Source organism: Zalophus californianus, chromosome 3, assembly GCF_009762305.2.
Source record: "Zalophus californianus isolate mZalCal1 chromosome 3, mZalCal1.pri.v2, whole genome shotgun sequence".
NCBI classification, from domain to species: Eukaryota; Metazoa; Chordata; class Mammalia; order Carnivora; family Otariidae; genus Zalophus; species Zalophus californianus.
In genome coordinates this window covers 166,079,344-166,135,334 of record NC_045597.1, presented here as the reverse complement: position 1 = coordinate 166,135,334, position 55,991 = coordinate 166,079,344, and the positions used below count along the sequence as shown (strand labels likewise).

Here is a 55,991-nt window from a genome sequence, read left to right as displayed (position 1 = left end):
ATCAAATCATTATTTCTTTTTATCTCAGAGAAATGAAAATCATGGGACCCAACATATAGAAATAGGTTAATGAGCCTTTTTCCTCCCTCTACTCCCTACCAGGTACAAGTGGGGGATGATGTCCTATATAACTGTCATTTGCTCCTTTGCTGGCCTTAACATAAATATCTTTAACTCTAAAAACAAAACATCTTTAACTCTAAAATTGCCTTGTACCACAGCTGAATGCTCACTCATTCTGCAGAGGACACAGAAAGGTTACCCAAGCTTATAGCTGAGCTGCTAGAAGCAAAACTAATAACCCTCCCAAGAGTGAGCAGCTGCTCCGTCCTTCACATTAATTTCTTTTGGGCAGAAATTATGAGCCCACAGAGACATCTAATCACAACTTTCTCACTTCATTGGTACAAAGAAGGATGATTTCTATACAAAGGGGCCAGAAGCAGAGGTTTTGCAGAATACACAGGCTCCTCCCTTTTCATAGGTATGTTACTTGTCTCTGGGACAGTGGTCACAAACTGGAATGTGTCTTGCTCAAGAACAACATGCAATGGTCACACTCAAGTAAGGCCACCAAGCAAGCTTTCATCTTCATTCCCCAAGAACTACCTCAGTGTTTGAAAAATCCCAGTATGAGCTCTCTGTCCCCATGCTAACTTGACCTCCCATCAGTGTTTGACATGATTGATCATTTACTCTCTCTGATACACTTCACTTGCCTTCCAGGGCATGACACTCTCATGCTTTTCTTCCTATTAAATGTGCATGAAGTGCCCCCATTCCTTCTCAGTATCCCTTGCTAGTTCTTCCTCTTCTCCCCCTCATAATGTTGGCGAGACCCCAAGGGTCTGTCCTTGGTTATCTTCTCTATTTACACTCAACTATTCATGATCCCAACTTGTCCCATGACTTTACATGCCATCTATATGTAAGTAACTCCCAAATTTGTATCATCAGGCAGTCATCTATTCCAAACCTCAGACTCATCTATGCTGCTTAATATTTCCAGTCAAATGGCTAATAGGCAAAGAAATTAACAAATCCCAAATTTGTCTTTTAACTCCAACATCTCCCACCCCAAACCTGCTCTCCCCACAGAATCCCATTAAAGGGAAACTTTATCCTTGCACTTGCTCAAACCAAACCCCTTGGAATCATCCTTGACTTCTCTTTCTCTCACATTCTTCACTGAGTCTCTTAGAAAATTCTGTTAGCTCTACCTTCAAAATATCCTGGATTTGCTAGAAGCCAATCTCCATCATTACCACCCCTTCTATCTTTGACCTCCTACAAACTGTTCTCAGGATGGTAGCCAAAGTGATGCTTTCTTTTAAAATGTGAATCATATTGTACCTCCTCTGTGTTAAAAGCCTGTTGAGGCTCTCCATCTACTTTAGAGTAAAAGCCAAAGTCCTTACAATGGCCCCAAAGGCCCTATGAAATGTTTCCACCCCCACCTTTGCGTCTCTCTACTATAGCTCTCCCCCAATCTCACCCCACTCTGCTCTGGCCCCATTAGCCTCTTGGCCGTATCTTACATCTGCCAGACACCCCTCCACCTGGGAGCCTCTACTTGGAACCCTATTTCCCCAAGTGTTATTTAACCAGCACCTTCACTTCTTTCAAGTCTTTGCTCAAATTATGCTTTCTTAATGAAGCCTACATGTACCATGCTATTTAACACTGTAATCAGCCCTTCTTAGCAATCTCAAGCTTATATTTGTTTTATTCCATAGCACTTAGTCTAAAATTATATTGTTTGTTCATATGTTATACTTATATTGTCCATTTCTCACACTAGAATGAAGGAATCTTCATCTGTTCTGATGTTTTCTAAGCACCTACAACAATGCTGGACACACAACTCTGATCAATATATGTTTTTATCCCTCTCTTCTAAATTCTGACAATATCCATTATTATTTTTTGAAGTATAAAAGAAAAGGAAAACCAGTGAGTCTCTCAAGGAAGTGGAAAGGTTACTACTAGGGTGACACTACTTGGTAGAATCCACCACCAAAGCCTGTTCTTCATCTTTGCAGGATTAGGAGTATAGTTTGCAGGCACCATTAGTGATCTTCACACAACCAAGACAACAACAAGACTAATGATGGAACAATGCCAATTTATAAATCCGAGATTTAAAAAAGAACTACTGAGGATACCAGATGTCCACAGAACTAACAGTGAATTCACTTCCTGTGCAAGCTAGATGGAGACAAAATTATCAGAAGTCTTAGAGTCAGAACAAGGAAAAGTATTTAGATGATTTGGAAATCTGATGGCCTCAGACTCTAATTTTCATCTCCATAATAAAGCCATATACAATATAGACTGGTTGAGATGGGCAGGGCACTCTCTTCCTGCCAATCAGTCTCTCTTGATTCATTTTTTTCAACATATTTCTTGAGTGCTTATGACAGGTCATGTAGTGTGGAAAATAAGCATAATTCTGCTCCCAATTCTGAGATGTGGGGTTTCCTCACCACCAAGCAAGACTCCAATACCATCTGGGTGTACCATAGTTCAACTCAATTCTGACACTATCTACCCATAAATAAGATCAGATCCCACAGGTTAACAGCTCAGTCCTACAAGACTGCCCCCCCACCACCCCACTTTAGATACCAGTCAAAAGTCCAAGTTGTCACCTGTGCTTCGGACCCACCCACTTACAGATCAAAGGTCACAACAACTCTTTCCTTGGATTCAATTAATTTGCTAGAGGGGCTCACAGAATTCAGAGAAACATTTTACCTACTAGATTACCAGTTTATTACAAGTGGATATAACTCAGGAGCCAGGTGCATAAGGTAGGGTATGGGGAAAGGGCACAAAGCTTCTATACCCTCTCTAGAGCACCACTCAACCCAAATCTCCACATGTTCACCAATCCAGAAGCTCTTTGAACCCCACCATTCTCGGTTGTTATGGAAGCTCCATTGCATAGGAATGAATGATTAAGTCACTGGCCATTGATGATTGATTTAACCTCTAGCTCCTCTCTCCTCCCTGGAAATCAGGGGTAAGACTTAAAAGTTTCAATCTTCTAATCATGGGGTTGGTTCCCCTGACAACCAGCCCCATTCCTCAGATGGGGCCAAAAGTTGCCTCGTTTGCATAACAAAAGATATGTTAACCCTCCCATCACTTAGGAAATTCCAAGGGTTATTTATTTATTTGAGGGAGAGAGAGTGCAAGCAGGGGGAGAGGCAGAGGGAGAAGGAGAGGGAGAATCTCAAGCAGACTCCATACTAAGGGCAGAACCCAATGTGGGGCTCAATCTCATGACCCTGAGATCATGACCTGAGCCAAAATCACGAGTTGGGCACTTAACTGACTGAGCCACCCAGGTGCCCCAGGAAATTCCAAGGGTTTTAAGAGCTCTGTGCCAGAAAGACAAAGACCAAATATATATTACTTATTATAAATCACAATGTCACACAGGGACAAACAAGAGAAAAGAGCTCTTGTTCCTGCCTTTGAGGAGCTTGCTTTCTAGTAGAGAAGAAAAATAATAAACAAATTAACATAAAAAAAAACAAGATGACCACAGTTTGTGCTTACAGCTGTGAATAAAGTAATGTATTGAAGCTACTTCAGATAGGGTGGTCCGCGGAAGACCTCAGTGAAGCCTAAAGGATGAGTTTGTACACTTTGATCAGTATCTCTCCCATTCCACCCTCTCCCCATCTCTGGTAAACACCATTCTGCTCTCTGTTACTATGAAGTCAACTTTTCTTCTTTTTAAAAAAAGTCCATGTATAAGTGAGATTGTGTGATATTTGCCTCTGTGTCTGGCTTATTTCACTTAGCACAATATCCTCCAGGTTCATCCATATCATTGCAAATGGCAGGATTTCCTTCTTTTGTAAGGCTAAATAATACTCCATTGTATATACATACCACATATTCTTTTTTTTTAAAAGATTTTATTTATTTATTTGACAGAGAGAGACACAGCGAGAGAAGAAACACAAGCAGAGGGAGTGGGAGAGGGAGAAGCAGGCTTCCTGCTAAGCAGGGAGCCCAATGGAGGGCTCGATGCCAAGACCCTGAGATCATGACCTGAGCTGAAGGCAGACGCTAAACGACTGAGCCACCCAGGTGCCCCTATACCACGTATTCTTTATCCATTTACCCACTGATGAACACTTAGGTTGTTTCTATATTTTGGCTACTGTGAATAACGCTGCAGTGAACATACGAGTGCAGAGAGCTCTTTGAGTACTGATTTTGTTTCCATCGGATATACACCCAGAAGTAGAATTGCTGGATCATATAGTAGATCTATTTTTAATTTTTTGAGGGATCTCCACATTATTTTCCATAATGGCTGTACCAATTCACATTCCTACCAATGGTACACAAAAGTTCCCTTTCCTCTATTTTATCTTGAGTTAATTTTAGTAACTTAATTTTTCCTTGAAATTGTTCATACATATGTAAATATGTATATAAAATTATCCTGTAATTTATATAAGAGACTACCTACACATTTTAGGGTGCAATGTGTCAAGGCTCTTCTTTCTCTCTTGGGAGGTTGAGTCTTCAAAGGCATATGTAAAGAGCTATCAGATAGAGGGCGAATAGAACACTGGCTTCCTCGAAAAACAGTACCCATGCACAGTAAGCAATGGTCACCCAGTTTCTGGTTGGTGTGGAGCCTGTTATGTCGAAATCAGGGCACATTGTGTAGGAAGTTTGAACCCTCTTCCTACCTGCTTCCTCAGGGCGGGGCCGCTCTGATTCAGAAGGTAAAGAGTGTCAATCACAAATCATGACTTATAGAACTTACTGCCATGTCAGCAAAAAAATGCCCCCCAGTTGGTTATCTACGATGTAGTAAAATTGCAGTTAACTGGTTTTGATTTATAACCTGAAACATTCTATGAAAGAGAAAAGTCTTGACGTGGCTAAGTCTACCTGAGCTTGAACCAGGAGCTACAATGGTAACTAATACTTTCCAGTTAACAGAAGTATGTGAAACCAAAGCAGTCATGGGAGATTTTATCTCAGCCTGTCTAAAAACAGCCAGACTGAGAGCTCAGACTATCAATTGCCCATTTGCTTAAATTACTTTCCAACAAACCTTAGTTCATTTGTATGTACTTAAATATTTGTCTAATTATGTCATTTTGGCTGGAACTTCAGACTTTTTTTTTTTTTGGTGCTAAGGTTCTTGAGCCACATAATTAATCAGCACCAGAGGGTTGCTCAGAACTCAACAAGGCAGCATTCAGTAAAACATCCCAACGCCCTCTATTGCCAAGATATAATAGAACATAAAACTTGTAAATATGATTTCAACTTTGAGTCTCCAGCACTCAAAAGACATAAATTTCATGTGAGATAAACTTACTCTCTTCCCACATGGTCTTATCTGTTCCCAGAAAATCAATATAATTTATATAGGAAAAGGTCAATAATGGGTTTCTTTTCTCCCCTCCTCTTGCTGCTTTCTAACCCCATTATAAATCCATTTTTCATTCTTTAAAATGTCCCAAGTTTGTTTTTAAGAAACCAGTAGTGTGATACTAATACTTCTCAAAAAGAAAGGAATACATTGGCTATCTTGGATATCATACTTACTTTTGAAAACTGATTTTTATTATGAAACATTCTGGAGTGGATTAGTGACCATCATAATTGTTTGAAGTGTTTCAGTTGGGACCATGGATTCCCAGACATTCTGACTCTCCAGAACACAGAGAAGTAATATACTCATGAAGTAATATACCCATGCTTTGGGTTCTAACCCTTTTGAAAGATGTTAAAATCAGCTCCTTATTTCCCCAGCAGTCTGAAAACACCAGTGGTAAAGTTCTAATACATTTGGTTCATGAGACATCTTTCTTTTATTGATAAAAACTTATTAGCATTCCAACTGGTTTATTTTTAATCTGAATTTCTCAAAAAATAAAGACATTTTCAGGTGATACTAAAAACCTCAGAGGAAATGTGCACTTGTAACAAATTCTTACCATTTTGAACACTTGCCTTATATTTGGTGCCCTTTAAAAATGTGTAGCAGTACCTCTGAATTAATCAAATGAATTAGATTCCATTTCTAGGTCACTCTTAATCTGGGATGGTTAGTAAGGTGGCCATCACCTGGGATATGGAGCCCTTCTTATCGTATCCTAATCTCTATGGCAACCCCTGCTCTCCACAATACCCAGAAGATGCTTTACTTGCCTCTCCGACACGGGAAAGTAATACAGAAATAGCCCGTTGAAACAGAGATGTAGGAAGGGCTTTAAATTATTCAAGATCTTTATTACTAATGAATGCACTTTTGTGAGGCCTGAATGTCACTGCTTTGCATGAAATTGCTGGGCAGTCAGAATAAGACATCAACTCTCCATAGGAACACCACATCTGGAAATTTGTTATTACTCAGCTTTTCCCTCTTCCAAAACTGCTGAGTAACCTATACAGGCTGTTGGGCTAAACTGCTTCCCAATAAAGTAAGAAAGGTAAGGAGCTGGCGAGGAGGCAGGTCAATTTCATCTCTAGCTGCACTGTTGATGGAGCGAGAGGCTGGACCCTTCTGCACCTACCTGGGGGCTTTAGGAAGAGCTCAGGGGAGCATTTCTGCACCAAAAAGAGTTCTGATCTGATTGCCCTTGCTATAACTTTTCAAAACAAATCTTACTTGAATATATTTGGAATCTTCCTAGTTTGAGGCAAGTCTGGGATTATCACTATTGCTATCATATTTTTAAATAACTAATGTAGTCAGTTTTTGTTTGTAAAACTGTTTGCCATTAATTCATTCCTTCATTAGAAGAGGAGGAAAGTATTATTGAAATTTAATTATCATGTGACTTTTAAAAACAGTTTTCAACTGCTTATGTTAAAATTTTTTTCTTAGAACTGTATAAGATTTCTTATAGCATAACCCATTAACCCATTCTTTTTGTTGTCAGTGAATGTGTGTGTGTGTGTGTGTGTGTGTGTGTGTAGTTTGAACCATAGTTGCAACGTGAAACAACAGGTGCCTAATTGACTACTTTTTTAAAAAAAATTTATTTATTTATTTATTTATTTATTTATTTGAGAGACAACAAGAACAGGGGGAGAGGGAGGGGCAGAGGGAGAGGGAGAAGCGGACTCCCCGCTGAGCAGGGAGCCCAACACAGGGCTGGCTGTATCCCAGGACCCTGAGATCATGACCTGAGCCGAAGACAGACACTTAACCGACTGAGCCACCCAGGCGCCCTTGACTACTCTTCTTAAAATAAAACACTGATTGAATTATATGTATACACACACATATATACATATATGTGATAAGGTGTTCAAAAGGATAGTATTTGTCAGAAATTTAATGCATAGATTTTTTAGCATAGTACTGTTATAAATTTGAGCATTGAGAGCTTCAAATTTTGTCCTTAAAAATTCAAGTTAGTTTACATTTTCTTGAAGTGAGATTAAAATTACAATGCCTCAAAAGTTCCAAGTATTTACCATATTAGTTTCAGGAGCTGTTCTCCGTTTCGGAGATACAGCTCCAAATCCCCACAAGGGTCTAAGTATAAAAAGCACCTAGCCCAACATTCCTGATTTTTATCCTCCCAAGAGATTACACAGGCTCCCTGAACACTTTTCTTCATCATCTCACAGGTGAAATGACTTTGCCTAGTTGTCTTTTTGTTTTCCCATCCTTCCTCTTCCACTGCAAAACCTTCTGCTTAAAATATTGGTTTATTTCCAGTTACAGGGACCCTCTTACCATCTGCCATTCTAAGAAATTCCTGAAATGGACCCAGGTAAACAAGGTGAGTATTATTCTCAAGTTTCTGAGCACCGTTTGTAAACAAAAAAATGAGGCACAGATGTTGTATTTTCAGACTTCTGAGTTGCAGAAGAGTAGACATTTGACATCTGGCAGGAAAAGAAACTAGTGGGTGATTGAAAAGATTTTCTTTTTTTTCTAAACAGAAATTCACAATGTATGGAAGAGTGTTTGGTCTATTGTCCCCAAAGCACCAACAGTAATTTAACAAAAGACTTGTTCTCAATATAATTACACTTTAAATTGTTATTCAAATATACAAAAAGTGGCTTATTTTATTTTTGTATATTTTCATGGTTTACTATTAAAATGACATCACTGTAGATATTTTCATGTCAAGGATAAGTTCACAGTACTATGTGGGCCCAAAGTTGGGCGAAAGTTCTCACAGCTAACACTGTATAAATATTTCATAAATGGGTATGAAGACACTAATTCCCCTTTCTACCAATACCTCTGAATGCCGGGGTAACCCCAGGAGTGTCTTGTGACTTTTTTTTTAAAGATTTTATCTTTATCGCGCATTTGCGCGAGAGAGAACATGAACAGGGGGAGGGAGAGGGAGAAGCAGACTCCCCTGCTGAGCAGGAAGCCCAACACGGGGCAGGTGGCAGAGGGTGCTCGAGCCCAGGACACTGGGATCATGGCCTGAGCCGAAGGCAGACCCTTAACTGAGCCACCAAGGCGCCCGAGAACATGCATTTTTAACAAGTTCCCAGGTGATGCTGACGCTGCTCACCTAGAACCACACTTTGAGGACCACCAGCCAAAAATATCTATTTCTGGATCATCCCCACTAGAGATGATGGACAGTTTATTACATTCTCAGAATCTGTAGGAAGTGACAAAATAAGAATCATTTAAAGCAAAACATGTTTCCCAAATTGCTTCCACGAACAAGACCATATGTAGCTTGTATTATTATTTCTTTAAGCATCTAAAACTACTTTCTTCATAGCTTTGGGCCTCATATATCAAACGACTTCTTCCTTTCTTGAGTTTTCTCCCACCAGCAGGAAAGGAAAAAAAAAAAAGCCTTTAGGAAGCAGAGCTGGTAGTGAATCACCTAGGATGTTCATCCATTTTCCATGTTGTACTCGATCACAGCTTGCCATGTTATGCTGCATAACTTCATCAGATGACACTGCAAAACATAATTTGACAGGAGTGCCATGGGTCAGATGGTAGAGCAGCTACCGAATGGCTCTTCCACCAATGGCAACATCTGGGAAAACCTGCAGAGCCCCGACTTTGCTGATTCTCTGGATTCATTTGGTACATCTGAGAGGAACCAGGGCACAAAAACTGGCCAGTTTCCGGAAGGAAAGAAAATGTTGGGCATTACAGCTTTGTAAACTATTTTCACACTATTCTGGCTACTCTCAATTTGTTTTCCTTCTCCAGATAGAGGGCAGAGGTGCTTCTGACTTCTCCATACTCTAATGCTGGACTCAGCTGAAAACTGAAAAGAATTCTCAAAACATAGGGAAATATTAAATAACAAAAGATTTAGAGCAAATTGTAACTTCTTTGATATGGTTGCACCTGTTCAAAAAAAGGGAGGGGGATGTGGAGGGTTCTTAAGATCGCTTGTTTAATGATATTTTTAGGCACATTCACCTGAGGTAAGTGTCTTCCACTCATGATCATATATCAATCATTGAATTAGGGTATGTTCCAGGAGAAGCTTTTGGTGTGCTCTAACTCCCCAGGGGTGGATCTGACCTGGTTTGGCACCATAAGCCCCTCAGTGGGTTAGCACAGTGCCTGGCACTCAATACCCATGTGTGTAACAGCTAGGAATTTCCCCACAGCACTCCAGGGCAAGAAACATTATTTTCTAAACCAAAACCAAGTCACTGTGGCTTGGTATGGAATTCTGACTCAGTTAAGCTTGGGAAGGAGCCATTCCTTAAAGACACGATAAAAACCTTGAAGGTCCTTAGGGTGAACAACTGATCTGAAGTATTCAGGACTTCCTGTCCAGGCATCAACCCCCCTTCCCATTCAGGCAAGAGACAGCCATAGCTAGAGCAACCCTGAAGTCAAGATCGGTTCTCAAGGCAAGGGGAGTCCAGAATGTGTATACAAGGAGGTGGAGCTAGGAGAGGATTCGGAAAGTGGGGAATCCTGGTGGTATTTGAGGTAACGAACCTCTTCCTCTGGTCACCCAGCACCCATTTGGCTTTCTTCTGGTGGACCCGTGCCCCTGTTCTGCTTTGGAAGAACAACTTGCCCTTGATCTTGGTCATTGAAATTCTATTAGTATTGAGTCAAACTCTCCCATTTCCATGAGTGGCTGGAGTTCTTTGATGGGCCTTTCATAAGAAGGCCTGGGTGGGCTGACTTCAAGGAGGCCCCCTAAACACAGAGAAGCTATTCAAACTTCAAAAGGAGTAAAAAGAGTTTAGACCTTGGAACACACACAGGAATGGACATGGAAAAATTGCCTCTTCATCCTCTAAATTCTCCCACTTCTGCAAGAATAAGAAAGAAACTAATGTCACCATAAAATCCTGCCACATAGGTTTGAATGGATGAAATCCACTGAGCAACCCCTGTTTTGTTTTGCTGTAGGGCCTGCTTAGCAGCAACTAAAGGGCTGCCTGTATTTCTAGTCACAAACATGTCTCCAGGACACATACCTATTTATCTGATGAAGAAAATGAAGATCAAATAGTAAACTAATTTCCCCAAAAGAAAAAGGAATTAGTTATGGCTCCAGAGCTTTCTCTTCTCCACCACACTGTGAAAGGGGCAAATGAGCACTCGGGGCCTGGTAAGGGCTCAGAAATGTTAGCCATTGTTGTAGTGTTGGTGGTGGTAACTCTCAAAAGAAGGGATACTAATAATTCTTTTCTGATTATAAAAATAACATATGCTCTCTATAAACACATTGAGGTGATATCAACAAGTATCAGTGAACAATGAAAATAACTATACTAAGAATTCAAGCAACCAGAGATAGCCTCTATTAACAATTTGACAAATGCCCCTAGAAATTAAGCTCCACGTGGCAGGGATTTGTATCTGTTTTGTTAACTGCTATATTTCAAGGGCCTAGAATCATGCTGGGGCCATATAGCAAGTAATCATTTGCTGAAGGAATGAAAGGATGGAGAGCTTTTGTGTCATTTTCATATATGCATAAATACATGTGGGTACCTCTGACTAGAATATATTAACAAAATTGAGTTTATATTCTACACAGAGTTTTTTTTTAATCCTATTCGTTTCATAAGGCTGTTTCCTTTTCTAAAATATTTTATTTATTTATTTGAGAGAGAGAGCACACACACACGAGTGGGGAAAGGGAGGAAGGGGCAGAGGGAGAGAGAGAAACAGACTCCCCACTGAGCAGGGAGCCCTGACGCAGGGCCAGTCCCAGGACCCTGATATCATGACCAAAGCTGAAGGGAGATGTTTAACCGACTGAGCCACCCAGGCACCTCTAGGCTGTTTCCTTTTTATATAAAAAGTTTAGTAGACTCAGAGGATGTCCTATAGGGTCACTTGCAGCCTAGGACACTGAAACCATTATTTTTTGTTCCCAGGTAGGAAAGAGAGCTCTAGACTTTGATTTCCTCACCTGCAAAATAACTACAGGGCTACATGATCTCTAGGATTCCCTTCTCGGGTGTGGGATTTATCTAATGAGACCGTCCTTTATCCATGATATTTCATTTTTCTTTCCAGATGCCCTTAACAGTATTGAGAATTCCATTTACAGAACAGCCTTCAAATTACGATCAGTGCAAACTCTGTGCCAATGTAAGTACAGAATCTCTTTAAAAACTTGAAACAATCTGATACTGATGTGTGATGTAAAATTCACAGAGAAAACAAGAACTCCCCCATGGGAGTGACTGCTAGCTCCAGAAGATTGGATCTACGCATTTAGCCCATTAGTAACAGAGAAGATGGAGTAGGGAGGGTACACCCTGTTTGTGCTGCCCATGTGGAGCTTCGCAGCCTGACAAGAGAAAATAACTTGTGAACGAGGGTTTAAATTTTTTTTTTCATTTTTCCTACTTGGTTTCTGGATATTTTTTGTTTGTTTCCTTTTTAGGATACCAATGTGGACACAAAATAGAACTTTAAAATAAGTTAGTTTAGAATCTACACTTGTAGATTTAATCATGAAAATTAAAAAATCCTTTACCACATAAGATTTGCATTTTGAAATCCTACCCCTCTCTCTGAACATGCAAAAGTACGTCTAGATGAATCATCCTCGGGCCACAAATCTTAAAACTATCTCAAGAATTCTCTGAGAACTGCTTTTTTGGGGGATTAAATTTATATCTGATTGAATGCCATGATTTTCTTTTCCTATATTGTTATCATGGGTAAAATAAGTCCAAATATGGTAAAAATGTTTATTTAGTAAAAATCCTCCAAAATGAAATAAATTGGGTTCTATGTATGAAAAACAACAGGGATTCAACCTAGCTAAAGTTATTGATTTCTAATAAGTTCTAATAAGCATTTCACGTGAAGTGATTTATGACATTTATCAGACCAGACCTTAAAAAAGTTGTGTTATACATATGACATTTCTCCTGAAGTTTGGAATTTTTTTCATAGTTTGCCTTCTGCCTAATAAGTTATTTAGAGCAGTGGTTTTCAAATTGTGCTTCACAAAGTGTCTGGGGGTAGAAGTAGGGCAGGAAAGGAAGTAGAGGCAAGTGAGGGAAACCCAAAAGACCATTTCTTCAACCAATTCAACTCGTTTTCTCTATTTTCCCTACTGCATTCTGTAAAAGGGTCTTTGAAAAAGGGATTCTCAGCTTTAAAAAAAGATTTTTGACAAATTCACTTATAACTATTACTTATTATTCCGGGGATCAACAAAAGGCAGAGTGTGTTCACCAAAAATTTACCCTAAGTTTTGCTATTTTCCGGGGGAATTTCTCCCATTAAAGAAAGTTAGCAGCAAACTTTCGTGTAAGCCTCCTTCATTAATGCCTGGGTGTGGACCAACGGTAGAATTTGAGGATGTACCTTTTTGAACGTGTCCCCCCCCACCCCGCATTAGAACCTGAATAATACTCATGGAGAATATTAACCATACACAAAACCAGTAGTTCAAAGTTCTCTCTAGAAAAGATAGCCAAACAATAATCTGAAAACAAAAAAGTCCCAAAGCCTGAGATAAAGCACACCGTGAGCTCAAGGCGGCAGGATCTCAGAGTACGACATAAATCTTGTGCAGGGACGCTCGCACACCACCATCATGTTTTGCTGTAATACAGAACTCGCCGCAGAAGACAAGAACGCCCTGTCTACAGCGTGCGGGCCAAGGTGATGAGTTTTGCGATTGAATCACGATAAAACAGTTTGCACCTTCCACCACCTGCAGCCAGGTTGTTATTAAAGTCACATGCGAAATCTACTCCTCACTTTTGTAGACTCTCCCCTTGAAAGCAAGATCAGAGAACACATAAAAAATTTTATTATACTTGCTAGATTTCTTATCTGTAAGGCTGATTTACGAAGTAGAGAAAAGCGCAGGGTTTTATCATTCCACAGACTGAAGCATTTTCAATACCAGCAGCTCTGGGCGCCCCTGACATCCTCATCTCTCAGATGGTGCAAGTGGGTGTTTATTAATTTTGTCTGTTATCCTCTGTCTGCAAGAAACCATAGGGTTAGCTCTATTTCATTCTTCCTTGTACTCATTGCCTTGTAAAAATTTTAGGAGGTGGTAAAAAAAAACGTAAGAAATAAACCATTATTTTTTGTAAGCAACTTTGGCTTTAAGTGCCTCCCTTAGATAATAATACCGATGGAACCAAGATCAACAGAAAGAAATATTGAGGCAAGGGCAGGACCTGAAGAGTCTGATAATTCAGCAACCACTCTTTTATAAAGATCACTGGGTTTTTTAACTTAGGCAAATGAATTTAACACAATATTCCTTCTGAAGCAAAGCTGCAGACAGGGGAAACTATATTTTAACACGAAAGGTAAATTTGCTCAATTCACTTAATAAGGAGCCTAAAAAATGTTTTCACCACTTCTCAGCACAGTGCCTTAACTTCCTTGGAAGGCTGTTTTTCAACTTTCTCACTTTTTTCCCCTTTCAACTTCATTCTATAAAGCAACATCCTAGAGGTTCCACTGGGAATAATGTTATAACTAGGCTTTACTAACAGATGCGCTTTTCCAAAATCAAATCTGCTGTTCGACTAATAAGGCCTGAATTCTACACAAGAGCTATGCATCCAAATAGTGGTCATATTCTAATTCCCTTTAAAGAAAATGGCTGCCATTAAAGAAGGCTTAATTAAACACTAGATGACATTTGCTTTATTTGAAGCCTTTGTTCCCATCAGAAAATAAGACAATTTCTACATCAAAAACTAATGATGTATTGTATGGTGACTAACATAACATAATAAAATAAAGTTTAAAAAAATAAGACAATTTCTTGTTTTCTTTCCACAGTGGACTTGATGGACAGCTCCCTGATTCAGCATGTCCTCCTACGTCACAGCCTCTGGGAAGCAAGAGAGAACCCCCTCCCTGTGCAGCAGCTCTTTCTGGCTCTTCAGGGGCTGTTTCAGAGAGTCAGGGTAGAAAAACCAGGACGGGTGCATCCCAGAGCTTCAGCACTCACTCTGAGCCTTCTCACAACGATGTATGACAGGTGAGGGTGTGAAGGTCATGCTGTGGTCTCAAGGACAGTGTTTAGTCAACATTGGTCATTGGCCACCTGGTGTTGTCTAAGGTTTGCTTTAAGTTTGTTACATAAGAAGGCTTCTTTGTTTTCCACAAGTGTAGTATTCATTTAGGAGGGGGACAAAGAAGTACATGTTTATCAGCCTCACTAATATAAATTACCTGTGTATTCACAGGTAAAGGGAAAATTCACAGCAAAAAGGGAAAAACAAATCCACATTACTTTTGTCTCATGCAAACTCATTTCCACTCTGGACGCATGCACACCTTTTGCTAGCGTGGTTCTCTAGCTATACATACAAAAAACTACACTTTTCTCTTATTTCTTTGCTCATTTCTTATTACCAATTATCAGTTTTTGTTTTGTTTCTCAGGTGTAATAGTAAGGTTGATTAACCTATGCGTGAGTGGCTAACCTATTGTCTTAGTCTGTTTGGGATGCTACAACAAAAATACTGTAGACCAGGTGGCTTGAACAACAAACATTTATTTCTCACAGTTCCTGAGGCTAGGAAGTCCAAGGTCAAGGTGCCGGCCATTTCAGTGTTTGGTGAGGACCAGGATTCAGAGAGAACTATCTTCTTGCTGTGTCCTCATGTGGTAGAAGGGGTAAAGGAGATCTCTGAGTTCTCTGAGTTCTCTTTTATTTTATTTTTTAATTTTTATTCTCTGAGTTCTCTTTTACAAGAAGAGCACTAATCCAGTTCATGAGGGTTCCATTCTCATGACCTAATCATCCCCCAAAGTCCACCTCCAAACTTCATCACATTGGAGGTGAGAATTTCGACATAAGAATTTCAGGGGAATCCAAACATTCAGTCCACTGCACCTGTAAGCCAATTTAGAGCATGTCAAAGGCTTGATTATGCATGCCACGGAGTAAATGATGTGTGTGTGTGTGTGTGTGTGTGTGTGTGTGTGTGTGCGCGCGTGTGTGTGTGTTCCACTGGCTCTGGGGTCTACCATTCTTCTGTCCCACTTCGTTCTGTTTACCTTATGTTGTCTTGACCAAGTAGGCCCCATCTTTTAGAATGGACTTTTAAAAATCATAGTAAATATAAAACATTTGGAAAGTGCGGAAAAGAGTACAGAAGAAATATCACCCCAATCCTGGCTCTCAGAGGCAAGCACAGTTTAGCCATCTGGAAGATTCCTACAGTGTTTCCTTTTCTAGTTTATTATTTTTTTATTGCACAAATAATACATAAACATGTTCTCAAGTTATTTTTTCATTATTTCAGACTCCTTAAGCCTTAAGCTTTTTTTTTTTAAGATTTTATTTATTTATTTGTTTGTCAGAGAGAGAGAGAGAGAGAGAGAGAGAGCACAAGCAGGGGGAGTGGCAGGCAGAGGGAGAAGCAGGCTCCCTGCTGAGCAGGGAGCCCAACACAGGGCTGGCTGTATCCCAGGATGCTGAGATCATGACCTGAGCCTAAGGCAGACGCTTAGCTGACTGAGCTACCCAGGAGTCCCTAAGCATTAAGCTTTTGAGGGGGCACCTGGATGACTCAGTCAGTTAAGCGTCTGACTCTTGATTTCAGCTCAGGTCATGATCTCAGGATAGTAAGATCAAGCCCCACTTTGGGCTACACGCTGGGCTTGGAGCCTCTTAAGATTCTCTCTCTCGGGACGCTTGGGTGGCTCAGTCGTTAAGCGTCCTCCCTTGGCTCAGGTCCTGATCCCAGGGTCCTGGGATCGAGCCCCGCATTGGGCTTCCTGCTCGGTGGGAAGCCTGCTTCTCCCTCTCCCACTCCCCCTGCTTGTGTTCCCTCTCTCGCTGTGTCTCTCTCTGTCAATAAATAAATAAAATCTTTAAAAAAAAAGATTCCCTCTCTCACTCTCCCTCTGCCCCTCCCCCATCAAAAAACTTTTTTTTTTGCAAAAAGAAGATCCTCCAACATTAAGCTTTTGACTATCATTTCTAATATCTATGCCTGCCTCTAACAATCCTCTTGCCTTTGAGACATTGTTTTGCAGGCTTGGATCTGCACAGCCAATGAGCAAAGGATGAGTAGGCTCTATGAGAGGGCCTGTGAGCTGGTGGATCTTTTATATACATGTCTGCTCCTTTTGCCTTCCTTTTGTGCTCGTATCTTTGTTTGGTTTCCAGGCATGTGCATCCTAAGGAACTGACACTGTCTGCTCTGTGAAGATAGGGTGCGTCCCTGTTTCCCCAGTACCCAGAGCAGTGCTTAGCACAGAGGAAGCACCCAATAAATATTTGTTGGGCACATGAATGAATGAATGAATGAATGATGAAATATTTTAATTCAATTTTTAACCTGTCAAAATCTAGATATAGAAAAACAGACCATGAAACAAACTTAAAGAAAATAAAGAAAAGAGAAGAAAAGCATGAACTTGGAAAACGATGTCAGAAGTCTCCATTAATAGTTATAGTTTTTATAAAGCATCCTTCACCCAGAATCACTTTGCCTTTCCCATTCTTGTCTCTGTGTTTTGTTGCCCTGTAGCACAGGAACGGGTTTGCTCAAGCTTGTACCTGCAGCTGCTGCCCTGATTGCTCTGTCCGGGGACAGCCCTCTTACAAAATACAGAGGTAACATACGTAGGAGTTTAAGTTTATCAAGTGCAGTGACCTCCAAACCTCCAACACACTAGCTTCTTCACTCATTCCTATTCCCCTGCCACATGGCTTCTGTTGAATATGTACTCAGCCTGATGGAAGTTTTCAAGATGTCGATCTATGCTTTCTAATTATTCATAACTTGGTTGTCCTTGCTATTTATTTGTGTGGGGATTTTTCAGACACACAAGTAGTTATTATTCCTTTCAAGACTGGGACTCTCCTCACATGCCATTTACCAGCCTCGTGGTCTTCATCACTGATGTGCTGAATTATCAGGTTGAAATGTGAATTGGTTTTCATTAGTTATCATATTACCTCATTTGGGAAGCCTTCAAACTAGCAAGCAAAAAATCAAGAAATATAACTTTCCCTTCCTTTTCCCTTCATACCTACCAATAAACTGTTTAGAATTCAAGGCATATGTTCTTCCAAGACGTATTGCAAGTATTCCATTTAAAGATTTCTTTCCCCCTTTGTATGTCTAGCTCTTTTTCAGCTCTATGCAGAAAATACCAGGGGAGGTTATGATTCTGGGGCACGCATGACTCGAAGCGTTTTGAGAAACCTATTAACAGATCTACAGCAGGTAAATCTCTAATACTTAAGAATTCTAAATTCATTCCAGTTATATTAGCCACCTTTGTTATTAAAGAATCTGATCTTTACAGTGTCAGTTCTCCCTTAATACAGTTCTCCATGCCATTCCTCCCCTCTTCAGCCACTGCTGTTACCTGAGCATAGGTGTGATCTATTACAATCACTTCCTAACTCAAGCTTCTCCTCCCTCCAACACTGCCCCCACACTGCAGTCAGTGACTTTTCCAAAATGCAAATGTCACCCTCATGCCTATAATTCTTCACTGGCCATGCATGTCTATAGAGCAAAGCCTAAATTCCTTAGCATCATATGAAAAGCTTTCATGATTTGACCCAATCCTTCTCTTTTCAAAAAGAGGTAAAATCATGATTTTTTTTTAGGAATATAAAATGAACACGAGTCCAAAAATGTATTTAATTTATGAATTAAAAGAGGGTTTCAGTAAGATGTTACAACTAGCTGAAAGAAATAACCAAAGATTGGGCAAACTAATAGATAAGGAATATTAAAATGAACTTGCAGGTGGTTGCAAGACTGACTTTTGGGGGAAGTTGGGGGTGGGTCCCCAACCAGGCTGGAATTTATTTTCATGTCTATAGATGAGAATTATTTGCATTTCAATCCATTTTCTGCAAGTTAACTTTCATTCTCTTGCAGAGTTGTAAAATAGCCTAGCCAAAGGCAATGATGCGTATCTCTATACGTTCAGGTACCGCCATTGAAAAGATCACCAGTGGTTTCTCTTGCTTATTCCATAGTGTTTGATATTTCCTTGCATTTTGTATGCCTATTTCACTCCTATATATCAAAATCCTTACTCTGCCCAACATGCGCCAAGTTCTCCACGCCTGACTTGTGCAGCTCCATCTATCTGCAGCATCGCTGCCTATCACTTAGCAAATATTGTTCATCTTTCAAGTCACTCAGATTATTAGTCACCTCCTCACTAAAAGCTCTTTCACTCCCTGTGCATAACTTTGTTATAGCTCTTGTCAAATTTTGTTGCCATTATTACAGGATATATGCCTTCTACACTAGACTGCTTCTCAAGGGGAAGGATTGTATTGCATTCATGTTTATGTCTCCAATGGCTTAAAAAGTGCCTGGTAGTAAGGCCTTCGACCAAAGATTAATGGAAGCATAAATGAAATGCTGTGCTGAAGACTCAAATAGTTAAGATTTCCATCGTTTCCTGTGCTTTAAGAATGTAGAGATTTAATATTGTTTTTATTATTGCTAGTCAAGGGAATTTAACCCCCCTTAAAGTAAATACATTACTTAACTTTTAAAATGATATTAAATGATGCATCCAAGCAAAAACTTCTACAAACGGATGAAGCAGCCTCCAGATTGTCTTGTGCAGAGAGGTTACTGTCCCAGCGTACCTTTTATCCCTGTTTCAAGATGTCTCTGCTGTTCTTCCAGCTCCTGTAAAATCCCCACACTAGGTTTTCTGCACTGTGAAGCTATAAATAACTTTCTGTCATTTTTCTCCTGGGTCTAGGTTATAAGAGAGGAAAAGAATAATCTTTGTAAGGGCTGGGGCCCTGTCAGTTAGACTGACAAAAGACAGATTAACAAAAGGAGAACAAATAGAAGTTTATTAACATGTACATGGCACATACACATGGGAGTGCCCAGTGATGAGTAACTCTAAGGGATGACTAGAACTCAGGCTTACATACAATCTTAAGCTAAAAAAGGGAAAGGGGTTCTGGGCTTCCTGGTGGGGAAGGAAATTGATGAGAAGGTGACCAGGAAAAGTATGGTGAACAAGGGTTGTTTAGTAAAGTTTGTTGTGAGGATTTAAGTTGGTACCTTCTCCACTGATAAGAGTTATTAAGAGCCCTCTTCTTCCTGCTAGGGAGAGGGAGACACCTTTGGCAAATGAAAATTTCCCTCATAAGTGTACATTTTCCTGACAAAGGAAAACTCGTGTTCTGCTTTTAGAGCCTTTCCTGCATCTGTTGGTTTTCATTGGCCTTCAGTTCAAAATAATCCATATGCCAAAGAGACACATTTGAGGGTGGCATATTCTGGTACTCTTCAGGACCAAGAATTCTTAACTGGGGATAGTCATGAAGGGGGTGGGTAAAGAGGAAGAATATCAGAACCTAGGACTGGGAGTATGGGTTAGAAAAACCTATCCAGGGGCATCTGGGTGGCTCAGTCTAAGCATCTGACTCTTAATTTCAGCTCAGTTCATCATCTCAGGGTTGTAAAATCGAGCCCCACATCAGGCTCTGTGCTCAGGGAAGAGTCTACTTGAGATTCTCTCTCTCTCCTTCTCCCTCTGTTCCTTCCCCCTGCACTTGCTCTCTCTCTCTCTCCAAATAAACAAATAAATAAGTCTTAAAAAAGAGAGAGAGAGAGAAAGAAAAACCTATCCAAAATTACCTGTGCTTTGATTTGGTCTTAATATCTTATGTTCATATTGATCATAATAGTTAATATTTAATTTATTCTAGAAATTCCCAATAATATTCAATATGTTCATATTTTTTAAATGGAGTGATGATTTTTTGAAAATTCAGAAAGTTAAACATCAGACATAGTTATTCAGAGCTGTTCTGGTGGTGGTGGCGGCACGTAGATCCCATCACCAGCTTTCTGCTGACACTCAGGCATATATGCCAGAGCAGAGGTACTACCCCAACAATCCTCACATCTCAGGACTCAAGCTGGTAGAGAGCCAGAGAGAGTGAAAAAGTCTGTCCATCCGTTTATGCAGTCAGACTTCAAAGACTAGAGGGCTTAAGTGAATATCATGAAAGTAGGTGTTCTGAGGGGCATTTTCCTTCTCCTGTAGAAATCCTTGTGCTCACTTTCTAACTACTGTAACCCCAGACTAGCACCCCATTCAACAAGCCCTAAAAATGTGCCCTTTTTCCAGGCTCTACTGAGGTCAATGCGCTGCTGAAATGGCAGGCCTAGCAGTGCTCTGTCTCCCACCCGTGTATTAGTACGCTCCTGAGAAAACTCTTAGGAAGGTGGAAATTTGCCTAGCAAATTATCCTCCCATTGACTTCCATTAAGAAGTCCTAGATGGATTCCCATAGAAAATTCCAGGCCCCACTGTGTGATTCAAACCACTCCCCCAAGAATCCTAATTATCATTTCAAGTGGCATTCTGCCTGTGCTAGCGTGCCATCTAGCCACATGCAATCTTCCATAGCACACCTGCAAGAAATTAGTCAAATGGGCAATTAATCCACAGAATCTTCGTGCACATACTTAAAGCCAAAACTGGAGGTTAAAACCCACTCCAGAAGTGAGCTTTCTTTTGACTGATGTCAGCATCACTGAGCTGGCAAGTCAACCCCATCTGATACCCTTCCCTTATTTGACATGAGGTTAACCCCCCTTCCCAAGGGCTCAGAAACACCCTCTAACTAAGTGTCCAGTTAGTTCATCAGCACTCACACGCCAAAGTCCAAAGTCCGGGTAATGAGTTAGTTTTTCAGACAAAGGCCAAATGACGTAGGGAGCAGTTACTTCTGTTCAGCTGGTGATGGGGTTATTATCAATTTAAAGGACAGCCATCTTGTCACTATTACACAAATGTTTGTTGACTCCTGCCTGGCTAATTGTCAGCAAAGTGGTTCTAAGTGCCACTTTCCTGATTAGAAGAATGTTTATTCGAGTTGATGGACTCAGCAGGGGGGTCTTTGAAATTGCTTTTGAGCTTGCAGGCAATGCCTCCTGACAGCCAGTGCCCTAGAAGACATCAGACGTGAAATTAGGACTCGCGACCTCATGGGCATAAATGGAGGTGACAGGTACACATATCTGTGCATCTAGATAATGTCAGAGCCAAGTCCTGGCCCTCTTGGCAGTCACATGGGGTCCTTAGTCCCTGAGTGAAACTTCTTTGGTCACCGGGATTTGAAAGGTGGAAAGCATCACGTGAGGTAGCACAGATAGAGCCATGGGAACCCCTACGACACAAGTCCAAAGGACAAAGTTTTGTGAGCCTCCCCTCAATAGAGTAGGGAGGCTTGAAGTGAGATCTCAGTTCTGCAGCTAAATCACATTTTATTTTTACCCAGAGCAAAATATTAAATCTCAAGCGCCCCTTGCTTTAAACAAGGGTAACGCTTACTGCCCTAGCTCAGAAATTGGTGTTTGTTAAAATGGGAAGCTATGAAAGTGTTTGGAAAGGTTTTCCTTAAAACTGCTCTGAACATGCATACAGTATGGTTGTTGCATGTAATTCACAAGTAAATGAGGGCAAAGCAAGGTGAAAATAATATCCCTGGGATCATAAGAAGTAAAACAACGGAAGCTGTCCCAATTGCTAGACTCTCTTCTCAGCCTCCCCCTTCCTCCCAACCCCACTTCTTCCCCTATGTTCATTCACTGTCCCCATTCAGACATTGCACAAAACCTACACATTTCTTGTCTGCTTGGATGGGGGCAGTTCGTCCAGTTTCAGACACCAAGTACTTGTGACTCCATGGTTGGAGGCACCACAACTCAGGCGTGCTGATTCCAGTGGTCACCTATTTCTCCAGTTTCTCACGACTGACATGGGGTTTCCTGCCTCTTGTAGATCCCAACTGTCGTGGGGGAGAGTCGCGCTCTGTGCTCTGTGGAAAGCGCTACCCGCAGCTGTTTCCAAGGGGTGAGTGCCGCATAAACGTCTCCCTGAGTTGGGGGCAGACACGTGTGCTAACCAGTTCAAATGGCAGAATTGTTACTCTGCAGAGCATCCCAAACAACCTAATCTAACATACAGACTTGCCTCTGACTTTTCATGTGGCAAACTTCTTTGGCAGAAACAGCCAGAAAAGAAGATGAAACTACATTTTCCTCTACTCTAGAGACCAAAGTCATGCCTGGCCACGTATCTGAGTGAGCCATTGTTTTTCAGGTGTTGAGCCCAACAATCAAGGAAGAAAAATTCCTATCTTGGCTACAGTCTGAGCCTCCCATCCTCCTGTGGCTCCCAACCTGCTACCGGTTATCTGCCACTGAAATGGTCACTCACCCTGTTCGGTGTAGAATCTGCAGGAACTTTCCAATCACGGGACTGAGGTACAGTCACTCATCAATATTTCACGGATAATCATTCTCCAAATGGGTCTAGGGGTGGAGCTGCATCTCTCCAGATTCTTTTGTGGTCCTCACACATCTGGAACTCAGTTGATATTTTGGGGTCAGTAATGTTATGCATGGGGGATCTTGGTTGACGATAAATCATATTTTATCTTCTACAATTAAAAGAATATTAAATTCTTCCATTGACACATGGTTTGATCAATAGACATTTTTATTCCTCTAAGAGGAAAATGTTTTTTCTTTTGTTACAAAAAAAACCCCCTAAATATTTTAGAATCATTCGTAAGAATTACAGTAATAATAATAGTTTATTAAGTGTTAAGTGTTAAGCTGAGTGGTTCACGTGGATCATCTCATTTAAGGACTTGTTATAACCTCTATAAAAGGTGGTATTATTATCCCCAATTTGCAGAGAAGCTAAATAACTTGCACATGGTCAGCAAGTAGATGCGGGCAGCCTGAATCCCTAGTCCCTGCTTGGCAACCATGATGCTATGCTGCCCCCCAGTGTAGACAACTGGCAACAGGGCCTTAGGATCCAAAGGAATAATCAGGTTTTGTGGGGGCAGCTCACACCAGATCTTCACTCTGCTTAGAGGAAAGGGCAGGTTTGGACGTGGGAGATTCAGATCTTTCCATAGCTTTGAGGCCAGTCAGAATCCACCTTAGGAAAAGGGTGTTGCTGATCTCTTATAAATAAAACAGTACAGAAGTGAAATTAAAGTCATTAAAGACTTGTGGAAGTGGGGTGTCTGGGTGGTTCAGTCAGCCTTTGGCTCAGCCTTCGCTCAGGTCATGATCCCAGGGTCCTGGGATCGAGCCCCACATCAGGCTCCCTGCTCGGCGGGAAGCCTGCTTCTCCCTCTCCCATTCCCCCTGCTTGTGTTCCTGCTCTCACTGTCTCTCTCTCTGTCAAATAAATAAATAAAATCTGGAATAAAAAAAAAAAAAGACTTGGGAGGAAAGAAGGGAACTGGTAGGTCAAGGCCAGGCACAGGGACTCCCTTATCATGGTGAATGAATGCAGGTAGGGGCTGAAGGTGTAGTAGGACTGAATTGCTGGGACAACTGAGTTGCTAAAAGCAAGTCAAAGAAGGGGGTGCCCAGAAGGGGGAGGAGGGAGGACTTGGGGAGTCTGTCTCATCTTATACTTTCAGATCTTAACTAACCCAGATGGTAAACATGCTCCCCGTGGATATAAAATACATCTGCTGGGTCCACTAATAAGCTGGAAGATTTTAATTTTGCTGAGAAAATGAAGTGGGTTTGCAGACAATTCTGAGGACATGGTGACATTTCATTCATGAAAAACTCTTTGCAAATAACTGTCCTAACAATAAAACATGAATGGAAAGGACCTTTGGAAACCAAGCAAACTGAACCAAAGAAATCTCCACACTACAATGAAAAATAAACTCTTTTAATATCAGACAGTGGAGGAACATGAATATGATTTATCATGTTATATGCATATTACAATTATTTAACCAATAAACAAGTACTAATTGAGTAGTTACTACAGGCCCTGCACTGGACCAGGTACAGAATTCACTTTGCAATTATGTAAAACACAACTTTTACATTGAAATATTTTTTCAAAATTATTATGTATAACATAAAGCAGATATTATTATTCCTATTTTGTAAAGGAGTCTCAAAGAGCTTGAATGAGTCGGGTCATGCCAAGGCAGAGGGCAAGAAGTGCCATTCTTTACATTTCAGGTTATGTCCCTTTTATTGAGAATGAAACTCACCTTCCTCTTAGAAATGCCTCCCTGCAAACCATCTTTCCTCCTAGACGTCCGAGGCAATGTACAGTTATATATGCAGACAGCTGGGTGACCTGCACAAGGCCATTAGCCTCTCTGGACCTCATTTTCTTTATAAGTAAAATAAAGAGGGCTGAGTCCATTGGAGTGCTAGGCTTCTTTTAGCTGTGACCTTCTGAGTCTCTTAGAAATTGTTTGAATTTATTATAGTCCTAACCTTAAACTTGTGTTTTTGGCTCTCATAAACTCCAGCAATAGCCTCAAGGCTTTAAGTTTTAGTGAGATTAATAAAGTCATTTTAGAGCAGAAGTGTTTGCAGACCTGGAGGTAACAGGAAAAAGGCAAAGGCTTAACTTTCTAAAATAAGAGAAAGGGCAAAGACCAGAGATTGTTCCTAAGCCAGTGTTATATTTCAGCGGGACGCGTCACATTTATGCTCTATAATAACCATGTAAGGTTGAGACGAGATTGAGAAAAAAAAAAACTCGATTCTCTCTTGGTAAAGACATCAACAGACCAATCTCATTATTCACACTACACCTTTCCTCATATACCTGTAGGTAGTTTCTGAGCATAAAGGAATTAATGAAAGGTTAGGGTCAGTGTATTGTCCTAGATGAGTCAATGGCAGCCATACGGTAATGCTGGATAATGCAGCCAGTACTTATAAATAATCCTTATTAAAAATACTGTGTTATACATTTCTTGCAAACAGCAATTGTCTTCCCAATTATGCATGTTGAATAATTTTCAAACCTTTGTAAAACTTTACAAAGCCAAGAAGGCAGGGTTTACTACTCCCATTTTCCTTTTGAATAAACTAAGTCATTCACTTAACTTCATTTAACTAATGGTCATCGAAAACCTGCAGTGTTAACTTGGTATCCTCCAAACATCTGAGCTTAAGTTCCCACTTCAAGGTCACTAGTAATGGTGGTGTATGCATTCCAACTCAAGCCTCAGGCGCTGGTGGTCTATTCTAGTGGTTAAAATAGCTAGTTCTCCATTCAGGTGGTATCCCTGGGCTCAAAGCCTACTTCTACCGCTGACGAAGAAGTTGTGTACCTTGGTGCAAGTTGCTTAAAATCTGACTGATTCAGTTTCTTCATCTGGAAAAATGATAAAATCATAAGAACGCCTTACCTTAAAGGGCTTCCATGGCAATGAAACTTTGCTAGTTAGTACTGCAAGCTTCCCTATCCTCTTTCTGCAGCAAGACATGAAATTTGAAGAGCACAGGGATCTGGTATCACCATGTTTTCCCTGAATGTTACGAGACATCCCTCCTTCCCATGGTGTCTCAAGATAACCTCTGCACCTGTTCCCACCGGAGACTTAAGGATGCAACTGTTCGTGTAGGAAGGACTGCAATGTTGATATGTTAAGAAACTTGGATGCAGGGGTCTCTCCCCCACACTCTGGCTGCAAGAACTAGCCCTCCTCCACTGCATTTCTTTCCTACAGAGTTCTAGAAAATCACAGAAGTTTATTTCAAATTCTTTGTCTACAATTTTATTTTCCTCAATACCATGCAATAATGCAGGTCTAGTATTATCAGATCTTGACAATTTTCAAGAGAAGTCAAAAGTCAGAATTTACTGAAAAATCTCCCGGTTTATTTTATTTTTTTAAGTTGGCAACTAAATTCAAAATGTTTGACTACATTGTGCCACCACAGAAAATGTGGCCACAGACTTAGGGGTCTATCCCAAGGCTCATTATACACAGTACCCTGCGTAGGCAATGTGCTTGATATATTCGTGGGGGCATGAATCAGACTTCCATATTATAGTGTGTTGGGTGAAACTATGTTAATATAATGCCATATTATTAAAAAGTACCACCAAAAGAAGATTTCTTTGAATAAATTAAACATGTCAGAGTCATTTAACATCCATACAAAGTTTGGGAGAAATTTTACACTTCCTTAAGAGCTTAGACGTCTCCTGTATGTTTTGGGGTGCTCATTCTGCACCTATTATTTTCTCTGCTCACGGGCTGGTTGTGACATTAGCCACACTTCCACTGTTATTGGCAGATACCGCTGTCTGAAGTGCCTCAACTTTGACCTCTGCCAGGCGTGCTTCTTCACCGGGCTTCACGGCGGGTCTCCCCAGAAGGTCCATCCTGCGATGGAGCGCTGCATCCAGGTAACATCTAACCCACCACACCAACGATTCATGAATCCAATCAGTGCCAGCTGCAGCAGCTAAAGAAATTTCCCTGCAGTAAAACCACAGATTCTGCTCCTTTCATTCCCAATAATACTTAAGACTACGGAAGCAGCAAACTCCACCTTAAATATCTCTCAATATCCATATGCTTTCTCTACATCATAGATTTTAATAAAACCTTGTGGGACATGAAAAGGCCAAATAGCGTTCAATCTGAAGGCACTGGTCCCACATTATATAGCAGAAAATATCTGAGGAATAAAAGGGGAGAAGCATTGGAAGTGGGTACGGTTTCAAAGAAAAGGCTTTGGTTTGGTAAAAATGAGGAAATCAGGTTTCTGGTTACTAGTGCATTTTGGGAAAAGTTTTCTCTTTTCACCTGTCTTTTCCCGAGATTCCATTTTTTCTTTGGGAAAAATGAAAGGGAAAGATTACTATCTGCATTTTGATGGAAAGAATAGAAAACTAAGGCTTCACAGCTGCCTTTCAAATATTCTTTAGGAAAATTCTAAATACTCAGCAAGAGAATTCAGATCTTTTGAAGGAAAAAGAGAAATCAGATAGTCAATTTTAAGCAAAGAGCATTTTCATTTTTTCCAGAAAGAACATTTTCTTCTCATCACTAAGTTCCTATGACTCAGTTTCTCCATAGAGATGGTATCACCCTCAAACAGGGCAGTAGTGAAGGATGTTGGTTAGCTAGCCCTACCAAGGACAGCTTTCCCTCGTTCTCTCTTTAACATGAATGGTCCACAAAAGTCAAGTACTTGGAGTGTGCCAAAGACTCCCCAGTGGGCACTGTTATACTAAACTTAAATAACCCAGATGCTCAGGTTCATTGGCCCATCAGCTCCTTGTTTTTTAAAAACCTGGGGAGGAATAGGGCTTATTGATGTTAGACTGACACCGTGTGGTCACTTTAGATTTCAAGGGCTGAAAATCTTTTAATAAGACATCTCATTCCTTTGCTCCTTTTGGCAAAGGTTCTTAATGTGGGGTTGATGGGTGAACTTCAGGTGGTCTGTGAATCCACTGAAATTTTATACAGAATTAAATGTATGAGCATTTTTCTGGAGATAAATCCACAAGTGATCATCGAGTTCTGAAGAGAATCTGCACCCCAAATGTTAGCAGCCCTGGACTTAAACCCTGCTTCGTACCCCTTCTCGCTTTAGAATTCCATGTTCATGGATCGCTCTCAGGAAGAGGGGTTAATGCGTAAGGTGAGTGGTATTTAATTTGGAAACTTACACTTTGTGGACAAGCAGAGAGGATGGGAAGACATTCAGGTACTAAGGAAGGAAGACGATTTTTCTAAGGACATAAAAGTGAGTGAAGTAATTCTAAAAACTTTCATGGTGGCCAGTTTGCCCAAATGAGGGAAAAAGACCCCGTTTAGTGGGATAGGACTCTCCTTTTTACTGGTGGCCATTCCGGCAGATGTCAGCAAAGGAGAATACCAAATGCCTCGTCAGGACCCTCAGAAACAACCTGCTCCAAGGGCGCAATAGGAGAAAAGAAACTTCAAGAAGGCAGTGGCTGCTGGACCAGGTAACTCCAAAGGAGCTGGCTAACAAAGCACAGGCCAGGTGAGTGTCTGTGAGAGACATTCCTGCAGAGCGACAGCCCAGGGCCCTGGTACTGATGATGCAGCCAGCCCACTGTACACAGACAGACTCTTTCACAATGCTGATCAGAAAGAAGGCAGGAGGCGGGGCTGGCCGAGGGCTGAAGATGCACTTCCCCTCAAGAAATGAGCTTTAATTTTCAAATAGAATAAGAGGCAAAAATACTTCTAAACAGCCCATCTCATCGTTTAGAATTATTCCAACTAAAGCATCAAACATAGAAGACTTTTAATATTAACGTCTTCAAATGACTTTGCTTTATATCCCTAGTTTTTTTTATATCTTTAGTTTCTACTGGTTTGCTTTTGAAAGCCTAATTTAGAATGAATGCTTTATTTTTATTAAAAAAGGAAAAGAAAGACACTCAGAATCCCATCACTCACAGAGGCGTGCTAGTCACACTAGTATTACCAAAAATGGAATTATGCAATAGAGACAATATTTCATTCTTCTTTTCTTTTCTAAATGGAGAGTGTTTCCCATGCCATTAGTTTCCAAAATATTATTTTTAATGACTTCACTCATCTTTATAAGGAAGTATCATAATATACAAGCAATCCCTTATATCATTGAACATTTTGGTTATTTTTAAAATTTGCCCCCTGAAATTCTGTAGTCAGCATCCTTATACATGCATATTCCTATAGTTTAAATATTTTACTAAGATAAATTTACTTCAATAAAATCATTGGATAAAAAGTTGTGAACTTTGTTAACTCTCAAAATTCAGAACACCAAATTGTGCTCCAGAGGGTTAACCCAAAGCATACCCCAGCACCACTGGTATATGAGGTCGCCCATCACTTACCTAAAGATCACCAGCCTAAAGATGTCTTTGTGACGGGAGCACTTGGCTGGCTCCGTCAGTGGAGCATGCAACTCTTGATCTTGTGGATTGTGAGTTCGAGCCGCACATTAGGTGTAGAGATTACTTAAAAATAAAATCTTCTCTACAAAAGTCTTTGTGATGTTAATTTTGGAAGTAACCCCTTCTTCGAAATTTAAAATTGTAGAAAATAAAGCAAAGAGATACTGTTTCTGTGGGCTTATGATCATCAAATTTTGGGGAGGAAAAAGCTCCAGAATTACTAATTCGCTCTCATTTTATCTACTGAGAGTAGAAGAGATCAATTTAAATCAGAATGGTATTTAGATACATACTAATTTCTTTTGTAATTTCTAATCTTTCCTCAGACACCCACCAGCATATTTCTATCTCAATCCCAGACCTTATTTTTAGGGTCATTTTGTCACTTCCAAATCTAGATATGTTTTTATAGCTCTTTAAAAGAAAAAGCATATGTTGACATTACGATTAGGTGCCATTTATTATGCCTATGTCACATTTACCTAGCAGGTTGTTATCAATATGTCTTTAAAGTTAGAGAATATGAGTATCATCTTGATGTATATCTCTAATATAGTACAAGGAATTTAAAAATAAGAACAAAAATATCAGGTACCAATTCATCTTGTCTTCTTCCAGACAGATCTCACCTTTCCTTAGCAAAGGAACAATACAATGTGTCAACTAGTCATCTGGATTTATTGAATACTTGAGATCTTGTCTAAATTCCTACATTCTCATATTTAAAACGCAAAGATCCATACTCTTAATTTGATTTCTTTTGGTCACTGAAGCCAGACTGATGTTTTAAAAGTACAAATATAATGGCATCCCTCATGTGCCCACCTCCCCCAAACTCCCATGCCTTAAATCCCTCCATTATCTTCCCATTGTTTTTAAGCTAAAAACTAGAAGTCATAATGACTTAGAAAGGTTCTCCATATTTTGGGCCCCCCTGAAACCTCTCCAGTTTCATCTCCCCAGCCCCACAGCGTCTGTGCTCCAGGCCCTCATTCCTTCCCCCTCCCCACAAGACTAAGCCAGATCCTCCCCACTTAAGACTTAAACCTTAACTTTGAGGAAGTAACCCTAGCCCACCTACCCGCATGGCTTGAGCCTCACTCCTAAAGACCTATAAAAGGGGGAGCACCTGGGTGGCTCAGTAGGGTAAGCTTCCACCTCTTGGTTTCGGCTCAGGTCACGATCAGGGTCATGGGATGGAGCCCTGCATCAGGCTCCAGACTGGGCATGGAGACTGCTCAAGGTTCTCTCTCTCTCCCCCTCCCTTTGCACCACCACCGCCCCGCCTCCGCTTTGCATGCACGCGCACGCGCGCGCTCTCTCTCGCCATCTCATCCACGCGGCCATGACTGACGACTTACTCAACATTTCAGCTCCTGTCCCCACTCTGTCACTCCCAATCCTCCTCCCTTGCTTTATTTTTCTTCGGAGCATTTCATCAGCACCTGACACCCTATATATTTTACTTTTATTTTTTGTTTGTTTACTATAATGTAAGCTCAGGGGTTGGGGTGGAGAACCTTTTATTTTTTCCAGCAGTATTTCCAGAATCTATAAAAATGTCTAAATTTGATAAATGCTCAATAAATGTTTATTGAATGGCCGATGGACTGAATAATACAACGATAGATGTGTGATGAAGGGATTGATGGAGGTAATAAGGTAGGTCATGAACTCTTTTAGAATGGAGCATGGGAAAGTGTCAAAGGAGGGATTACACAGTGTTGGGAGGAGGTAGTGAAATTCGATTGAGAATTTCAGTCCTCAGTCAAGTGTGTGGCCTTGGGGAAGTCACTTCATGTTTCTGTGACTCAGTTTCTTCACATGAAAATAGAGAGAACCTGTCCTTCCTTCTCCCAGAGTAGTATCAGCAGAGATAAGAGGAGGAAAGAAAATTGCAAGTGCTATGCAAAGCTAGAGGTTTTTTAAATGTCAGTGTGTTCTACTCTGTCCACCTGAGTACAACAAAGTGTTTCCCAGAGTAAAATTCTTATGTAATAATTTTCAATCTCACCTAGATATTAATGAGGTCAGAAATTCTGATTAGTGTCTGATCTAGGAGAAAGGAATGTGTACCATTATCATTATGTGCTAAGAGGTAAAAGCACATCCCTAATATCTATTAAGTTGACACATTAGTACTGACCATCTTCTAAGAGATTCATGATTTTGCCAAGTGATGATACTAAATTCATTCACTGATTCAGCACATATTCTGCAAGGTAATAAGCCTCCTCCTTTTAATGTGGATTCATGCACTTTACATATAATGGTTTACACTGAGAACATTTTCACTTACAAAAACCATGAAAGTCAGGTGCCAATTATCACCACTATCATTAAATATTTTGGGAAGTTCTTGCAAATACAATAAAGAAAATTAAAACAGTGAAACAGACAAAATTACTTTCACTTGCAGCTAACATGATTGTAAATACCCAAGAAAGCTCAAGTAGCTCTAGCAAAAACTACTAGAATTAATAGACTTTGAGTGGTGGGAAATAAAATACACACTCGCAAATTAGCAGGTCTTCACTATGATAGCAATAGCCAGCTAGAAATTTTATTAAAATCCCTTTACAGTACCTGTAAAAATCATTTTAAAAGAAACTTGGGGGGAAAAAAGCTTAGCAAAAAGGATACAAAAGCCACATTTAAAAAACTATATTTTAGAATACAGAAAATAAGACCTGAACAAAAGGAGAAACATACCAAATTCCTGAAAGAAAAGACTCTAGCATACGAATTTTCCATGTTCAAAAAATTAATACAGTTGATCCTCATTATTCACAGATTCCATATTTATGAATGCACTTACTCATGATAATTTATTAATAAATTTACTTATTTATTTATAATAAGTAAAATTTATTTATTTATTTATAACCCTAAAATCAATACTTGCAATGTTTTCCTGGTCATCTGCAGACAGGCACAGAGTGGCAAAAAATTTGAACTGTCTGATGCACAGCTGAGGTCGAGAGTCACTCTGCCTTCTTGTTTCAACTCTCATACCATAAACACGTCCTTTCACATTCTTGTGCTTTTCGATGGTGATTTTACTATTGCAAATCGCCCCCAAACATCGTGCTGAAATGTTGTCTGCTATTCCTAAGCACAGGAAGGCTATGATGTGCCTTAACAAGAAAATACGTGTGTTAAATAACCTTTGTTCAGGCATAAGTTATAGTGCTGTTGACCTTAAGTTCCATCTGAATGAATTGACAGTATGTATTAAATAAGGTGTCCATATACAAGACACACATAAAACAAAGTTATATATTGATTGGATGACAAAAACGATCTGACCAGAGACTAGCAAGGACCTAACCCTGGATTTCCCATCGGAGCAATGGGTCAATTTTCCCCAATTCGTTGTTAACAGTGACTATGTAGAGTATAATGGCCATCAATAATGAGAACCAACTGTATTTAAACTAAGTGCATTTCCAAATAGAATCATTTTTTTTTAAACAGGATAAAATGATTTTGAAGATATTTTTGGAATAATAAATTGTACAAGAATATTTAAAATTATGAAATCGAAGAATAGTGGGAAGGAAAGTTCTTCAACAGATATTAAAACTGACTATAGACCACTAGGACCAAATAGTATTTATATAAAAAAGGAATGGGGGGCACCTGAGTAGCTCAATTGGTTTAGCATCTGACTCTTGATTACAGCTCAGTTCATGATCTCGGGGTCATGGGATCGAGCCCTGCATCTGGCTCTGGGCTGAACATGGAACCTGCTTAAGATTCTCTCTCTTCTTCTCTCTCTGCCCCTCCCCGCTTGCTCTCTCTCTAAAAAGAATGGAATGGCCATGTAGATATGAGGACAAGAATACAAAATTTAATGATTGATCTAAGCATAAATGGAAACCCAACATATGACAAAGTGGTGTTTTGATTCACCAAAAAAAGGATACATAATTGGCTATCCATCTGAAAGAAAACAAACTGGCCCTTATTTCACCCCATAAACTAAGTTCCAAATTGTTTGAAATTTTAATATAAAAACAGTTAGAATTAGTAACCCTGGGGTTGGAAGAGATCTTCCTAAGCAAGACAGAAAAACAAGGAATCGTGAAGTAATAATACACAGATATAAAGATAACATGCATTTTCCTGTGGTAAATGATATAAAGAAAATCAGAAGATAAACCTGAAACTTAGAAAAATATTTTCTCTAATAAAACAAACTACATTATAGAAAGGCCCCTGTATACTGATAAGAAAAACTCAAAAAGAAGGAGGAGGGTGAAATGAGGAAGAAGAGAATGAGGGAAAGAGGAGAAAAATACACTAAATACATAAATAGGCAGCCACAGAAGACATATTTCAAATGGCCATTAAACACACAAAAATGTTCTCAACCTCACTAGTGGTTAGAAAAAGGCAAATTAAAGGAGTAATGAGCTATCATCCTTTTATGTATCAGAATGGCAAAGATTAAAGGAATAACAACACCCAGTGCTGGTGAATATGGAAGAGAACAGATGTTCTTGAAATTTAATAGGAGTACAAGTAGCTACAGACTTTTCAGAAAATAATCTGAACAATATCCATTCATTTATTCATTCAATTACTCTTTAGCCAACACTTTTCTAGGCACTTGGAATATGTCAGGGACAATGGGACAAAGACCTCTGCCTTCATAGAGCTTTCATTCTAGTGGGGAGACCAGACAATGAAAAATAAGCATATAATTGAATTATATAGTACATTAGAAGTTATAAATACTAAAGTAAAAGAAAAAAGAAGAACCAGGTAAGAGGTGTCAAGACTTAGAGGAAGAATTGACAGCAAATTTATTTATATGGGGTGGTCATAGTGGACCTCTGTGAGATGTAACATTTGAACAATGCCTTGAAGGAGGTGAGGGAGGAAGTCATACAGGTATCTGAGAACAGCCTGCTGCAAATTGAGGAGACAAGCAGTTCAAAGTGGGAGTATGCTTGGCATACTGACAGAAGCCAGTGTGGCAGAGTGCAACAAAGAGGAGATGCTGAGAATAGTCTAGAAGGAAGGCAGGCGTGGGGGCAAGAGTAGAAGCAAGGTCACATTATAACTTTCTAAATGTTCTTCTAGTGTTTCTATTTTGAATGTTGAGTTTAAATTTCAATCCATTTGGAATTTATTTTAGCAAGGGTCTGGCTTTGCTTTCTTTCAGATGCATAGCCAATTATGCTATCTTTTCCCCACTTATTTAAAATACCAACTTTGTCACATATTAGATTTCCTTGTATACTTGGCTCAATTAAGATAATTTATATTCTCATCCTCAGATTTGTGGGTCAATTCTTGTATCGATACTAATCTATATGGTCATAGTGGTGTTATAGTAAGTAGAAGGAGAAAGCATTTGTCATCTGAAATGGGGAGACTGTAGGTGGAGCAGGTTTGGGAGGAACGATCAGAGTTCAGTTTGGGATATGTTAAGATGGAGATATCTCAGACATCACATGGAGATGTTGAATACGCCATTCCCCATTCATGGCTGGAATTTGGGGGAAAGTCTCCTGGAGGTACAAATTTGGGATTTGTTGACAGAGATAGTTGTTGACTCTTTAAGCCGTGAGATTGTATGAGATCACCAAGGAGAGAGTGTAGACAGGAAAGAGAGGAGAATAGAGGATTGAGTCTTACCGCAGTCCACACTACAAAGTTGGAGAGCAGAAGAAGATCCAGCAGGGGAGACAAGAAAGATGAAAGCTCTGGGAGGAAAACCAAGAAAATGAGGAATGGTGGAAGGTAGGTAAATAAAGTGTTTTAAGGAGGAGGGCGTGGTCTACTCTGTCAAATGCTGTTGCTAAGGCAAGTAAGAATTGGCCTTTGGATTTTGCAGTGAGGGAATCATTGATGACCTCAAAAAGAGCAGGGTAGGATGGCGGTAGTAGAAAAAAAATCAGACTAGAGGTGGTTTGAGAGAGAATGGGAGCTGAGGAATTGAAGGTACCAAATACAATTCTTTCCAGGATTTGTTACAGTAGAGGGAGCAAAGAGATAGTGTCGGTGGCAGTGCACCTGACATGAAGAGAATGTTTTGTTATGATGGGAAAAGTAACAGCATGTTTGAGTACTGAAGGGGATGGTCCTATGGGAATGAAAGCACCACTACATAGTAAATAAGGACACACACGATAGCACTGGAGGGGTGGGGAAATAAACCAGAAAGAACCTAAGGGTCCACCGGTAGAAAAATGGTGGAACACACATGATACAGGCAGACAACAGAATATAATGAATCCACTTAAATGAACAAATTTAAGCACCTATCTATGATACTAGAGGGCATTCATCATCATCCATTAGCAAAAAGGGCAAGTGGCAGAGTAATGTGCATAAAATGTCATTTTTGTTCCAAAAACAAATTCAATATATATTTGATGTTTGTATGAGTACAGAAAATGGTATGGAACAACCCAAAGATACCAAATGACCTCACACGGGGGAGGAAGAGAGTGCATCACTCAAAGTTGTGTGACAAAGAACTTAGGGGTTTTCCCCAAATGCCCCACTGCTTAAACACATAATTAAGTGTGCCACACAGTAATCACTTCTCTCCCTGTGCGCTCATCACGTTCTGTAGAAATAAGATCACATTATGTCAATAACAATCGTATGTTCATCTGTTCATTAAATGTGAAGTCTCTGTGAGTGGGGAGTTCTCTGCTTTTATTTTTCATCTTTTATCTGCAATAATTCAAGATGGTGAGCTGCTTTAAAATAGTTTTTGAATAAAGGAATGAAACTAAGTGGAACTGTATAAAATGGAATATGCCTGACCTTAAATCAATTGCTCTATTCTATGTTCTTTCCAATATGACACAATAAGTATGCACACACCTGTGCTCAGAATCCCTAGTATCTGACCGACCTGAACAGAATGACCTGGGGGGTTTTGTGCAGTCGTCCCTAAATTTCTTTGCATTCTCATTTCTAGATTGTCAAGAAGGAGAGCAGGAAATAGAATCCCCATTTCCATTATTGGCTGATTGCTCTCTACCTAAGTAGTTGGATGGGAAAAAGCACAGGAAAAAAAAAAAGTCATGCTACTTCAATGCTATTTTGAATATCAAATTTAATATCTGATTTAACATTTTCTAAAAAGACTTTCCTCAATGTCACACCTGATAATTAAATATTATTACACTGTCTTATAAAACTCTGCTTTACAGCAGGATTTCTATTCAGTACAGTAGCCCTGAAGTATCAATATATGGAAGTCGGACTAGACCAGAGGAAATAGCCATAGAGGCTTCCAAACAAGTATCTCCAATGGTATCTCGGGCTCAGCGAACTGATAGGAGCAGCCCACATCATCAGGTAAGTCCAGAAGGGAAAGGAACCAATGCATAGTCAATCTGGACCCCTTTGTAAGGATGCAGTGAGAATCAGTGTGGTGTGTGGAATATTTTCAAGATGTTAATGCAATCAAAGAAAATATTGTTTAAAATAATTTTTTATCTGTAATCATAACGTGTTACATATTATTACAGAAAATTTGGAAAAGCCAGCAAAGAGCAAAGAACAAAATTATAATTACAAACCATGATATAACCATGATTTTAATATTTTTATTATGTTTTTTCTTTTAATTCCAGTACAGTTAACATACAGAGTTATATTAGTTTCCGGTGTTGAATCACAACACAGTGATTCAACAGTTCTATACGTTACTCAGTGCCCATCATGACAAGTGTACTCTTTACTAATATTAATATTTTAATATTAATATGTTAATGTTTTGGCATACTTCTTTCCCTGCAAATACTTTTGATATAGTTCACATCATACTGCAGAATGTATTGTTGATAAAGTTCTGCGTCAGTGTCAGTTTTATTGTGAGCATTTCCCATTGCCATTACAATTCTTCAGACACATTGTTGGGCAATTTCTATTTAAACAGATGTAACATTATTTATTTAACCCCTCTTCTGTTGTTGGATATTTGAATTATTTCCAATTTTTGCTAAAATTTAAAATTTTACTATTGCAATCCTTGTACATTATTCTTTGTATGCGATTCCCCAAATAGTTCGGTAGGGTGTATTTCTTTAAGTGTCATCACTAGAATGAGAAGTGGGAATATTTTTAAGACTCTTCCTACTTACTGCAAAATTACTGTTTAGAAAGGATACACCAAACTGGCTCCCAGTGAATTCAAGTAACTATCTCTCTTGATCCTTGTTACTGTTACTTGTAACTTGTTATTGTCACGAAATTTTGAATTTTGTTACTTTTATGAGCAGAATATATTTTATTTGCCTTAATGTCCATCTCTTCTTCATTTAGAAGGCAATTGTATTTGCTCTTCTGTCAGTGTCCTCTGCCCAGTTTTGCTGATGCATCAGTTTGTTTTATTAATGTATTTGAACTTTTAAAACTTTAGCTCTGGGAAATCTTTCTTCATGGTTATTTCCTTTTAGTCTAATTTATAATGTGACTTGCTATATAGACATTTTTCATTCCTATGAAAACATTATTAACCTTTTCCTTTCTGACTTCTTACACAGTTTTATGCTTGGAAAATTTTCTGCCTTAAAAAAAAATCAAATAAGCCTTCAGCTGTATTGCTGTAACATGGATTGATTTTTTTTTTTTGTATTAATGTGGCTTGATTATTTTGGACGTTGAACGTTTAAATCTACCTGGCTTTTATTTTGATGCATGTTAGAAGGTGAGGGTATTACCCTACTCCTACTTTTTTCAATTCTTCAGGCAAGACCCAGTAAAATCAGAACTTGGACATATGGCTCAGTCCTTCCCTCACTTCCCCAGGCAGAAGCGGAATTGGAGCGATGTTTCCGTGGTTTTTTTTAAATTTTTTTTAAAGATCTTATTTATTTGACAGAGAGAGACACACTGAGAGAGGGAACACAAGCAGGGGGAGTGGGAGAGGGAGAAGCAGGCTTCCTGCCGAGCAGGGAGCCCGATGTGGGGCTCGATCCCAGGACCCTGGGATCCTGACCTGGGCTGAAGGCAGACGCTTAACCACTGAGCCACCCACGTGCCCCTGAAGCAATGTTTAATCTGTGTGGCTGGGGTGGCATGGTGGATTGGAGGGTCTAGGGCTCCCTCTTTTGGTGTCTTGCTGACATCATTGTTTTTTTGATTTTTTTAAGTGTTAGCTATTATTAAACAATTATTCTTCTAGAAAAACTTTAAAATCATTTCTAAAATGCCAAGTTAATCTTACTAGTATTTTGGTTTGATTTGCATTAAACCTGTATTTTGAGGTGCAAATATCTGTCAGTAAGGGCTGTATGTGGCTTACTTCTTAACAGTCTAGGTTTCTCGCTGAGGGCACCGGGCTCTTTTATGCTTATTGTTCTTATTTTGAATAAAGACCTTTCCCATTGTACCTTTTTCTTAATTACTGATGATGGTATATTGGAAAGTTATGGATTTTTGAATAGTTTTCTTATAAAGAGAAACCCGTCTGAACTCTTTCAATAATTTTAAATACTAGTTTAGTTTGACTCTCTTTCTTCTAACTAAACAATCATGCAGTCTGGAGTGAAAAAGGTATTTTAGTCTCTTTCTTTCCAATATTTAAATCTCTCATGTCTACTGCACGTCTTCATTCCTGAGAGAATCCAGATCTTCCAGAACAATACTGAATAATGAAAGAGATGACGGGGCAGCTTCTTTTACTTTAAGTGGGAGGAGATTTAATGAGGGCATTTCTCTCAGGCTTTTCCATTAAATACGATGGTGTTAGTTGTTGGGTTGAAATTCCTTTTAATTTGATGGAAGTCATTTTCTTTTTCTATTCCTTTTACGTTTTTTTGTGGAAATAGGCAATCAGAAGTGATTTGGAATTTATTTATTTTCAATCTTTTTTTTAGCCTCATTTGAAATGATCTCATGTTTTTCTCTCGTTGGGAGGACAGCACCAGTAGTCCCTGAGAGTCAACCTTCCTGGCATTGCTGAAACCAACAGCTATATTTGTTCGTAGTGGATCACTCTTTAAATACAACTTAAATTTGCTTTGCTTATTTTTTATTTAGAATCGCAACATTTATGAGTCAAAATAATCTTTCTGTCTCTCTCTCTCAACACTGTCTTGTCAGTTTTGAGCATTTTCAGCTGCTACTCATTTTTCATTTTCTCTTGTGTTTGAAGCAATTTATCTAAGATAAGAACTATTTATTTTTTTTAAAGATTTATTTATTTGAGAGAGAGCGCAAGCAGGGGGAGGGGCAGAGGGAGAGGGAGAGAGAATCCACAGCAGACTCTCTGCCCAGTGCAGAGTCCAATGCAGGGCTCCATTCCATGACCCTGAGATCATGACCTGAGCCAAAATGAAGAGTCGCACAACCAGCTGAGACACCCAGGTGCCCCAGAACTATTTATTTCTTAACAATTGCCAGAATTTAAGAGTAAAACCCTAGGACACTGGAGCCTTTATAATATTTAGATAAATTTTTCCCTTTCTTCAAAACTAATCGTCTATTATTGCTTTCTTCAGTTAACTTCGGTAATTTAATTTTCTTGAGAAAATTATTTCCACAAATTAGTTAAGTAAGGTATTTTAAACTTATCATTTTTTCAAATCTTCACATTTCTACTCTAATTCAACTCAAATATGCTCAACTTTTACCCCAAAAGAATAAAGTCACATTTGTATCAGAAGGATCACATCAATATCTATTAAGAAAACCTATATTCTCAAAATACATAACTACTGGTCAGTCTTTGGCCTATTCCATATCATCAATTGCATAGTTTTTCATGAGGAGCAGCATGTAGAAGTTTAATCTGATATTTGCAAGCGTGAGGTTCATCGTAAAAAAGTTCTTCGTGAAAAACGGTGAATTAATGGTTACAGTGGTACATACAATTAATTATAATTTGTATTGTTCTGTGGCATGTTTTAGAGGACTCAATATTAACACCCTTAAGAAGACACAAAACCGACCCTCATTTACATGTAACCGAACAACATGAATTTTCTCTTACCTGTTGCTCCCCAAAGTGGGCAAATCTCACCCCAACAGTACAAGTCCCCTTTGCAACCAGTCACCTGGATTGTCCACTTAGCGGACCAAGTTCAGCTTGTCAGTAGACTATTGCTAAGTCTACTTCCTAAAGGTAAGCTGCACTCAACTTTGATGTCTTTAAATTACTCCAGTGTCCATAGATACCAAGTCTCTGCCCCCAAACGTGCCCATATAACTTACTTACGGATAAAGATTCCTTCTGCCCATAGGGACCTTAGCATGGCAACTCAGTATCACACATTGTGATGCTATTCAAGTGTGGGGTGGGGGGAGAGGAAAACCAGTACATCCACACATAAGGAAAATGTCAGGAAATTTGGAAGGGAAGAGGTAAGAGAAAAAACTGAACAAAAAAATCCCAATGGAATTTTTCCATCAAAGGAATTAGAAATGCCATCTTGGTTTTGTGTGTGTGTGTGTGTGTGTGTGTGTGTGTGTGTGTGTGTGTGTGTGTGTGTACACTACGGTCTGCAAATACTTTATCAGGTTTTCGGTCAGTTGTTTATTTGCCCTCCGTGTGTGACTGCACTGGTAGCCATTCCCCCCAATCAGTGTAATCAGCACAATCTGATCCTAAGGAAGGTCTTCAAAAATAGTATCTGTAATGCTTGTCAATCACCCAAGAAAAATTAAGGTTCCCGTGGAGCAGTCGTGCGGGGCAAAAGTGTCAGCAGAGGTTAGGTCCTGCGGACTCTCCCCACTCCCTCCTCCCACCCTCTCACCCCCCACCCCTCCGTAACCAGCGTGAGCTGGTTAACGGGAGCACGTTAACCCTCCGCGGCCGGAGGGGAGCCGCAGGCCCCGCGCCGCAGACCTCGCACGCCCCCTCCTGGGCACCCGGCAGAGCGCGGCGCTTATACGTGTGGGGTCGCACTAAAAAGCCTCTCTAGCTCCTGCTTAGAATAAAAGAGGAAGAAGAGCCATTTTCACAATTCAGCCTTTTTTCCGCTTTAACGTTTCTTCTTTCGGAAGGAGGAAATTTAACAGAGGTTCTGCTGTTTGGGTTTCTCTCCTTTACTTCACTCTTCTTTCATTGTCTCTCACGTCTTTTGTGTTTATCATTGCTACAGCCTCTTATTCATGCTCTACATTGTTTCCTTTGATTAAAAAAAAATTTTTTAGGGGCGCCTGGGTGGCTCAGTTGGTTAAGCGACTGCCTTCGGCTCAGGTCATGATCCCAGGCTCCTGGGATCGAGCCCCGCATCGGGCTCCCTACTCAGCTGGAAGCCTGCTTCTCCCTCTCCCACTGCCCCTGCTTGTGTTCCCTCTCTTGCTGTCTCTCTCTGTGTCAAATAATAAATAAATAAAAATCTTTCTGTCAAATAAATAAATAAATAAAATCTTTAAAAATTTTTTTAATTATACAAATATCTGTTTGCCTTATAAAAAGCTAAAATATTGCGGATAAAGGCAAAGTCATTTTCAACCATAATTCCCAACCCAGTTCAGGTTCCTACTTCCCCGGAGATCATCTGTTTGGGGTAGAACTTCGCATCTGTTTGCGGTGTATCTATACATCTTCAAATATGCGTGCATGTGTGCACGCAGGGCTATTATCTATTAAACTTAAAACCTGAGAATCCTGCCCATGCATTTTTGTTCAAGTAGGCAGGTAGAGCTTGGTCCCCTGCAGCTTTGCTTATACTTTTGAAAAACTGGAAACAGCCTCACGTCTGTCAACTGAGAATGACTAACTAAACCATAGGCCCTTTTCTATGGATGAATCATGGTGGGCCCCTACGTGCTAACCTGAAATGCTTCTCAACTGCCAAACGACATATGCCACATGATGACATTGATATTAATAATATAAAGTTCACTGATCCAAAGACTATGCAAGACATTGGAAGCGGAGCATTTGAGTGAAGAGGCAGATGGGCCCAGGTCACTCAGAGGGGCCACAGAGTACACACCAACCAGACAGTGTGACTTTATGTCTGTAGTTCAGCTCCTTCTTCTCGCCCTTCCCTCTTCCTTTCTCAGGCTGTTCCCACAGACCAATGTGCCCAAGGGGGCCAACCCCTCTTCAGATCCTTCTCAGAAAGGAGATGAGGACACAGAGTGTAGCCACAGCTGCTTATAAATGTAGAGTAATGAAATCCAATCTTCCACCCAGACGTGTGGGAGCCAAGGGCCGGTGCATGGTGCCCCAGAAGCTGGGCCAGGCTGGGTCAGGTCAGGACTTGCGCTTGGGTGCCATTCAGGGAGCAGAATGTGATATGAGGAGCGGCAAGGTTTGGTGGGAAAATCCTGAATGAGAGCTGCTGAGCTGATCACTATTAATGCAAAGAGCCTTGGTGAATTCAAAGAGAAGCCGTGACTTTCAGTACACATCCGTGTGGAAAACGATGGAAAGATGAGAAAGTTTAAGTAGAAGGTGGCAGATAGAAGGGAAAGATTTCTTTCTTCTTCTTTTTTTTAAAGATTGTATTTATTTATTTGAGAGAGAGAGAGATCACAAGCAGGGGGAGGGGCAGAGGGAGAGAGAGAAGCAGACTCCCCACTGAGCAGGGAACCTGATATGGGACTTGATCCCAGGATCTTGGGATCATGATCTGAGCCAAAGGCAGACACTTAACTGACTGAGCCACCCAGGCACCCTAAAGGGAAAGATTTCTGGAGCCAAGGAGAAGAAAGTGATCCAGCTGCTTTTCGTAGATGCTTTTGGGGAAGGTGGTTTTCTGGGCAGGAACCTAACTTAGGCAAAGGACTACTCTAATGGATTTTTAAAACCTAAAGATCTTGTTTATGTTGAAAATCCTTTAAAGAAAAGCATCATGTAAAAATGAGATCATGAAACTGTACTGTGAGCATATGAACGTCTGCATCATTGTATCTGAACCGAAACCCAAACACCACTCACTTTTTGAATATATGTAATTAATATATATTATATATGTAATACATGTATATATAATTATCATGTTCCTATGGTGAATTTTTAGGAATGTGGTTTAAATTCAAACCAAAAGCCAAAGATTTATTTTCTGTATTTCTTGCTTTAGACTGTGGTCAGCATCAGGAATGAACTGTGGAGAACTCATGAATCCATTAACACACTCCACAGGGAAAGAAGGTAGGACCCACATGTGAATGCACAAACATTGACAGCAGAGACAAACCAAAAGCATTTCCCTTTGCTTTTATGGGAAAAAAATTCTACAAAGATATCACCATGCTTTTTTTTTTAATTTAGAAGAAATTCCTTAAGCAGAGAAATAGTAAGCCCAATAGGAAGGTAAAAAGGGGGCTTTGGCTCTATTTCAGTAGTTAGGAATAACCTAAATTATCTGGCTAATTGTATTAAGGCCAGGGGATGGGGGTGGGGAACAGCATAGGAAAAAGAGAGAAACTGTTATCACTGGTGGTCATAAGAAGCACAACACTGCCTAAAAAACCAGGCAGAGATGACTTCTAAGAATGTATCTTTGTTGTCTGCTATCAAATCCCTGGGCTGACTCCTTTCTGAAAAACCCATGATAAAGATATATTTGAAACTCCAATTATGATCAAGGATTTTAGAGTCAGACTCCCATTTCACCTGAGTGTGACTGCCTGGAAGTTTGAGGGCTCTCCTTCAGAGATGCCCACACTGGGTGGGAGCCCAAACCAAATTCCAAGACCTCTTCTAGATCTTGGTAATTGTTAATTAGGAATTTCAAAGGCTCTAACATTGAGAAATCTTGTTGCATTTCCCACCAGCAAGATAATTTCTACAAATTCCACAAATATGCCAACCACACTGATTAAAGATAAGATTGTACTTTACTCAGCCAATTTTAATTATATACGTACTCTGTAACAGGGATTATTTTAGGCCTGGGCTGGGCTATATAGGGCAACAAGCAAAAAAGATGAAAAATGTTGCCAGAATAAAGAGACAATAAGCAATTGTTAAGTAATAAAGCAAGTAATATATAAGTAAAATATGTCCTATGTCATATAATGTGACTGTCCAGAGGTTTGAAGACTGAAGATGAAGTCCAAAATCTCAGACCTTATCAAGCTCTGTAGCAATTAGACATGGAGACAAAGTAGAGAAGGAGATAGGAGAGGTGCTGGAGGTAAGGTTGGGGGTCCTGGTTTGCAGTTTCAAGTAGGGCAATCAGGGATGGTCTCACTGAAAATACGATGGTGAGTGACAACTTGAAGGATGTGAGAAGTAAGGAGAGAAAGAATTGGGGAAAGGAAGGTTCCAGGCAGAGAAGCCAAAGAGCAGACTCTCAGGGGAGGACATGCCTGGTGTGTCCAGAGTAGCCACGAGTTCTGTGTGGCTGCGAGGCAAGGAATGCACAAGAGGAGGCAGAGAGCAGATGAAAGAGGAAAGAGGGTCTTGGCCAACTGTTGGGCCTTGGCTTATAAGGACTTGGCTTATTCTAACAAGGAGGGGGGCCACTGGAGAGTTTTGAGCAGAGAAATGACATGATCTGGTTTATGTTTTATTTTATTTTTTATTTGGTTTATGTTTGTTTAAGTGTTTTGCCCTGACTGCTTGGTTCATTCTTAAACCAATAAACAACTAGACTTAGAAAGAGAAGCCAAAACAGACCGGCAGTTCGTGAATGGCCTGCCTCCTTGTTCCTTCCCTATCCTGGTCAGGTGTTAGGTGTTTAGCCATGACATGTATACTGTCATTCTAAACGGAGCGATTCCAGACAAAAGGATAACAAATCAAGCCAATATTCAAATTGAAGTAGCTAGTCAAGGTATGCTGTCAAAAGTACTCCGTAACAGGCATGATGAGTTTTCTAGAACACTTCTAATGCCAATGAAATTCTTGGTGGAACCGTGTACATAAGAGGCACGAAGGTCAGCGGTGCGTGGTGAACGGTCAAACAGTATAAAACAGCATTGATCAATGTGAAATAATAGCGGAGGCACAGGCTTCTCCGGCATCTTCTCGCACAGAGAGGACTGACAGCGCATTTTGCTGGGGAGCTAGTTAGTGTGCTGGCCTCTTGCCCTCCCAACTCACTCAAACGTGTCCTCTTTGCAGATTCCCTAAAAAACAGTTCGACTGCTACAAAGACAAGTTGCAAGCCATCTATGCCTCGCAGGAAGAAAAAAGCTGCAGATTTGAAACCAAGATTCACGAACTTACAGCCAACCAGGATAGCCTGTGGACCCAGCTACAGCAGTTGGGGCAGGATCTCCAGGTATGAAGTGTGGACCACCCGGAAATCAGACCTCAAATGCTCTGGCTCTGGGAGGACTTCAGCCTGAAACTTCTCACCTCACTTTGATTAGCTTCTTCTCTTCCCCTCTTCTCTCCATACCCTCACCTCCTCCCACTTTTCATCCCCAGTCTCTCTCCTTCCCATTCTTGAAGGCAATACCACTAGGAGATTTGGTGTTACCATATTGGTGCCAGTGAGAAACTCTAGATCTAGAGCAAAGTGGTCCTTTACAGCATTGATGCTTAGCCTCTTGGTTTCTGCATCCTTTTTACATTCTTAAAACATTTTGAGGATCCCAAGGAGCTTTTGTGGGTTATATCTATTGCTCTTTACCATGATCAAAATTAAAAGTGAGAAGTGGCTTAAAAATGTATTAACATAAATATGAAATAAACCCATTATATATGTAACAGTTTTAAACAATAACTACATATTTAAAAAAAAAAACTTAGAAGAGTGGCATTACTTTATAGTTTTTAAAAAAATTTCTTTAATATCTGGCTTAATAAAAGACAGATTTTCATAACTGCTTCATTCAGTCTGTTGCAAGATGTTGTAGTTGAAGTATATAAAGAAATCTGGCCTCATAGAGATTTGCAGTTGAAAAAGAATAATATTTTAATAGTCTTTTCACATCACTGGAGATCTTTTTCTTCGGTAGTACACCAACACATAATAAGCGCTTGCTTCTTAAAGGATAGTTGAAGCATTATATCTGAAACCGTTATCTACCTCACACTCTGTTTCATTAAAACACAATGTTCTGTTGTGCTCTTTGAGTGAATTTTCTACCCATGCATGATTTTGTAGCATGATACACTGGTAACTTGGAAGTTCACTGAGCTATGCCAGGCTTCCTAATGCTCATTATACAATATCCGCCCCTCTGCCAAAAAGAAAAATCACATTCATTAATATCACCACTAACCTCATTGGGAAAGTCTTCAGGAATTGGAAAGTTGTTATGCACATGGTGATGAATGCAAGTTTTTTAAATTCTGATTTTTGCTTAAAAACTCAGTTCTTAAAATTGGCAATACATGTTGTTAATTATTTCCTTACTGTGCCAATCTCACTTCACTCATTTTTGAGAAAATATTTGCCAAATATCCAAGTCTGAATAACAGTCTGCAAGTCATTCACACAAAAGGCAACTTTTGTGTTTCAATAATATTAGAGGTATTTTACACACTTCCCATTTCATCAAACACAATATTAAAAAGACAAGTTATAGTTAAGAAAATTAAGAGTTTTTGTTAGACCATCAAGGATATTCATGGGGCGCCTGGGTGGCTCAGTTGGTTAGGTGTCTGCCTTCAGCTCAGGTCATGATCCCAGTGTCCTGGGATCAAGCCTCGTGCTGGGCTCCCTGCCTAGCAGGGAGTCTGCTTCTCCCTCTCCCTCTGCCTCTCCCCGTCTGCTTGTGCTCTGTCTCTAGCTTTCTCTCTCTCTCTCAAATAAGTAAATAAAATCTTTAAAAAAAAAAAAAGGATATTCTTAAGTAGAACTGTTCGTTGTTGTTATTTGGTTGGCTGGTGTTTTAGCTGTGATAGCATGATAGTGAAGAGTACCATGACCACTAGCACTGTGTGGTGCTGTCTTGCTTTGTACTAAGGTAGTGCCTTACCTATTTTAGCCTTACTTACTTTTGACTTTTCACCATCTGGGCAAATGTCAACACAGTGACCATCTAAGTATCATTGTGAAAATAATTTTGACTTCACAGACCTCTTAAAAGGTCTTAGGGATTTCCAGGAATCTGTGGACCACGCTTTGGGAATTGTGCTTCGTAGAGAGCATACGCCCTAGATTTTACACCGATGGCTTATTATGAGCCCTCCCCCAATGTACCTACCTAGGTGGATCATTATGAACATGTTTTACTGTAATACCAATTCAATAGATGCTGATGTTCTCGGAAATTCCTTATGATATCTTTAGAACCTGAACATTTAGGACCTAGAATTGTCCCAAATTCCTCATTATTACTCCCTGTGATATTTTAGAACCTGGGCTGTTGTATCTTTTGTAGATAGTTTTAGATAGACATTGAACGAACAGCATAAAATAAAATCAATAATAATGGATTTAGAAAGGAGAAAGAAAAATCTTGCATTAAAATTTTCTACTAGAAGATTAAAATTTAATGCACTTATGAAAAAGGTAAGATAAATGTCAATTTCTTCATCAAGTTTTCTTTTATCCAGGCAGTGTTACAGCCACTCCATCCTTCATCCTCTTCCTGTGAAAATATGATTTCCAAGGGTGACCATGGAAAGGGTGAAAGGCTTTGCAGGGAAGGAGATTCTTCCCAAGTCACGAATGCCACTGAGAATCGTTCAGAATGGGAACCCCTTGCTCACCCAACCATCGTTGACAGAAGTCGCCAAAGTCAAGCAAATGCAGAGCATGCTCTACCAAATTCAGAATCACCAGAGGCCATTTTGCAGCTGAAGTCAACACAAAGCACCAGGGCACAAAGCCAAGCACAAAAGGTCCCAAAGGAAATCTTTAGCTCCCCACCCGGTTCCCAGGTAGGACCGCCGCAGGACACCCCCCAGATTGTTCCCGCTGAAATGAACAGTCCTGCTCTGGCACCGGCAGAAAGGAAAGAGACAATTAACATCCAGGAGGGAAAGGATGAGCTAGAGGAAAAGGAACTGCAAGAACTGTTGTCAAAACTTACAGATGTCTTCACTCTAGAAATGCCGTCAGGTAAGATTTCACAATCAATGGAGGTAGTGTTGGCCAGGAATTGAGGATGCCTTTTAAACAGTTAAGTTTTGTTAAGGTGGGGAGGGGCAGAAGGAAAGGGAGAGAGAATCCTCAAGCAGATTCCCTGGGAGCAAGGAGCCCTATGCAGGGCTCGATCCCACGCCCCTGAGATCATGACCTTAGCCGAAATCAAGAGTTGGACACTTAACCGACAGAGCGACCCAGGCATCCCTAAATACTTGATTTTGTAACATTATCCCAACAACTACAATTCATCTAGTGAGTAACAGTCAGAGTTGTGAACCTTTTGGACATCAGTAGCACCTGTGAACTTCACGTCTAGTATTGCCCAGTTCTCAGGGTTCTTGTGAGCATAAACGGTGATAGACCATAAGAGATTTTACTATAGCACCTGACACAATCCAAGCATTCAATAATAGGAAATAACTACAAATATTTTAGAAATCAGCAGCTTTCATAAGCTGAACTGGAGAAACAAAAAGAAAAAAATAAAAATGAGATGAAGATGTCAAAGACTAAAAGACTTTTCTAGGAAAATAAGCCAAGTTTTTATGTTAAATGTATGTGAAATATAAAATATTAAATTATAAAATATAAATAACAAATATTAGATAATTTTGTTGTTGTAGTTATTATTGTCAATAGTACTACCACAAATATAACTGGACAGCCTGATGTTACCACCTAAAAATGGGGGTACTAGTGATGCTCTTCCTAGAGGATCATTGATTAACTTTCTCTAATTTAAGTAGTACCATCTTCTTCATAAGCTACAGCTCATTGCTAAATTCTGAAGGCTCTTTTTAAAAATATTTTTAAACTATAGTTATTTCTTCTGTTTTGGACTAATGCTGTCTTATTTATAGTGTTTTGTTACCTTAATATACCTATATACCTATATACCTATATCTGTGTCTTTTTTGAAAGCCTCAGATCTTGTATGTGTGAGGGATCATCTAGAGATTTGCGATAAAGCAAAGGATAACATTCTCATGTGTTTCTGAATCTAAGGAAAATATTTTGCTTCTCAAAATATTTCTGAATTGGTGATGAGTTTGCTGGAGCTGCCATAACAAAGTACCTACCACAGGCTGGGTAGCTTCAACATCACAAATTCGTTTTCTCACAGTCCTGGAGGCTAGAAATCTGAGATCAAGGTGTCCCTCTGTGGGCGCCCCTATCCAAATTTGCTCTTTTTATAAAGACACCACTCATATTGGATTAGGACCCACCCACATAACTTCATTTTAACTTAATTAACTCTTTAAAGAAACTACTCCAAATATATTCACATTCTGAGGTACAGGGGTGAGGACTTCCACATATGAATTTAGAGAGGGAGACACAACCCAGCCCATAACAGTTGGAGACCTGTAAAATCAGGACATCATAATGTCAGTTGTATATTGAAGTTGGCAGAGCCGAGTCAATGAAGTCATTATTTGGTGATTCTAAAACTCTCTACTGTGAAGAGCTGGAGTTACAATCCTTGTGTTAGAGAAGACAAGATCACAGAGATGCCAGAAGCATGCTCAGACTGCCTGAGACAAAGACAGGATGGGAACTCCTTGTACCTGATGCTGAGGCCGACACAAAGTTCCACCCACTGTGTTTCCATCTTAACTTCTTCGGGGTCACGACGAGCACTCAAAACAAAGTCAACATCTACTTAAACTTCTTAGGAAAATTTCACATAAAAATTTGACTTTTATTCTACAAAAGTCTTTTAGTCTTTAACATCTTCTTTTTTATTTTTCGTTAGGTTTCTCTAGCTGAGCTTATAAAAGCTGCTGATTCCTCAGAGCCCTCACAAATCAAGTAGGCTGTGTTGCACATTCCAGATCGCTAATAAGCTAGGTCGACTACACACATTGGGAAGACATTGTCCTAACACTTAGGCAGTTTGCATATTTTAAGTTACTTTATCAAAGTCTATTTATTTAAAAAAACTATCTATATATACACACATGATTATATTATTTAAAGGAAAATCATGAAAGGGTAAAGCTTATTTCTGCATTTAGATGATGCAATAATAATGTATAAAGATGCAATTAGCATTGTCCAATCTTGTAGAAAATGCAAAAAAAAGTCTCAAAAAATTACCTCATCTTCCACTTAAAATTTAAATAAAACCATTGAGATGCTTCTGCTGGAGCTATGCATTATTATACAAAAGTGCTTTTGATGTTAGCTAGGCTCTCTCCCAGGACCCTGAGCTGAAGGCAGACGCTTAACTTGCTGAGCCACCCAGGCGCCCCTCCTTAATGTTTTTAAGCATAGGATCTATGTTAATCTCCATGACTATTTGCATTTATTAAACACTGTCACTCCTCATTCAAACATTTCTAAGTAAGTTTTTATCTTTGTTCAATCTGGTTTTGAATATGATCTTGTTTGCAAATTCTACTTAGCCATTGGCAATATAGATTATAAAAGTACACGCCATAATTTATGCATAGTCTATGCATGCTTACCAAAATTACACCAAACCTAATCAGAACCAGAAGTGTGATAACCACACTGATGAAGAGGTGGAAAGGCAAACAAACTAAATTAGGGTATTGGTTACCTTTGTTTTATTTCTCGGTCATGGATGCATCAGATAATAGCAGGAAGTTTTTGGTCATTTTACTGCTCCAGCGTTTTGTTTTGTTTTTAACTTGAGAATTATTCGGAAAATTAGAAAGTTACACTGCTTGTAACATGTTAAGATTTACTCAGCCAGTGTCAACATCTCCAGCCAGTGTTGTGATCATCCTGGTGACTCAGGCAGGCTGGACCAGCCAAGAGAATCTTTGGTTTCACTGAGGGTGGAAATCGAATGCGAGCCACCAGGAGGCGAAAGCAGATTTTATTGAAGATATATATATATAGAGAGAGAGAGAGAGTGTCCAGGAGACTCAGAAAGGAAAAGAGGGAGTCTCGTCTTTGCTTGGGGTCTGGACTTCTTGGTAATTGTGGTGTGGTGCGCGTGTCCTCTCAGGCATGTAGGAACTGGACAGAACAAAGACAGAGTCCAGGTGTCTATCATAAGCCCTTATTCCCGGCGCCAGGAGGTCTCGGCAAAAAGATGTCTAGCGACAGTGGTCTGGAACAGGCGCATAATGGCTCTGCCCGGTCATTCCCTAGATACCATCTGTTGTGCTGGAAGACCCCAAAGATATCCTTACCTCTTTGTCCCTTACAAGGAAGACATACCCTAAGGCATGTATAGGGAGGGGGTGCAGGTCCTGGCAAGAGTAGAAGCAGGAAAAGAAGCAAAGGGAAAAAAAAGACAGCCTTTTCCTTCACAGGATCCCTTCGACATCCCTGTCTCACTGTAGCTGACTCTCCTTTTATTTCTTTTTTTCTTTAATTTAAATTCAATTAACCAACATATAGTACATCATTAGTTTCAGAGGTACAGTTCAGTGATTCATCAGTTGCCTATAACACCCAGTGCTCATTCCATCACGTGCCCTCCTTAATGCCCATCACCCAGGTACCCCATCCTCCCAGCCACCTCCCCTCCAGCAACCCTCAGTCTGTTTCCTATAGTTAAGATTCTCTCATGGTTTTTCTCCCTCTCTGATTTCTGTCTATTCCGTTTTCTCTCCCTTCCCCTATGATCCACTGTGTTGTCTCTTATATTCCCCATATGAGTAAAACCATATGATAATTATGCTGAGCAAAGTCAGTCAATCGGAGCTGACTATCCTTTTAGATTGGAGTTTTGCTAAGGAGTCAACACATTTTGGAAATTAAGATGAACTTTACATTACTTAAAAGCTATTAATAAGACTAAAACAGCAAGCCTGATGGTCAGTTTGCAGGCAGTTGTAGACATTGACTGAATACAGTCATTCAATATCAAGACAGGATGACAGGATGTCATGAGACTATGAGAGTTTAATAGAAAGTATGTAGAAGAGGTTCCCCAAGCCTCTTTAAATTCCAAATGTTGGATTAAAAATCAGTAGCAAACAATTTGCTTACACTTGCAGTAAAGGAATTCAATTTGAAAGTGTCTAACACTATTTGCTTCTGTGGTGACAAAAAAAAAAAAGACATAATACTCTAGTTTTATTTTCTCATTAAATTATTTTCATTCCATTTGTGAGTGAAATTTCCTGTGTCATCTCTGAAATCCTTTTCCCAGCCTCTCTCCCATCCCTCTGCGTCATCCGTTTGTCACTGTACAAACGGGAACGAGAAGGGAAGGCCAGGGAGTGGATGTGGGAGGGTTCTTCTTGGTCTTTTCTTCTTCTTCTTCTTCTTTTTTAAAAGATTTTATTTATTTATTTGACAGAGAGAGACACAGAGAGAGAGGGAACACAACCAGGGGGAGCGGGAGAGGGAGAAGCAGGCTTCCAGGCGGAGCAGGGAGCCCGATGCGGGGCTCGATCCCAGGACCCTGGGATCATGACCTGAGCCGAAGGCAGAAGCTTATCGACTGAGCCACCCAGGTGCCCCGGTCTTTTCTTCTTCACATGAAACCGTCATCAACATTATTATTATAAATAATCAGAAAATGAAGCTTGAACTTCAGCAAACTAAGAAAATAAAGAGCAGGGCAAGCTCAGGAGAGAGAAGTGCAACACTGTATCTTTAGCTCACTTATTTAAGAAGGTAGTCTGCTCAAATATTGCCTGGGAATCCCCGGGGGGTGTATACTGAAATCTTGTTGAATCTTTCTCTGTCTCTCTCAAATATATATATGTATGTATGTATGAAAAAGTAGAAGCAATTGCTCTCGATGGGAGAAGATACAGACTTCCAGCAACGAAGCTCCATTGATTCATCATTCATCACTCATTTATTCATTCAACAAATATTCCTCCAGCATTTACTATGTGCTGGACACTGGGCATTCATTTTGAAAGGGGTACATTATGTTTTTAAGATACTCTAGCTTTAAAAAAAAAAAAAAAGATACTCTGGCATTGTGTGGAGAATAGTTTGGGGAAGGGCGAGGGGATGAGCACAGAGACCAGGTAAAAGCCTGTTGTAATCTAGGCAGGAAATGGTGGTGGCTTGGCCTGGGGGATTGGCGATATACTTATTGCAATGGGGAGAGCTGAGGTGGGGGATGGCACATCAAGAGTTCTGTTTGGATCACGTTAAGCTTGAGTTTCCTGAGAGACATCAAAATAGGGATATCAGAGTGCCCATCAACGTATACAATCTGGAGCTCACGGGAGAAGTCTTAGTATAGAGTAGATATTCAATACATATGGTTTGCTTAATTAGTTATTGTTGTAAGGAAAACACAGGCTCAGAATTTCCGTTTCCCAGCAGAGGAATCCTAGACTAGATAACCTAATACTTTTTAATCTCTATATCTATCATTCTGGTAGCCTCCTCTCACATCCCTGATTCATTCAGAGACCAGATAGATTTTTAATTACATTGAAGTGAATTACTCCATTCGTATTTCCTTTGGACCATCAATTTCACAGGTATTTCTAACATCTCATTAGGCTACCACCTGTGCTGTACATTAATTCAGTCCCAACATGTACGGAATCCCAGGTGTATGCCAAGCATCATGCTAGGTGCTAGGTGGACGTGTATCTTTGGCTTTTTTTTTTTTAACACTTCAAGAGACTGAAGCTTAAAAAGAAAACAGCCAAATAATAAGAAAAACTTCCCATGAATGAAATGGATTGTTGCTTTTCTATTTCTTTATTGCTGTATTTTAAGTTTTTTTGACTGTGGGCTGAGAAGCAGAATATCCTAAAATAAGTTTTCCTCTGGACAAGGCAATAAAATATTATTTATTCAAGGTTCTTATAGTTCTGGAACAGTGTTAAAGAATAGATAGATTTAAAAAGCCATGAATCCTCTCTTCTTATGTTCAACAGAAAACAGCCATTATATAAATCATGTAACTAAATTATGTAACTAATAAAATAAGTCTTTCTAAGTTTTCATTCCCTGCAATTTTGTTTTTTATTAATTACACAAATAATGTTCTACTACATGTTCATCACAGTATTAAAATGCCTAAGTGTGCAGGATTTTAAAAAAATGGATTCATTCATTTTGTCCTTCACTCCTTGCCACCAGTTTCTCAAAGATAATGACTGTTAACAGTTTAGTGAGTTTTCCTTCCAACTTTTTTCTCTGTATATTTGTATGTCTTTCCTTTCTCAACGTAAGTTAGATAGTTCTTTTGCTTTTTTTTTCACTTGACAATATACCTTAGACATTGAGCAATTTCATTTTTTATCACATGTATAAATGTACCCTAATTTATTTATTGGTCTATAATTAAGTTTCTTCCAATTTTTTATTGCGGTAAGAATGGTTTGGTGTCTTTATGACCTATATCTTTGTACTCATATGTGAATATATTTGTAGGATCAATTCCTAGAAATGTAATTCTTAGGTTAAAAAATATGCATATCAAACTTTTGGTTGATAACTGACACACTGTAGATCTTTCTACAACACAATCCTTATAATAGATTGTAGGGGACCACTCCAACCATTCATTAGTAGCTATACAGCAGAGGTTCTCAAAGCATGGTTCCTAGACCAAGGGCATCAGAATCACCTGGGACCATATTAGAAATGCAAATTCTTGGGCCCCTCCCTGATATACTATATTAGCTAGGGATCTCCAGAGGAACAAAACCAATAGGATAGAGATATAGAAAGAGACTTATTTTAGGGAATTGGCTCAGGTGATTGTGGAGGCTGACAAGTCCCCAGATCTATTGTCAGCAAATGGAAACCTAGAGGAACGAGTGAGTGTGGTTCTGGTGCCAAAACTGGCAGACTAGGGACTTAGGAAGAGCTGATATTTCCATGGGAAGCTGAAGGCAGTGGAAAACTGATGTGACAGCCACAAGGCAGTCAGGCAGAAGGAATTCTCTTACTCAGCTTTTCTACTTAATTCAGGCCTTCAACTGATTGGATGAGGCCCAACCACATTAGGGAGGGCAATCTGCTGTAGTCAGTCTGCAGATTCAAATATTAAATCTCATCCAGAAACACCCCCACAGCACACCCAGAATTAACGTTTGACCAAACCTCTGGGCATTAGTAGCCAATCAGGTTGAGTCATAAAATTAGCCATCATATGTACAGAATCAGAGCTCTTAGAGTAGGAGCCAGCAATCTTTTTACATCCTCCAGGTGATTCTGATAGACACCAGAGTTTGAAGACCACTGCTCAAGAGTGGGCTTTCTGGCTACTCAGATTTGTCCTCAGAGTCATGGAAAAATGCCCTTGGAGAACATACAGCCAAGTTATATTAGTAACTGATCATGGCAAATAATAGCCATCTTAATTGCCAGCTGGTAGAAAAAGGGCATTGTCATCAGGAACTGGGGAGAGATGGCTTCCATGTCTTCTCTGTGCTAGAGCTTTAGCTAGATCAGCTTGAAAAACTACAGACGCTTTCTCTGAAGGACTCTCCTGTTTTTTTTATTTCAGGCCCGCAGCCTTCAGTAAACATGGACCTGTACTGTGGAGCTGAGCGGGTGTGCAAGGCCTTCTCTGCCCTTGTTGATCAAATCACCTTGTCTAACTTGAAGTGATAAGGAGTCCTGGCTCAAAGGCCCCTTGGGATGATGATGAAACATATTTTCAAAATCTATACTAAAAGAATTAAGCCTTTTGCTTCTCAATAATTTGGTGTGAAGCGTGAAGAAAATGAGTTTTATTTTTTAATCTCCCTACTCATGTATCTTAGTTCTTCAGTTCAGAGTAAATCCTTGGGAGCAAGGGGTGGGAGGGAAATGGAAAGAAGAGGCCAAGTTAAATCTGGGAGTGCTGAGTTTCCAATAGAGGGCTTTTCTTAATTTGAATACCTTGGTAGTGATATTCTAGTGTGTGATTTACATGAGTTCATGCAACTGTCTTCTTCGGGTATCATTTAAATTAGTGAATCGATGACCAGATT

The 55,991-nt window shown here is 39.8% G+C and overlaps 1 protein-coding gene across 1 annotated transcript; it reads left to right on the top strand.

The window, feature by feature from the left end:
- The first annotated feature begins 7,765 nt into the window (after positions 1–7,765).
- DYTN (dystrotelin) lies at positions 7,766–55,626 on the top strand. The gene is made up of 12 exons (XM_027591489.2): positions 7,766–7,784; positions 11,498–11,572; positions 14,252–14,453; positions 16,960–17,045; positions 17,561–17,661; positions 22,226–22,297; positions 22,547–22,710; positions 26,542–26,653; positions 28,118–28,266; positions 45,180–45,339; positions 47,568–48,075; positions 55,523–55,626. The coding sequence occupies exons 1-12, from the start codon at positions 7,766–7,768 to the stop codon at positions 55,624–55,626; spliced, it is 1,752 nt and encodes a 583-aa protein (XP_027447290.1).
- Positions 55,627–55,991: the final 365 nt, after the last annotated feature.

Coding starts and splice junctions, on each gene's coding strand:
- DYTN (XM_027591489.2), top strand. Junction 17,046..17,560: donor CCCTCTTACAAAATACAGAG/GTAACATACGTA, acceptor TTGTATGTCTAG/CTCTTTTTCAGCTCTATGCA. Junction 17,662..22,225: donor TATTAACAGATCTACAGCAG/GTAAATCTCTAA, acceptor TGCCTCTTGTAG/ATCCCAACTGTCGTGGGGGA.